This window comes from Aythya ferina, assembly GCF_964211825.1.
Source record: "Aythya ferina genome assembly, chromosome: 3".
NCBI classification, from domain to species: domain Eukaryota; kingdom Metazoa; phylum Chordata; class Aves; order Anseriformes; family Anatidae; genus Aythya; species Aythya ferina.
The window spans coordinates 5,102,266-5,173,974 of NC_140298.1; the positions used below are offsets into that span (position 1 = coordinate 5,102,266).

At 47.4% G+C, this 71,709-nt stretch overlaps 2 long non-coding RNA genes across 2 annotated transcripts; one reads left to right on the forward strand and one right to left on the reverse strand.

The window, feature by feature from the left end:
- Positions 1-1,366: 1,366 nt before the first annotated feature.
- On the reverse strand, positions 1,367-10,332 carry LOC311433972. Its single transcript, XR_014691156.1, has 3 exons — positions 10,195-10,332; positions 9,547-9,628; positions 1,367-1,492 (listed from the first exon to the last, which is right to left on the reverse strand). It is a non-coding gene; the product is annotated as an uncharacterized lncRNA (long non-coding RNA).
- A 357-nt stretch (positions 10,333-10,689) lies between these two features.
- On the forward strand, positions 10,690-13,476 carry LOC311435273. The gene is made up of 3 exons (XR_014692017.1): positions 10,690-10,827; positions 11,716-11,846; positions 12,838-13,476. It is a non-coding gene; the product is annotated as an uncharacterized lncRNA (long non-coding RNA).
- The last annotated feature ends 58,233 nt before the right edge of the window (positions 13,477-71,709 follow it).

Genomic DNA, 71,709 nt, shown 5'->3' on the forward strand with positions numbered 1-71,709 from the left:
CTTAAGACTTTTTTTCATTTCCAGTTGCTGAATAGTAAACAAAAACTGGCATGCTGCGAGAAAAACGATTGCCTCAATAGAAAAGTGCCCATTTATGTCATCCCACAATTATTTCAAGCACTATAGTTGAGGTTAGTCCCTCCAAGGCATGTACAAATTGCAAATACACACAAATAATAATGCTCGTACTTTTGGAAAATGTGAAACCCTTTGTTTTGGAAAGGTTGTTCCTATTATTTGTGGCTTGCAACTGTCATCATTATTCAAGCCTTGTCTTCTTTCATGATTGTTCTGCAGCTACTGGGTGCTTGAGAACTTCCCCAAAATTAATATACTTCAAAGAACCAGACATTTTGTATATAGCTTAATTACAGCCTATATAATTAAGTTTTAAAATGATAAAAACTCTTTTGTGCCATAAGTGTAGTCAGGCTTCGGCTCACAGACAAGCTACTACATATCATCCGACGGAAAGAAGGGCCAAGAAATTCCATTTCATTAATTGTTTCCTCCAAATCTCAAATGTAATTACATATTTTCCAGGGACCTTTGACATTTTCACACTGTGGCTTGGAATTTGATCATACCCTGAAATAAACTGCCCAGCTGGTCAGAAACTTAGGAAAAAAGATGGCTAGTGAGGTAGACTTGGCCTTTCTCAGACTCTGGAGAAAGAGGAAGGAGCTGCACGGGTCTGGGTCAGCTTTTGTTAGCAGAGCCTTGAGAGGAACCAGAGAGACAAGGAGATGAACTCTCAACTAACTGCCCTTGCAGCAATCAGAAAAGGTACTGGAAGAAAGAAAAGTCTTTTTTTTTTTTTTTTTAGAGCAGCTATGGCTGATGGATGTAGAAACTGAAGAGATTTTTGAATCTCATTCATATTTAATCTCCCTGGGTTTTGTGCTACGTTTCCAGACTCTTCTTCTGAGCCCAAAGCCCAGGCAGGGTGAACAGACAGATGTGACCCGTGCAGATGCAACACTCCAGCACTTCCCAGCCCCTGGAAATATCCCCTAAGGTGGGCGCTGCCAGGAGCTGGCACCAGGGCTCGATGCTGTCAGCCTCACCCTGGGTGGGCACGTCCTTGCTCTGTCAGAAGCCACGCTGATTTTATTAATGAGCAACTCTTTACTAATGCGTAAAGCATGAATGAACTCACCACTGGAGAACTCAGTGATTCACATCGGTGGGCCCAGCCCACCACTGGTGTCACTCAGGTGACTGCGGTGTGCACGCAGACACAAGGTACAGGCAAAGGTACGCTAGCAAACAAATGGTCGATTTACTGACTTGCAAACAGCACGTTAGACCTCAGTACAATCACCCTGATGCTTGTGCAGATGCTAAATTCACATGCAAATACGACTTTTAATGCTGCACCATGTGGTGGGGTTTATTTCTGCCTCAGAATGCTTCTCATGTACCGCTCGGGATGACCCAACTCCCAGACAAAACATCTTTCTTCGAAATTTTGCTCTGTTTTCCTTTACCTCTGTGAACGGGAGAACAGCACCTTATTAGAGACAAAATTGATGAGTCTCTATGAATCATTGCTTGGAGTTTGGAAAGGAAAAAAGAAATTTGGCAGGCCTATAGTCGGTAATATGTGCTTTTAAAACCTACTCTTTGAAAGGGCCAAGTTATTACATTGTGAAAAGTAGTTACTCAGCACGTGCTGCAACTTTTCATAGGGATTTTTGGGCCAAATTTAAAGAGTGCTAATGATTTTGAATGCCAAACTTGAGACCCTACAGCAGGATGAGGTTTTAACAAGATTTGAACAACTGCCCTCCCTCCCCCCGGGTTATGCCTCCTTTAGAGATCCGGGTATCTGGTGCCTGCAAATTACAGCGCTTCGCATCTGCGCTCATGGGAAGTCTTGGCCTTTGCATCCTTTCCAGTGCATCGAGAGCGAGCTCCCACCAAAGGCAGTGGGAGAGCTGCTGGCACTCACCAACCGATGCTGGCATGCCGGGAACGTCATTCATTATTAACAAGAGGGAGAAACCACAACTGCCAGCGCCTCGTTTGGCAGCCTGAGCGCGCGCAGGGATGGGGCACAGCGCTGCCCTGCACACAGCCTGCTTCAGCTGCTGGGGGCGAACTGGCCACGGCCACGGGGAGCTCTTTTATTCTGCCTCTCAGTTACCTCAGCCAAGTCCCCACCGAGGGGAAGGCTGCCGAGAGGTTCTCCGACAACGGCTTGTGGCGGATGCTTTAGAAGATGGCATAACCCGAGGGGGGCGTGCGGTAAGGGCCAGCACCTACTCTTTTATTCCTCTTATTCATTTATGACTTTAATAAATAATTAAAGATACTTGTGAAGGCAGACTGGAGATAACGTAATTAATATTAGAGCTTAATTCCTCGAGCTTGCCAAATAGCATAAACAGGTGCTACTGCAGCGAGGGCACGGAAGCTGAACGCGATTCCTGCAATTCCAGCACTCGGGCTCGCTGCGAGCTGGTGGCACAGCAGGCAGGACACGAGGACAGACCTCGGGGAGGACAGACCTCGGGGAGGACAGACCTCGGGGAGGACAGACCTCAGCCCCCGAATCACCTCCAGGTCCCCCACCGGCCATCTGGCTCCCCAGCAGTGCAGCCCCACTGCAATTTGAGCCCATCTTTAACGTTTCCCAAAGAAAGGGGAGACGAAAACAAAAGGATCATTTACTTCCTCTAATTGAGAAACAAGATAGGAAGGCAGATAAGCCAAGGAAAATTGGCACGACTCCACGGACTTCAGCCGATGCTAGAGAGCAGGGTGATGAGAGCGGCAGAAAGGACAGGAGCACGCTGCTCCTGCTGCCTGGTGCCAGCAGTGCCGGCTGCTGCCCGCTGCACCCCGTCCTCGGGTACAAAAACGCTTTACAAAAAGGGCAGCATCACAGCGATGAAGTTGCTTCGATTTACCCAGAAGGAGCTAAGCCAACCTCCTTTTCCTTGTCATTCACAATGTGACTTTTTTTCCTTGCTAAGACGAAAATAATGTAGTGCTAGCTGTTGCCAAATAGCCACTTTTGAAACTTGGGCCCAGTCGTTTTTAGCTACGCAAACTTGGCACAAACCAAGTGTTGCCTATGGATGGAGTTTACAGTGTGGGAAGCTTGCCAGAATCCTATTGCAGCCTACTTTGAGGTCTGGTGCTTCACCTTCTCACCCTACAACAAAGATTAAATGGTGTTCTAGCAAGGAAAAAACAGAAAACACCTGATGCTATTTTTTTCTCTTCCCTCCTTTGGATTCTAGGAATTAAGAGTACACAGGAGATGAACTCTGATAATGCCATGAGCAAAAACATGGCTTCGCCTGAAGCCAGCAGTACTTCCCCAGGCTGTGATTATTTATGTACAACACACACAGAAACGCACACGCACACACGGGTGTCTTTACAGGAGCCTGGTAGGAGAGCTCTCCTCTCACCGGTTTCTTAAGGGCACAAATTAAAAAAAAAAAAAAAAAAATGTTGTGAAACAATCCAACGTTATAGGATCCGTACTTTTTAAGGATACTCTAACCTGGGTTAGCAGTGGCTGCTGAACAGTGACTCAAAGGAAAGACAGAAATACTCAGCAGAGCTTGTACGTCCTCCGATCGGGGCAGAATGGGGTTTTCCCCCTCAAAAATTACCCCCCAAGGAGCAGGCAACGAACAGCAGAGTTAAAGGAGTTGGAGAAGCTGCAGCTGCTCCTCCGGGCATCGCACGCCCTGCTTGGGATCCTCCTGCTGGTGAGGGACACAGAAGTGGAAGCCCCAGCACCACCTACCCTGGTCCCTTCTTGCCTACAGCATCAGCAAGAGGTCATCGGGGCATTCATGGCTTTCCTCTCTGCACAGGGGAAACGGAAAGGGATGAAAACCCACAACGTGTCCCCAAAGAGGAGAGTAACCTCCCTGCTTGAGCCTACTTTGCATTTCTTGTGTCTGCCACAGGACACAGCAACAGAGCAGGATGGGGATGTTCCCCTGGACCAGCTCTCCTTCGCCTCTCCGAAAGAATAGCTAAAACGAGAGGGGAGGGTGTGGGTGGGAGGGAACCATGGAAAGATTGATGTAAATTCATTTTTTAAAGCCAAACAGATGAAAATAATTTTCACAGCCCCACAGCTGTTCTATGTATTTTTTTTGGACCGAGCCCGAGCACAATGCGGTGCAGATAATAGCCCCAACTCGGGGTAGATAAGCCCCGCGTAATCAAACCAGCAGCACAGCCCCAGCGTCTCCCCGTCCTGGCAGCCGGTGAGCTCCGTGACAGACCAGCATCTTCTCTCCCCCCTTTTGGGGTCCTTGTCCCCCCTCCAGCATGGTCTGTCTGGGTGAGGTGCGGTCTCTGGTGGGCTGCGGAGCCCCACGTGAGCCCAGTGCTGCCCCGGGCTTTCCCTGCTCCCTGCCCACACCTTTGGGCACGAAACAGAGCAGCCAAAAAAACAAGAGAGGGAGCAGGACAGAAGTCCTGAAGCCGTGTTCTCTGAGGAGACGCTGCCAAGCCTCGGACCACAGCAATGACAGACGGCCTTACAGTCGCGTTTATCCTCGGTTATTTTCCTATAAACCAATCCTGCCAGCAGCCGGCCAGTGCTTTCTGCAGCTCTTGCGGTGCTTTGTGGAGCAAGATCTTAGACTGGCTTTCAAAAGCTACAAAAATCTCTCTGTTTGGGAGCCAGACAACACATGTCCAGGAACTCACTGTCGTGCTCCGTGTCCCAGCGCCTGGTAGGAGGCAGAGCTGCCTTTTCTGCAGGAGGGCCCCGGCGCTCCCACGGGCATCCCCTGGATGGGGACGGAGCCTGCTGCGAAGCGACGGGGTCGTTTTGTGTCAGTCCTGAGCGATTTTCCTCCTGAAGTCAGCCTAAGCCCGACCCTCGTCCTCACCGGGCTCTGGGACAGCCTCCGAAAGGCCTGGTGGGGAATATGAAATGCTGGGATGCTTTCAGGAGTCCAAGCTGGCACCTCCTCCTGCCTAGAGGTTCCTAAATGGCTTTGAAAAGCTTGCTCTAAATGTTTTCTCTGGGACTGTTTCATTAAAAGGGAAGTGTTTAAAACAGCTTTTATAAAAATTGCTGAGGCTCTGAAAGCAATACCTCGGGCAGATGCAAGTGGGGTGTACAAAAAGCAACCGCTAAAGGCAACACCGAGGGGAACAGCTCGTGTGCTTCAGAGCCGCTGAGGGCACCAGGGCTCTGCAACTCCCATTCCTAAGCACATTTAGCCCAGACCCCCACCTGAGGCCCTTCAGATGAGGAACAAGAGGTCTGGGGGTGCCCCCCTGCGCGCAGCCCCCCCAGCACAGGGCTATCGCCGCGTGGTTTTTATGCACAGCGGCACAATATAAAATCCATTTAGAAACTGGGCTCGCTCGCTGCTATTAAAGAATCCATCAGTGAATTTCATTTTTTATTGGTTCAGTTACAAAACTCGCAGCGGTGTGTTGTGTTTGTTTTTCCAGAGCACCAATAAAAAATCTTTTTGATTAAAAAAATTGAGAGAGGGAGAGAGAAAGAAAGAAAAAAGAAAGGAATGAAAAGCTGACCTGGCGTAACCCATGCGAGCGCTGAGCCTCAGCGGTGTTATATAAAAAGCGCCAAGAGGCAGCAAATCCAATTGCTGAGCAACTGCTCGACTGCGGCTACAACCAGCAATGATCAAAACCCGTTTATGACAGCATTTTTGTTTCATAAAAATAAGCACAATCAAGCTCTGCTATATTAAACCAGGTTTTGTTGGAGACCAGACACTGAAGGAGAAGCATGGCTGATGTAGAGCCCCGGGAGGAAAGCACAAAGCTCTCTCCGCTTCTCCATGGTGCCAATCCTGCCATACACAGCCAGCACAGCTGGCTGCAGGTATTCGGGATGCTCCACTGCCATACTGCTCCACAGCTGTCAAACAATCTACGCTAGACATTTTTCCTTCTTATTTATGGGCACGCAAACATCTCAAAACCTGCTGCCTTTGCGTGATCTGCAACCCCACCTGGCCTATATCCAGCCCTGCTTGTTAACGCTCATCTGCAACCAGGATGGAAAGTGTGAGCAAGGTGAAAATTACAGTTAGATACCCCAAAGACAGAGAAATATCCCAAAGATGATAGCCATACTACATCAGGTGCTACACAGAAAAATTGTGGATATGTCCTAAGTCAGGGCCACTTACTCCTGCAGGACCAAGCACAGCAAAACGCACTGCAGGTGGCATCCAGTTTTCCAAAACGATGCCTATGAAGAGCAAATCTAAGCAACTAAATTTCCATTTATATGGACTGGTTGAAATTCTATGCAACTGGAAATATATTGTAACTGCATTATTAGGATGGACCTGTAATAGGAAATCAAGTTTCTTCTTTCCTTTAGAGGGAAAGTAAAACTAAATGCATATAGTTCGTATTATAGGGAATTCTACTTAGCAGAACAGAGCTGGTTGTTTTTTTAGAAAGAAAAATAGGTGAATTCTGCCCTTTTTATCAATTATTTCTCAGAACACAATTTGATGTAACTGTGCTTAGAGAGAACAAGCTATTATAGAAAAAGAAAACAATTGCTTTAAAAATACATAATTTTCCCCATCTCAATTATGAAAACAAACTTTCAAAGTAGCAACTAAATCTATACAGTTCAGTTATTGGATGAAAAAATGCAAGTGGGATAAACACCAGCATTCAGAGCATTTCATTTCTGTTCCTTTGTTTTTTCTTTTGTTAACCATAGAAGAAGAAAATAAATCCTATTTTAATTGCAAATGCTTGTCAGATATTTGATCTGTTATAGCTTGTGGGATGTTAACGTGCTGCTCGTTTGGCTGCTCATTACTAGGTGCTGATTCTTGGCCAGCCACCAGAGAACCAGGAACACGTCCCACGAGAGCATCGGTGCTGGTGCAAAGGCACGGGTTTTGGCGTGAATCCCCAGACATCATAAACCAGAGATATGGTCAAGAAACGGGGAACGAATGTGGCTGGCTCGAACGGCTGTCCAGAACAGGAATGAGTATTTGCAAACACTCTGTCATCTTTGGCTATCTTTAGAGATGGTCTTTAGAGGACCACGAATCCTGCTGAAAAATCAGACAGCTTATGTGTCGCTGAGCCTCTTGGATGCTTTCAGAAATCCCTGCTCTGGAGCTCGTCTAGCTTGGAAAAGAAACGGAGGGCAGCTCGGATGGAATATACACTTATCAATGTCTGCATGGGTGGATGCTGATAGCGCCTTTATCAGGTTCAGCTTAATCCCCTTGGGAAACAAGCCATTAAATAATCCCTTGGAGGCAGCGGAGTGCAGGAGCAGCACTCGGGGCAGCGCTGAGCTTCGCAGCCTCGCTGCCTGCCTCTGCAAGCGCCTGGCCTTCAGATAAGGAGGTGTCAACCGAGTGGGAAGTTGGTCGCAGGCAAAATCTCCTAACTCTTGGGAAAAGTCACACAGCTACACAAGAGCAGCAGCCCGTGTTGTCGTTCTGCCTGCTTGAGGGTGGGAAATGAGCAGCCCAAGCAAATAACACGGTGCAGGAAACCTCTGGGGATTAAAACACGATACGCCGTGTTTCTGCAGGGATTTAGATAGGGCAGCCAGAAGAAGGAATGTTTCCCTCACGGCCTCCAGATTGCCTTGGTGCTTTTGTTGCTGCCTTCTTTCACCGTGAGCTTGCATTTGGAGGGAAGTCATTTGCCACTGGGATGTGTGTACAGAAAGCAGCAAACTCCAAGTACTGTTTTTGTAGGGGCTTTTTCTTTCCACCCCATCAGCAGAACAGATCTTACATGGACACAAGAAAACTATTATGCCAAGCCTGTTCCCAGGACAGGAAAAGTCCTCTCCCATCCTCATTAACATTGTAAAAAGTATTTCAGGCTTGCAAGTGCTATAGGAAGGGTTTGACAGACATGACTGTTGACCCAAAATATTAGCAAGGACCGGAAAACAACCGGTTGAAGCTTTCTGAATACAACCGTCAGCGTGACTGCCAAAGAAAGCATCAGCACCCGTTACTTCATGAACCAACATGCGATTTGCAGAAACATTTACATGGCTTAAAAAGGCTAAATCCTGCTTCCAGAGGGGCTTACTCACCACAGAGTGATTCAGGCATCTCAGTACGTTGGAGGGTCTGGTCACTGCAAGCGCAGCTTTCAGTGGAAACGAGCAGCTGATTACAAATTTTGCAGTGGGAGATTCCTACTAAAGAGGCTGCTGGGGACACCCAAAGCTGCTGCGAAATACCTGCCCTCCCTCCAGCACAACCTCTACGCCTCCACGCAGGCCCCCTGGGCAAAGAGCTAGAAGAGAGCATCCTACATCTGGGAACAACAGCTGAGGGGGGACACGCGGACATCCGCAGCTGGCAGCAGCACCTGGGACCCTGCTGATGGGACAGAGCTATCCTTTTAGGAAGTAGGTAGCTTCCTACTTGCATGTGAAGCAGTTAAAACATAAACTTCTTGCCCATAAAAACACAAAAGATCTTCTAAGACCGGGCTTGCATGCAAAACTCTCAAAAAATAGGACACTTACATAATACGGGAACAGTGTTAACTCAGCACAGAAGAGAAAATGAGAAGTTTCAGTCCACGCTGGTCAGATAGGATTTCAGTTTCTTTGCATTTTGTTAGAGCCACACCACGGCAATGTACCGCGTTAGCCCTAGCCTAGGAGGCTTTCTCTTGCACGGAACCCACACTTTGTTTGAAGGCATCATTCTGCTTTTTGCCATCACAACTGCGAGAAACTAACCACCAAAACCATCTGCTGTGAATGTCAAAAGCTGCTATGCCAACATTTTATCAAAGATGCAACAGGACTTGCACCCTGGCAGAGATCACAATAAACATCAATCACAGCAAAAAGTAACAGACACTCAACATAAATTCATGCCATTTTCCATACAGGACCTGGCAGATCATTAGTTTGGCGCAAAAAAAAAAAAAAAAAAAGAAAAAAAGTAATGAACTGAAAAGTTTAACCCAAATATTCTGAAGTTCAAAGCCGTTCTGAAAGTGAAAGCTGTGAATTAAGTCAATAATAATCACAAATCAAGCTTCATGCTAAGTAGTTTGTCATTCAAAAGCCTTAAATCAGCAACTGGAGTGGCATTACTTGAATTTAATGGGCACACAGCAAAGTGTTGTTTCATTAACCATTGCCAGCCTGACATTTCAAACTCCCCTCAATTTGCCATTCGCTTTAACATATATTAATAGCTAGAGCTTGCTGGAAATGCTCTGCTGGGAGAAATTTTGGAGTGATGAAAGCTCAAAAATTTTCTCCATGAAACTTTCCATTTTACTAACTACTAAAAAAATCACAACAAAACTACAAAAACTACAGAACTACAAAAAAAATCAGAAAAATGCCTTAAAATAAATTTTTTTCATTTTGAATCAGTTCAGTATTAATGGAAATTCCCCCCCACAGGTAAGTTTATCCATGATGACACATGACCTGATGTAAATCTGAGTTCCAGTTACTAAAACCTTGACTTTTTTTTTATTATTATTTTTAATTGAGTTAGGCTCTTTGCTCGGACTATCCAAAAGGAAGCACAGAAATCCTCCTACCTTGGTCCCTTTGGAAGGTGTCTGCAGGAACACGGCTCTTGCCCCAGGATGGCCTCCCGTTATTACTCAATTCAACGAGCCTCTGCAGAAAGAAGCAGAAACAAAACTCAAAAGACTTTAAAGAAACTCTTTAAACAGTAATGGAAAGATTTTGTGTGACAACTGGAATAGCTGCAGGCTTCTTCTTTCCATCTGCAATAGAAATGGAGAGTCTGAAAGTCAGCTAAGATCACCCTGATGGGCTTCCCAAGGACATCTATGGCACAATTAGAAATGCTGCATCCAATTTGCTTAGCATCACCAACACAGCTTCCAAAACCAAGGCAAAGTACTACTTCCAAAACGTCAAAGCATTGTTTTCGTCTATAATGCCAGCTGAGCAGGCCACTGAACTCATTCCTGCTTACCAATAAACTTTTATTTAGTTTTCCACTGTGAGATTAGATCATGCAGGAAAAGTTCACCAAATAATACTGTAAAAAGAGATGAACTCACACAAGATTTTCATCGGTCACTGAAAAAAAAAAAACCCTCTGTCAAACTACTGGAAATGAATTAACTTTGAATACTTGACTACATAAACATTTCTGCAAAAACGCTTTGGGATGAAAAAAAAAATTATTTATTGTGCCCTCCAGGGAAATGTACCTCGTCAATTCCTTGTCACTAAATCACTTGCTAACAGTTATGGTGTGAGGTAAATTGCTGTTTAACCCTGATGAGTTTAAAGGCCTTGATGCCTAATGAATTCTCCTATTCATACTGGAGGTTACATCTGCGCTAGAGCTCTCTTTTAACAGCCTGGTGCTGAAAAGATCTGATGTAATTTTATTTACCAAACAGGTGTCAGCAGTCATATCCAATGATGTCAGGAGGCTTGATGGGAACTTGCTCTAAGATGAGTATCAGAGCCAGTGCTTCACAATCCTAAAAAGGCTCTCCCCTAGGTAGCAAGAGCCTCAGAGCACATTCATGGTGCTCGATGATTGAGTGAGGGCTAGTTAGCACTGCCATGAGCAAACGCACTAACCAGGTGGGTTAATTGCACTAATCCCGTTAGCACAGCTCACCTGCTGAGCTCCTGGGGCTGCTCCACGGGAGGGCCCTTTGCTCGTGCAATGCAGCACCCTGGCAAGGGCATAACCTGGGTGCACCCAGGGCTGCTCTGAGGGAGGTGGTGCTCAGCAGGGCTGCACCACTTCAGGGCAGCAGATGGGCACAGCGTCTCCTTTGGCCTGGTTAGCAAGGATGAGAAGCCAGGGTCATCTTTTACTTTGGGAGGTAAGGAAAGAGCTCCCAGTGCCGTGATGCTTCACTCACATAAAGTTGGCTGTAGGCTCCCTGGATCACCTCCAAGCCAATTCTGAAGTAACCCAAAGGCTGCTGAGCGTGGCCCCGTGGCCACCCCCTCTGGGCAGGCCACTGAGTGTGCGGGGCTGGGACTTGACTTGCCGTATGCTCAGTCCCTCGTGGAGCACCAGTGTGCTGGGGGGTTGCAGAAGATTTTGGCTATGCAGCACCATTCCCTTGGCAGGAGAGAAGTTTGAGGCAAAAACGCTGGACTCTGGGTGCCTGATGCTAAGGCCATGTGCAAGATGAGGGTCCTCCACTTGTAGAGCTTGTTATCCTCCTAAACTAAATAACCTTAACTGTGCTATTGAGTATTTCTATCAGATTTGTTTTTAAGACAAAATACGTCTGTTTTAGCTAATGGAAAAACATTTCATAGAAAATGTAAAAAAAAATAATTAAATAAATAAAATTTTAAATCTACAAGAGAAAGAAGATTTTTGGCTGAAAACTTTCCCATTGCAGCCTCGCGCTGAAAACTTTCCAGGTTAGACTAAAAATGTTTAGTCTTTAATGACAATGTTAAATTTTCCATGGAAAAAGGGAAATGTTTCCCAGATATGTTAATAAGCTACAAGCTATATTCCTCGCTGCTGGAAATGTATTTGTTTGACTGTATAATTTCAGGCACTAATTTTGCATTCCTGCGCCTCGAGTTTTAAACAGGAGATTGCTTATTTTCACCAGAGCCATCCAATAGCATCACAGCTCTGCATGGGCATTTCTGCAGATATAAAGCCATCCTAATACGTTCAGCTTAACTCGTAAAGCAAAGACAACGTGTGCTGGCAGCTGAATTCACAGTAAACTTGCTACTAGTTATTAGGTCTCCATGCGGACAGCCCTGCTTGGCACTGCTAGATGGTGGTAGCTTGGTCTAACACTCCCCAAAACACGCTGTATTAAATCACACGCTTCTGAAGAAGACCTGAAGAAGAGCCCGTAAGCCTGTAAGTTTGCGTCTGCTTTTTCCAGCTACATCAGTCGCATCTAATAAAACCCATTACCAAAGATCTCATCTTGTTTACATCCCACAAAGGCAGACTGAGGGCAAAAAACAAACGTTGAGTCAATTGATGTGACCGGGCTCTGTCAAACCAGGCTCCGGGCAGGTTTTGTGCACGCGGCAATGCGTGGTAGCAGTACATTTCAGTGCTTTTGTTAACTTCAATAGAGCATTTTCTACTCCATAAGAACTAATTTTCCAGGTCCAAGCCTACGTGTTTTTCAGTTTTTTTTTTTCCCCTTTCAATGTTGTTACTAGGTATTTAGCTCTTTCTTCCTTAATGGCAATTTAATAAGACCCAGCTGACAAATGCTCAATGGAGTGACCAAGCAGCACCTGAAAGAGATGGGATGTAACATTCATATAAAGTGCCTGAGTACAATCATTGTTATTAAAAGGATAACCAAATGAATTCATAATGATGGGACACTCATTTCAAAGTGTTTCCATAGCTGTTACACATCAGGAAAAATAGGGAAGTTACCTCATTTTCTCCAATCCTAAATAACCTTATAAACTCACCAAAGAAATTAATTAGCCAATATTTCTTGAAAATTCATAACAAAGTTTCCATTTTTCCGTCAGATAATTCCTTAGTGCATTCTGGTTTTTAACTTCCTTCAAGTCTGGATCATTTTGATGTGTGAACAGACATTTTGTGTTTCCATGGGTTATTTCCACAGGTTCAAATATCTTATGTAATTGACATTTTCCTGCTTACAAAAGCTGTCAAACTTAAAAGTAGCAGTTGATTGATAAAACATGGTTTTTGTCTGCAACTTAACTTCATTGTTGGGGCCTATTGCTCAAGCTCTGAATAACTCCTCTCTTCGAAGTGACATGCATTCATTTTTTTTTTCCTAAGCATCTGTGCTTTAAACTACATTTATAAACTAGAAAACAGCAGCAACTGCTTTTCCTTTTTTTTCCTAAAGGTAGATCTCCTCAACAATTTCCTTCCCTTTATAATTGCTACTCTTTAAATAAGCTTGACTTTAAAGTAAAGGCTCCCGAAGTCAGCACAATAATCATTCAGCAACATCTATCCTTTCCAATCCTGACTATAAAAAGAAAAATGGGAGAAGAGAGCACTGAGATTTATGGCATCTACAGAAAGCTAGAGCTATGCAGGCTGTAAGGCAAGCCGTGCAGATGATTTTTAATAGTAAAGGACCATTTTGTCTAGCTGTGACAAAGGCCCAACAGCATGATCCAGAGCCTGGTGGGGCTTTTTGCTTGGCTTGTTAGGCTTGGATGTTGCTTGCTGAAGACAAGAACAAGCTGGTGTCACACTGAAATGGCCGCAGTGATTGTCCAGGCAGGGCCGTGGAGCTGGCAACCTACTTAGCCTCTGTGCAACCCATCAGCGGTACAGGGCTTCATGATGGGCAGCCATCTACGTTTCCCACCTGAATATTGCTTCGTGCTGCAGACGCTCGGCAATGTTGTAACAGCACATCACTGTTACTCTGCTTCATGCTCCAAGAGCCAAGACAGGCATCACACAGCCCCCTCGCTGCCCTCACATTTCAATTTGCCCCAGGAGACGCCTCCAACAGCCTCTCCTCTCTTGCATAAGCTTGCTCTGCTCAGAGATGTCTCTGTCACAGCCTGCTGGGGCCTCAATTTTGCACCTCTGTAACCAGCAGAGTCTCAGAATTATTCAGTTGTCCTGAGCTGGGATGGATTGAAGCAAGTGCCATTTTTTTTTAGTTTTATTTCTTTGCGTCAAGGCCCAGATACAGCGGCTTCACACGCCTTTGGCAGAAAAATGTTATTGCTTTCTGAAGCAGTTGTTTTTTCAATGACACGACTTCCTGCAGGGGCGTTTTAATTATTGTTGGTGCATCACCTAACTCAGTTATGTGTTGCTTTGAAGTTGTTCTTTGCATCTGATAGTAAGAGGATAGAAATAAACACCACGGTGTTTATTCGCTTCCCCTTGCCCTGCATTGGTTTGGTGCAGCCCACTCTGGATTACTCAAGCACAGGGCGGGTGGAAGAGGAGGTCCCAAAGAAGAGGCCAGGCAAAGAACATGCACTGACGCCTTTATGCTGGCAGGTGCTTTCTCTTAAGCTGCCCGTATTAGCAGTCAAGTGGAGATCACACGCACAGACCCCCAAAGCTCTGAAGACAGAAAATTGCTGAAGACCAAGGGCTGCATCAATGCGTTAAATGGCCATTCCTTGGTGAAAAAATTAAAATAAGAGTTCTTGAACCAAGTACCTCAGTGGTGTACTGGGGTATGTGAGCCACTGCACTGTGGCAGAGAAGTAATATTTACAAGTGTTTGTGTGTGAGTGCATGAAGCGTTCTCCCAGCCACCCGCAAAACAGAGGCAAGGAAAGCTTCCTCGTTGTACTGCCAAGGTAGGATCGAAGGGCTCGACGCTAGCCAGATGGCAGCAGAGTATGCACAACCTACAGCGAGCTGCTGAAATACATCCCAGTCTCCTGCTACTTCAATATTTCAGGTGTATTTAGGTATCAAGGGCACCTCGCAGTCTCAGCTCGCAGTCTTCACCTTGAACTGGATTCATCTCCTCCCCATCCAGGTGACAGTCAAGTTCCTCAGATTTCACTTGCTTTTTCCTGAGTTAATCACCAGAAAGTTTTCTTTTTACAAGAGAGAAAAAAAAAAAAAAAAAAAGCAATTAAAAAAAAGCAATTCATAAAATAAAGATGCCAACAGCAAGATAAAGCATTTCAAACCATCAGCTGCAAAGTACACATGTTAGGAAGCTGTGAATTGGGCCGCTCATTTTGGGGGAAGCCTCTCTCATCTTGAAAGAATTTGGATGATTTTTATAGTCAGACAGGACAGATCCTTCTGGGATCGCTAAAGCCTTCTCCCTTCCTACCAGAGGCACCCAGAGAAGGCACCATGAGAACAGCTTTCAGCAGAGGCAGTTATTATTAATGGTTTCTTCATTAACAGGGCAATTTCAGTCCCATTCTGCCTCTCCCATTGAGGACGGAAGTTCTCAACTTTCAAAAGCAATCTGAGCAAGACATGTGAGGATTTCGCCATTTGTGGCTTGGGAAAGTAGAGATGAAAGACTTCTAAGACCTTTTGCTTGGATTTGTTTTCTACTGTGTGATGATTATGACATTACTCACCACATGTGCCATCTTCCCATCCCCGCAGACCGTGCTGGGGAGACCCGGTGCACTAGAGAACTCATTTTGTACTCCAGGGCTTTCAGTTTCCATCTAGTTTTTGCCACCAAGGCTGAGGTCCCAACTGGAGAGCTGCTAAGTTGGATACCTAAGGCGATATTTACACTGGGAACTCCTCAAAGAAAGGCCACAATCCTGCTTCAGAGCTACGCGGAGCTATAAAGCCTCGTGTTTCTTTAACAAACTGTTTCTCAAGGCTTTATTTTTTGCTCCGAACCTTGTGCCGTGCCGAACAGATGCCTTCAAATGGAGGATGCACTCATACCACCTCTTGCGAGAGCTCCGTGACTGCGCTCGCTGCTCCTGGGAAACCAAAGTCCAAATGCACAGCATAAAAAATCCTCCAGCCAGCTCTCCACTCCCACTTCCCAACCCTGCACACCTGGTGTTTAACATACACAAAGGCAGAGACTTTCCTTTGCCCACAGCCTGAAAACTGGAGTTTAGCAGCAAAGCTGAGTGGAATGGGAACCTGGCAGATGCTCCGCTTTCTGGTCTTTCTGCCTCCTCCTTTGCTAAGGCTTGTTTTCAAATCCGCAGCCTTCCGCCATCCTCCTGAATAAACCTCATTAAACAGGAGGACAGAGGCAGCTCCTGGTGCCGAAACCTCTCGGCTCGTACGCGCAGCCTGCCCACGCTCGTGGCCACGGCCTGAAAAACCCTACTGAAATCCTCTTGCTTCAGACCCACAACAATCTTTGAACCCAGACAGATGTCCAGAGATGAAAGGGGGAAATGAAGCTGCTGAGTTCCTTTCCTGCCATGACAGAAGCGTACACACCAGTCAACTACTTCCTACAGCCAGCCCCACCCTCCGAAATTCTGAGAAAAAAGGGAAAAAAAAGCTCAGCTAATGAGAATTGCAGCACTGTTCACGCCACAGTAGTTAAGGTTGTATTCATTATAAATCCCCTTTTCAAGGTTTCTGTCACTCAGCCATAAAAATCATACTGGGTTGAAATTTAGCATCCAAGCTTTCTGCCCAAGGACAATATTTTTGACAGAATTTGGAAACAATTGGTTTGGCAAAGCGCATCTGAAGCTTTAAGGAGTGCAAAAAAGAATAGTGGTTAGTGGTGTCAGATGCTATTATTTTATGCTCTTATAACTTAAAAACAACTAATTTAGGTTCTGTGGTTGTTATTACTCCATAATTTCCTCCGAAATATTTGGCCCGTTCCTAATAACAAACTCCTGCAAATTGCTAGCACCGCTTTAAATAGAAAAATAATAGCATTCCTGGGCCAAATCTTCAGCTGCTATAAATTAGCTTAGTGTCATTGCTGCCCTTGTACAGCAGCTGAGGTGTTGGCCCCAGGTGTTCAGCAGAACTCATTTTGGTGTGTGCATGTGTCTGGCTGGCTCCATTAGTCTTTCGCTGGGCAGTTCCCAGGAATTTAGAAAGCAGATGGTTAGGTAATGTCTTTGGGATGTGACAGAAGCGGTCCTGCTCTCATCAAAGCCTGTTGCTAAACATCGCTTGACTTCATGCGCTGAAGTCAACACCTCCACCTAGAATGCGTAAGGTTTTCTTGGGGAGCACTGCCACACCAGGAAGCTGTGCCGGCTGCATCCAAACCCAGCTTGAAGTCAGTGCAATGAATCACACGCGTCTTTAGCCTCGCTTGTTTTGCCTCTGGAGCTGCTGCTACCAGAGAAGCTGCTGTTTAATGCATCTCGAGCATAGTCCACAAGAGACCAGATATTTTGGAGGCCATCACGTCCCAGGGCACAGTAACTGAAGGGTGTTAATGGTCGGGTCTTTGGTGCCTTGGGAAGCCTGGCGTTTGCTGTTACTTGAGAGGTTTTTTGAGTGGGATCTTGAACACCAGGGGAAAGGTTTGGGTGTTTTCAGAGGCTGTTCATAATGACAACTCCTTTCCCCTCCTCCTCCTCGCACTTACATAAGTGGTATTTTCTTATTGAGAACTAGCGTTTGGATAAACAAGCACTTGGGAAATGCCTTAGGTAAGCTCTGAGTAACTGAGCAGTTCCTCTCCCATTTTTACAGATCTTCTGAGAGAAACCCGTGCTCACTGCACCGTGTCGATGCAATGTTTTCAATGCTTTAACTTGGCACTTCTGCCCACTGCGAGCCTTCTGCAGCTCCCCCTCCAAGCCACTCACCTCCCTGTTCCTCCCTCTTTGCCGCGCACAGCAATGCACACAGACCAGCTCCTGGGTTCTCCTCGGGGGCTTCACATCCTCGGCAGGATTAATCAAATCAAGTTGCATGGAGCAGCTGCTCATATCTGACACGTGCCCAAGATGACCCCTTGCAAAACTTTTCCAGTTTTTGAAAGCTCTTGTGCTTCCACGTGCACTGAGCGAGGTCATGGTCAGCAGGCAGACCACCCTCAGAAGTCAGATGAAGATTGTGAATATTAGCAAGACGTGTTGGAACTCCAAAAAAGTATTTTGTCTGGTTAAAATTTCTCACGCAGTTGTCCTCCAGTGAATGTGGCTTGGATCCAAAATGTCTTTGGTGCACAGTATCAGGAAAAAAATAATCAGCTTTCTAGTTGAAATAATTTGATAGTTAACCTGAGAAACCTTACCTAGGTCTGAACCCCTGAAATTCAGTGGTTCTTTCTGTATATCCCTCCCCCACCCCTCTGGGTGATGTTCACATTTAAAATCAGCATTGCTCGGAGGAATGGATTCAAGGAAGAGCAGCAGCAAAGATGAACCGAGAGCCAGGTAGATGTTTCATGTGGATCCTCCCCTGAAATTCACTCTTTGGGCCCTTGGATCCCAGCCCACTGTTCCCCACCCCGCCAGACAGAGGCAGGGCAGAGCTCTGCTAAGCTGGCAGAGCTGCCAGGGAGCCAGCCCAGCAGCCTGCGCTCAGGCTAGGTGCGAGACAACAAGGTAGCCAGAGCTGGACTGACTCTCTCCTCCAGTCAAGACGAGAGTTATTAGGTGATCCCACAACCTGTTAATTGCTCTGTGGCCATAACAGCCTCCTAGGCCTAAAATGCCATGAGTTTATGAATCAGCTTTCCCCTTAAAGATTGCTTATCTAGATAGAAAAGAGACAAACAAGGAGGCTCCAGCCAATTACAGCGATGAAACGGCATCATTTTTCTCCCGATCTTTGAAGCAAAAGGGCAAGGCCCTCGAGCAGGACAGAGCTGACTCCCACGCAGCCCAGGCACTCTGCGTTTCTGCCTATGGAGGGCAGACAGCAGCAGAAGCTGGCGCTCTTGGTGCTCGAGACTTCTTGCAAGAAGCAGCAGGGCAACACAGCCCTGGGACACAAGGGACTTGCGTGGCACCGGTGTTGGTCACCAGGGACAAACCCATTCACCTGACAAGGGAAGTAAATCGCACAGTGTCAGATGTGAAGAGAACCTCCCAAATACTGTTTGGAAAGCCTGGGGACTGTTTATGTTGGGGCAGGGGGAAACGTATCCATCCCTTCTTGCAATGAGTTAAGCAGCTCTTACCTACACGATAAGCTACTTGCGCTACGATGTCAACAACCCACCTAAATTATCTAAGATGCAGAGCAAAATTGGCCTCTGCTATGCAAACTTCAGCAGAGAATTTAGGGAAAAGAAAAAAAAAAAAAAAGAAAAAAAAAAAGAAAAAAAAAAAAGAAAAAAAAAGGAAAAAAAAAAAAAGAAAAAAAAAGAAAAAAAAAAGAAAAAAAAAAGAAAAGGGACCCCTTGCCATAAAAAGGCACTGTATTATCCTGTCAGCCTACGGGAGTTGCTCCCCAGGCTACTCATCTTCCTGAACGAGCCCAAAAGAAATCCCCTGAGTTTTGAAGATGAATTTGAAAGTAGCATGGAAAGAAATCCCTTCCTGAGAACAGGTTACGATTTCAGTGATAAAAATAGCAGGAGTCGGCTTTGACACAGCAGCTAGCTCGCTCCTGTCACGGTGGTTTTTAAATAGTGTTTTGGCATGCAGCTACAGAAAGCCCCTCTCAGCCACCCGTCCAGAACCGTGCCTGGCTTCTTCCTAATCCCTGGAACAGCAGCAGCAGGCTCCCAAAATACTGGGGTGGGGAGAAGCTGAATCAACTCCTTTCAGAATAATATTTGTCGACTCCTTATTTCCTCCTGCAGTACCATCACATTTAATCATGAAAGTCAGGTTAAGGTTTTACTTGGCATCTGTGTCTATTGTGGTGTCGGGAATCAAAATTTTGGGCCTCCAACAGCTGTGGAGAAGGGCCTTGAATATTACATCATTTATCAGTAGTGCTTCCAGAAAAAAAGGAAACATTCCATGAAAAGATAATTTACTTGTCTTAATAATGTAAGCAGAAATTAAAGTGGAGAAATCCCTTCTGGCAGTGTTTTTGACAGTTACCTTCATTTTCATCATTGCTGACTGCACATATCTACTTTGAAAATGAATACGGTTTCCACTTCAAAAGGAAAGAAGAAAAAAGAACACAGGAAAGGAGCGTGAGAGGGACCCTGTGATGTAAAAATTCATTGACTACAATATTTTCTGGGAAGTTTACCTGCTCTGAAGTTCAGACAGAAAGGGTACCTTTGAGAGTATTAGGGAAATGTTTATAGCACATTCACCAGGAGCACACGTCAGGGTTTTGGCTCAGCTTACCCGCACTGAACTTCTAAATAAACGTGCGTTTCGGCAAAGAGAAGAAAAGTGGCGGGTCCAGAACCGTACGGCGTATCTCCGCATATACGTTCACTTCTTACTAGTCAGAATAAATCGGAAACAGTTTAGGAAAAGAGCTACAGGGAGTGGTAACCTGCCTCTGAGGAGGTGGCTCTCAGCTCCCGTGCTGCCCGTACTGCTGCCACTAAGCAGTAAGAGCAGGGGCTGCTTTCCTCTGCTCCTGCTGGAGCCCTCGGCTCATGCACTCGGTGCTCTCATGCTGTAGGTGCAATGAAAGGCAGCTGGGGGCAGGAGGCACCTTCCTGCACTGCGATAACCAAAGGCCAGGGAGGCCAGCAGCCCAGGGCTGAGCGGCTGGCCTGTCCTCGCAGCCTTCTGGGGACACAGCCCCCCGTACCTGTGGGAAAACTGCACAGGAAGCCAATGGCAGAAGCAGAAACGGAGGCCAGATCTCCTTATCCTCGCCACTCTCCAGCAAACACCTCCACAGCAGGGGGGTACACGTGGTGCCGAACACGAGAGCTGTCCGCACGTGGAGCACGCGTCCCAAGCTCCTTCGGGCTGCCTCAATCCAGCCCCACTGCAGGTGGGAAAGCCGGGTGCCTTCAGCCCAAGTAGCCACCCGAGGTTGCCTCCACAGCACCGGGGCGCTGCCAGGCTCTTCACAAGCCGAATAACTCCAGGGAGAGTCACCTGGATGCCTAACGAGGAAGAAGCTGATGGCCGAGGAAGCGTGCAGAAGGGGTCGTGATAAAACAGACTCTAGGCCAGGTATAGCTACACTCAGCACAAGTTGCCCCTTGACTCTTGCAGAGGTGACAGCGCAGGTCCCAGCTGCCACTAGAGCTGGTGGCCTTTGCTCCGTGCCCCTTGCAGCCGAGCCCGCAGCTGCTGCAGGAGCTGACCTCAGGGCCTGATCTCCCGGCGGATTTCACACTGAGGAATTAACCAAGTCTCAGCAATTTCCATGCAAACCACAGCACCGACCTGGTTTTAAATTAATAAATACATGGTCATCTCCAACAGTTTAGAACGAGGGGGTTACACGCACAATTTCCACCCACGTAAACGAACTTGCACATGAGTGCAATTCAAGAAGAGAGAAAAATATCTGCAAGCCGTATTCAATCTGAAACACCCCACTGTGCTTGCGAAAAGGTGGCTGGGGTGGGAAACCTGAAACCTGTCACAGCCCAGTTAGATAAAGCTATGTTGTTTGCACAATATTATTTTGTTTGAAAGAAATCAGGGCAGTTTGCACAGGCCTACGTGGGAACTCAGTCATTTGGGGATAAGCTGATGTAAACTTATCTACTGCAGCTATAAGGAGGTATTCAGTTTTGCCAGAAGGATGCATTCAAAAATCATTCGCTAGGTACTGAAGGATGAGATTGGCTTAGCGACTGCAATTTTTTAAAGAAGACAGATTTATGTTTTGTTGGTCTGTACAGTGCATGTTTTCAAGTCTTTCTGTGCAACCACTAGGAACAGAAACCCAAATATAGAAGCCCCGTCAGACAGACCGATTTATCAGGATACTCTGATTATTTCAGATGCAGAGCTTGGCTTCCTCCCCAAAGCACTGCCAAGCTCCGAAACAACTTTCTGACAGCTGCTCCGAGGTGGTGGGGAGGGGAGGGTGCTTCTGGCCCCAGCCCAGCATGGCCCCGAACCCACACGGGTGGGAAGGGAGAAAGAGCTGAGGAGCCACTGGCAGAGGTGGCCACGTCCATGGGCACAAGGCTGGGAGCCCAGCTCCCTGCCCCAGCCATGGGGCCGGAGGGCTACAAGCACATCCCTTTGAGCAGCCCCTGGTCCCCTGTAAGCTCCAGCTCAGGAAGGGGCGACCAGCCCCAGTGTCTTAACAGACATACAGCCCCCTGCACAGAAGCCCTTTATGTGAAAGCAGCAAACCACTGGCTGTTTTAAGTCTCAAACAGAACACAGGGGTGTTTTGGTTGTGGTTTGAGAAGAAAACTGACAGGCAGCCTTCAGGAGGTGAGCAGGTCTCACCTAGCGAGACCCCTGCTAGCCAGGGACCAGCACTCTGCTCACTGCTCCTCCCGAACACGACCAGCCTGGGACTAGCTCAAGAAGCTCTGTACTTTCACTGCGTGGTTTTAAACTTTGGGAATGTCATGTCCTCTATATGATAAAAAGGCCAGCGTGAATTGACCCATCTGACTCGGCTCCCAGAAGCATCTGACACCATACCAAGGCGAAGAGCATGAGAAAATGGTGATTTTCTGTTGGTCCTACCTGCAGTGCTCCGCACCCTCTCCAGACAGCAACATGGCTTTGCACCACCTGAAGAACTTCTCCCAGCTCTTTTTTTTTTTTTAATTTTTTTAATTAAACTCTTTCTCATTTTTCTCCCCCATACTTATCATTTGGAGCAAAGCACAGCTTCAGTCGGTCTCCTTCCCCTCCTTCCCTTTCCAAAGGGAAGCTGGAAGCTGGTCCAGGCTGGGCCGCTGGGAACAAAGCGAGGAAAGGAGCGAGCTGGCAGCACGATCCCTTGGCAGCCCGTGCTTCCTACGGCGCTGCTCAGCTCAGCTCTCAAGGTGATCGATCGCTGCCCTGGCATCTGCCAGTGCACCTTGCAGCGACACATCAATGCCCAGCCAGGGGATGCTGTGGCAGCACAGTCCTCCAGAGGACTCTGTTGGACATCAGTTGGCAAAAGGATGGCTTTTTCTTACCCACCTCCATGTGAAGCCTGCTCTGGTAGCTTCGTATCTACAACACAAACCACCGCGAACTAAGGACTAGCTGTTCCCGGAAGAGCTGAGATTTTGCTCTAGGCATTTACACTGTTCTTTGCCATAGATAAGGAATTATGATAAGAATTCGAGCGACTGTGTTAGAAAAAACAACCAGGAGGTTTACAAACTCGAGAGGTTCCTCGGGAAGGAGTTTGAAAAGGTAGCTTTGGGGTTTTAGAAGAAGGGACTGGGACTTTGGATCTGGGCTGTCTCTCCTCTGGCTGCTGGTGGGAGTCTGGGCAAGTCGCTTCACTCGGGACGGCTGCAGCTCCCAGCGCTGTGAGAAGGGAGTGAGGTGATCGGAAAGTAAAGACTAGCAATGTAAGAAATACTTCTGGCGTCACTAAAGTCTCAATCAGTTGAAACAAGAATGTTTTAGGGAAGGAATTCCAGGCAGGTGCTGGGAAAATCTACTTTAGACAACCCAAAGGGATGGTTCTCTTGCCCAAACATCCTCCTCTTTTTACCTTGAATCGGGGTGCAACCCTCCCTAACTAACTAGCTGAAGACAGGGCAGCCCTTCAAGTAGGACAGCGCTGCCAACCACGGTCAGCTGCAGGCAGGCGTGTGAGGAGCCCCAGCGCTGACCCTTCCCGTACCTCCTGAGGTCCGTGGCTGTTTTGGGGAGCCATCTGCTCCGCGGAGAGGCGTGGAGCACGCACTGCTCTCCTCTGCCCCCTCCCCAGAGCAAGGAAGCAATTCAGTTCCCCGGTGCTTGTCTGATCGTTGGGAGGTGCTAATTTTAATGCTGTATTCCTCCCTGTTTTTCCAGGCTCTCACTGCTCTTTTTGCAATGGAGATGGCAGCAGCTCCACCAGTCCCTTGCAGCACGTACAGAGGCAGCATGTGCTCCCCATCCTCTCTGCCCTTCACAGAGGGATTTTTGGAGGCTGCCTGGAACAAGGGGACCTTGCTTTTGGTTGGAGCATCCATGTCCCGCTCTTACAGGAATTGCGCAAAGCCTCGCAAGAAGTGCAGAAGATATTGGCTTAGCCAAGCAGCCCAGTAGCCTTGACAAACTGTTCCCTCCCCATAAAGTTGTGTCCTCGTTTTAGGAAGCTTTTGGCATCGCGCAGAAATAAATCACCCAGCCTGAAATCAAAGGGCTCTCTTTGGGCTCGAAGGAGGGCTGGGATTTCAAGCCCAGCCTCTTTCCTCCCAGCGCTGTGCTGCGAACAGTAGCAGAGCAAACGCTCCTGGTTTTCTTTGCACAAGCACCAAAGCTCTACGTTTCGGGATTTCGTCCGTGTCCGAGCAAATCACATTTCTTTCTGGCTCTACGATGATTTTTTCCTCGCCACCACCACCATCCCCCCTTTTTTGCCCTCCTTTGCAATGCCATTGGCATTCCTTTGGAGGACATTTAACTGCGGAGGGGTTGGGCAGACCCTCCCCACCGAGAGCCCTGTCCGCAAGTGTCAACTCCAACTTGGAGTTCAGCCCTCAGTCAGAGGAGCAGTAAAGCTGGCAGGCTTAAGTACTACAGGAATGCTAACATCGCAGATCTGAGAGAGTTAATTTGGTCAGAATGCACTCTAGTAATGTTTATGTTTTAGATAAAGTGCCTACAACGTTGCAGCTTGCCCTTCTGACCCCATTTCCTCGTTCGTGTGCAGCTCGGAGAAAGTGATACTTAATTCCAAATCTCTGCTTTTATTAGCTCCCAGAGAGGGGTAGGATTTCATCCCAGCCTTATCTCTGGTATAAACATCCTGTTACCATTCATATCGCAGGGCTATCTTTGGGAAAATGATTAAATACGTTCCACCAGGCACAAACGGCGTCCCCCGATCCGTTTTGCACGGTCCGTGGTGACTTCGGGCCCGGCGTCAAGCAGCAGGAGCCCAAGTGCTGCAGAGGGGCCGGGGGTCTCACACGCCAGGGCGACAACGTGCGGGGGCTCAGCCGCGACGCACGGCTACCCCTGTGCTTCAGGGAGCACGTCCACGTGCCCTGGCCAGTCACAGCCTTTTAGCCAGGAATTTCCTACAGACAGCTTAGCCATTAAGGTCTACTCCTTCATCCTTTTCCATCTCTGCCAACTCACTTTGTCGGCTGCTGCAACCCAGCTCTAACCTATTTAATGCAAGCGTGGCACAGGTGGTGCTCCAGCAGCTCTGCAGTGGTTTCAACATCCAAGAGGGTTTGGGCACATCCTTGCAGCAGCACTGATGATGTTCCGTTCACACTTCTGCAGTTCTGTGAAGCGTAACTGATGGCTCCTGGAGTCACGCAGGGGGGAACGGTGGCTTTGTGCAGGACAGATGGATGTCACGAGGCTCACTGGGGACCGGGCTGACACGCTGGCTTCTTGCAGCATCCTGAGAACATTTTTTCTAGGTCTACATTTTGGCATCAAGCAAGGACAGCCTTTGGTTTCATTTATTGCAAGTGATCTTGGCCAAGAGAACAAGAAGAGTATGTCCAAAGTTACAAGCTCTTGAATTCAGACAGTCAGGAATGATATTTTCAGTATCACAAAGGGCAGGTGGGTAACCAGCTCTCCATGGCTTTCTACCAGAGCTGGGTGCCTTTTGGTCTAAGGAACGGGTATCTTACTCCAGGAAAGCCCTGGATTTCCAGAGATGCTCAGCACAGAGCAGTATTCCTTGGTCTGGAGCCACGGTTCAGCTCTCCGCTCCCAGACACATCTGCACATATCCGAACAGCAGGTACTGCCTGGAGCTGGGGCACAACCCATGTCCCCATCTAAAGGCATCCCAACTCTGCAAGAAGCTGAAGCCTGGGTCTGTGCGACTTGCACAGCTGGGACCTGTCACACCAGGTCCTGTATTAACAGTATTCAGGGCAAAAAAGCTTCCAGTTCAATAGCTAGAGTATCGCTGGCTGGAAACCACAACTGTTTTGTGTGGAAGTCAAGAAGTGTGTGTGTAAATACACACCCACCTACCCTCCTTTGGGAATTCTTTTCCAGTGAGTTATTGATGATAAAAGAAATCAAAACATTTTCTTCCATGTTCTGTAACCAGCTTCCAATCCCGCTCAGGGCTAGAGCATGGACTTAAAGCAATACTTTGGGAGGTTAACAAAAACAAACCCCCTGAAGTGAAGAATTTACACACAAACTGAATTTCACGCATAACATTAGTTCCAGTTTTTCTTTCATTCCCGTCCAACCAAAGACTGAAAGATATTAACTAAAACTGGGAATTTCACAGATTTGTCCCCCGTTTACTGCAGGCCATTACACATCAAGCAGCTTTCCAATTTAATCTTTTAACAGCCTTTGTATCTCCTTAACTGCTGCATCCTCCAGGGGAGGAGGAGAGGGAATGGCCCCTCTGTTCCCCAGCCCTTCCAGCTTTTCCTTCGCCACCCCATCAGAATGGGATGCCGCAGACACCGGGTGATGGCAGCGACCAGGGAAAGGTCTGACCTCATGCAGACCTCAAAACGTCATCCCAGCACCTGGCTTGGCAGTACAGGAGTGCTGTGGGGCCAGGATGGCACCAGCCGACCAGGCATAGCAGGGACTGCTATTTTCCACACCGCCTGGAAAGGGGCCGAAACAAGGGGCCAAATGGGCTGTTGGATGGCCCGTGCCTGAGCAACCCCTTCTCAAGGTGCCTCTCCGTAAGCACGTGGCCCCGAGCAGCAGTGCAAAACCATGCCCTTTGGGATCATCCTGCTCAGCTCCAGCCCCCTTGGGGAGCAGAGGTGGCAACGTGGGCTCGGAGAGGGAGAAGCCGGCTCCAAGGGGCGCAGCGTGCCTGCTTATCTCCCCGGCAGCCGCTCCTCCCGTCCCCAGCCGGGGTTAAGCTCCTCCAGCAAACGCTGTTCATTTCCCTACTTGGCACGCGGCCAGAGGAGTTTGCCTTCCAGTCATGTGAACTTTTCAATTTGTGATTCTTACAAGCTGAGCTTACATGAAACTGTTTCCTGAAACGAACTGTTTTCATGCCCCCTCCGTCCTCTCCCCGCCCCGCCACTTCTGCTAGAGCAAAACCGAGCCCGTTTATTGATCAGCCAACAATAAACAAAGGCTCTGAAAGTCTGAGGCATCCCTTAAAAGCTACGGTGACATGGTCTGCTATCAGATTTACTCAGTTTAACTACACTTCCCTCAAACATTACATCCCTTAATGTGTATTTAAACAGGTCTTGGCCTCTTGGGTACATTTTCTAATGACCTTTGTTTTAACCCAGCGCAAATGAAATGCTGTGAGCCAGGAGCTTTGCTGGAATGGGAACTTGAGCACCAATTCCAATAAAAACCAGATCACATCTCGCATCTTCTAAAAGTCAGCCTGTTTGTGCCATAGCTGAATGCAAGGAACACCAACATCATGCCCGGGGCATTGTTTGCAGCATGCGCCATCGACGTGGGCAGAAGAAAACTACAACACAATTATTTAGTTTACTCAGGACCAGGACTCACCGTTAAGCAAAAAGATTTTCTAAAGGAAGGTGAAAGGGCAGTGGGAAAGGAGATCTGCTGCTGGTTACTGCCGGATACAGGACACTGGGGGGACTGAAGTGACTTCAGTGTGGCGGAAGAGTCAAAAATCAGCTGAGGGCATCCCTGCCTTCTGCACAAGCAGCATTTAGGCTCGCTGGCGGAGCCAAGAGAATGTGAGGTCAGGACAGTAAAGTAATACAAACCTTATTATTTCACAGGCAGATGGTGGAACCTCATCTGGAATAACATGTCAGCATCTGCTCATTTTTTCCCCCAAAGATGAAGTAGATGGGCTGAGGGGCACGAAGCAAGAAAGTGAAAACTAGAAGAATGTATTCACGAGAGGAGATAAAAAATTGTCGTTTAAAAAACAAAGTCACCCCTTCCAAAAATCAAAACAAAACCAGTATATTTTTAGGAGATGGTTTCTCCTTATTTTTTCACTTTTTGGAAAAAAGAAAATTACTGTTTCTTTCTAAAATGGGGAAAATCTTACCGAGCTCTGCAATCAGACCTTAACCCTGACATTTTCAATCTGTGCCAGCTCTCAAAAGCAAGCGAGCAGGGCATTTTCTAGGCATATACTTAGTTTCCATTGATTCAACTGGGATTTAAACATACATTTAAGACTGAGGTTTTCCAGGATTTGGGCAACTAAAGCTCTTCAGCCCCACAAAAGAGCTGAGCAAAGAGTTGTGTACCAGCCACGTGCCTCGAGAAGCGCGCAGCCAGTTGACAGGAAGCACCAAGAGCTGGAATTTAGGGAGGCATAAAATATTGGCAGGCTGGGTTTGGACAGCCCTGAGAGCGAGGAACACAGGTACCACCTCTTAATAATTCCTTTGCTAAACTGAAAACTCCAGCGTGCTCTACGGTAAATCTTAAGGTCCCCCTCTCATGGGACAGGAGCATGCCATGATACCCAGCACAAGAGTGTAGCAGAGAGGATTTGGGGATCTTCTGCTGTCTGCTCAGCCCCATGGTCTGATCTGGCCAGCTGCTGTAAGGTTTGACTTACTCAAGCAACAGAAGGCTTAGCAGAGGTCATCCCCAGCTTAGCAAGAAGCCTAAGCCTAGACTTCTTCACAGCAAACCACCTTCCTTTAAAGGTTTGCTGATTACGATCAAGAACTCACAAGGGTTTCTACAGACAGAGCTTGTACTCACTTAAAAAAAAAACACAACAACTTTTTCCAATTTAATATTCGGTCTCTGATCTACCTCTTCCCTATATTTTTTCAATAAGTATGATTTGGTGTCCAACCCAAGGAACTGTCAGCCTGGGTTGGAAATGCTGAGGCCTGACATTTCTAGATTAAATGTCAACCAGATGTTTGTGCACTTCCCTTATGAGCCTTTCAAGAAGCTTCCCGATTTGGTATTGTGTTTCGCTATTAGGGGAAACCCACGTTTGTACCTTACTAGTTTGGGCTGAAAGAGACTGAAACCTCAGCGAGGAAGAGAAATCACAGGTACCTGAGCAATAGGAAAAATGACTGTAAACTGCAATCCACAATAGTTGGTGTCCTTTCTCCCCCTCCCCCCAATATACTTTAAAAGCAACTGAAATAAATTAGCTTCAACTCCAGAAACTTTTTTATATATATATATACAATAGTAATATTTTCCCTCAACCACTGAAGCAAGGGAAACATAGAAAGGGAAGTTGCCCTTCCCTTAATCCTCTTGGCCGCAGTGCCAGAGGTGGCACTGCTTCTGGCAACGGAGAGCAAGATACAGGGGAAATGCTGAGAAGAGATTTATTCATGAAAAGAGAGGAGAGGAGGGAGAGCGAGTATTATTGCAGCTGGAACTGCCTCTAAAGCCCCTACCTGGGATGCAGCAGGGCACCCTGGCTTTCCTCTCACCTCAACCTTGCGAGCGAGCCTCGGTTCAGGCTCCACAAAATGGGATTTATAGTGGGATTTTGTGTGCGTACATACGCGCGGTTGTTTTGCCTTGTATGGTCTTCAGGGCAAAGGACTCGCTCTTGTTATGCTTCTTACATGCGCTGCAACAGGGCCTCAGGCAGCGATGGGGAACTCTAGGTGCCAATGTAGTCAATAAATAAGGACATAAATAATGCAGTTACAACATGTGGCTGAGAACTGGCTCTCATCCCAGAAATTCAGAGTGAACTTTCCTGTTTTTGTTGGTTTAGTTTGACTCTAGTTTCTTGGTCAAAGTAACAATTTTTTAAACTCAATTTCCAATATTGTGGTAGGGAAAGAAATCAACAGGTAGACCTGGATGATAACCCTCCCCGCGGGCCATCAGTGAACATCTGAGAGAGGCAAAGAAGGAGTCAGCTAATTGCTGTTCCCGGGGCAGGCAGGACCAACACCCCCTCCCATGCCAGACCCTTCGCTTACGGCTGCATCCAAATTCCAGGATCCAAGTTTTTTGGATCAAGTCTATCCACAGGAAAAAAGAAAAAAGGCAGCACCATGTGCACATATCCTGCAGGAGTTAAGGCCAAATTATTTTAGAACATGCAACACGCAGAGAGTAGGCTGTTACAAATAAGACCAGAAAGCAGCAACCCGGTACCAGATCCTGATCCCTCCCAGGTGTGCTTGGAGCCACTTGTCAGGGATGGGTGACCCCTCCGGAGCCATGATGCGTTCCCCAGCAGGCCCACAACAAGCTGGTGGCACAGGGGAGGCAAGCAGCTGGGTGGATTCTCTGTAAATGTGTCACCCAAAACTGAGCAGAAGAAAGAAATTTGATAATTTAGGACAACTCCTGTGTTATGAGGGACTGGATTACTCTGCTTGGTAGGGGGGCCCTTCTGAAGGCTTTTGAAAATAAATACAGTTAATCACTGCAAGGGCTTGGTGACTCATTGTCCTGTGAAAAGTCTCTTTTGACAACACAATGGTATCTGAAAAGAATAGACAGAAGGGATGCTCAGAACGAAGAGATATTGAAGAGAATAGCAAGAGGAAGTGAAACCAAGGCAATTAATCTATCCACTCTGTTACAGAACAATCCCAAGACACGGTCTTTGTATGAGTCCAAAGACTGGGGAAGTGCTGAAGTGAGTCCATAAACCTTTTTTATTTTTTAAAAAGGAACCTAACAAACTCAAGACATGGGCTCTACCCATCTCCTGCTGAAGTAAACAAGAACCATTTCAGTGAGGCAGTCAGAGCATACAGTTTTAACATTGTTCTGCTGTTCATTTAAAATGAAACATCTTGCTTTAAAAAAAGTATTTAAGTCATACCCATACCCACTGCTGAGGATAGATTGGGAAGCATCTACTCAGGACCAGCCTTAGGTAAATACAGAGTTCGGCTTTGTTCAGAGGCAGGAAGAAAGTAGACCAAGAGTGTAGTTTCTTCAGGGTTTGCTGGGCCAAGACAGTTCTGAAGATGACAGCATCACCCAGGGAAACCACCTAGGTCATTGCGATCATGTCCAAGTGTTGGAAGTGCAAAGGCTAACGAACAGCCCCACCTTAATGGGAATGGTACTGACAGAGAACAGACACAATCCCGCACCTAAATCGCCAGCTCTAAGTCTCGATGTTTCCATCACAGGAATAGAGAACAGTAAACACACCACAGATAAGTCGTCTTCTTTCCTCAATGTAAAAAATTCACACCTACCAACTTCTTAAATAACAGCAAACCTTGCATGAGCAATGAGGTGGGCTCACCGAAGAGTCTGGACGTTGTTTGGTTCAAGAAAACATTCCTTCTAGTTACCAAAATCACAGCTATTTAAATATCACCAACTGCGCAACCACAGACGAATCTTTTCTACTTGATGCATACTTGAACAGAGATACACTGCCTGGTTTTGTTTACAAATAATTAAAAGCCCCACCTGTAAGATCTGCCTCGGTGAGTTTACATTGCTCAAATGATTTTCTCCAAACCTGACTTCTTTTGTAGTGTTGAGGCCTGAAGTCAAAAAACTTCTGTGTGTTTATAATCAACAACTCCTAAGACCAGCTTAATATATAATCACCTTAGCCCAACACACACAGGTAAGAACATGCAGAATCAGAGTTCATCTTGCAAGGCAGGAGATGCTGGAATGCTAATATACATGACCAGGGAGCACGTTCCAGTGCGCTGAGATACATTTCTCTCTTCAGGGACAAGCTCTGCTCTTCAGAACTGCAGTTAATTGATGTTTGAGAAAAGGAAGGCTGTTGAATTACACTGCTAACAGTTTATCATTCTTTGACCTAGCAAAAGCGATGGCAAGAAGTACACCATAGCTCCTTTTACACCAAACTGAGCAAAACAGAGGCAATGCTTTTAGGTGTTGCATGCTACTGGAGCTGCATGTCAATCTTTTTCCTTAGCTTCTTGTGTCAAAACAACAACAACAAAAAGACGTCTCGCCAAACGACACGCATCAGTCCCATCCGAATAAACATTAACAACACAAGTGGCAAGACAGAGTGCATGGCTTCACCCGTAGCTTGTGGCCTAAACAGATCCCACTGCAAGGTTTGTGCAACTGCAAGTCATGCTGGGCACAGAGGTGCTGCCCAGAGCTGAAAAAAAAAAAATCAAAACCAAAAAACCCCAATAACAATACCTGCATCAAAATGTCCATGCTTTGGAGCGACAACTACAAAACTTTCCATAATATTTCAGCTTTTCATTCAGGTAACATATTCCCCTTCAGTCTTGAGTTTTCCACTCCAAGGGAGCCTGGGATGAATTTATCAGGAGGAGGAGAAGACAGGAAGGGCTTGAGAAAGTCATGGCTGAGCTGTTTTCATAAATAGGTATATACATATATATATATATATTTAATGAAAAAAAAAAAACACCACACACATGAATATTCCTACAGATTACGAATGTTTCAGTCCTCTAAAACAAAATTGAAAGGACAGTGGCAATTCCCAGTAGGTGGTGGGAAGACTTGCTTTGTTTGTGCCTGGTACAGCCACCTCAATCCCCCCTTGTCTGAGTGCTCAGCATGGTGCCACAGAGCAAATACCAGCTAACGAGTAACCTTAAGACCTTACCACCTTAGCAGACAAGGAAAAAAAAAAAATATTAAGAAATGCATCGTGGTCACCTTAGCAATGGAGAACTAAACCAAAGAGAACAACTTGTTTGAGGTCAAAGAAGGAACTGCAGGCGGAGCCCAGACCAAGCCTCAGCCCTCCCAAGTGCCGTTGTGATGCAGAAGGGCAGGGAAATAGCTCAGAGCTGTGCCCCTACAAAATCCATCCCTCCGCATCCCCCCTCATCTGCAAATGGGCAGCAGGGTGTATTGCTCAGACAGGCCAGGCTTTGGAGGTGGTGCCACATGCACCAGACCTCCCCAAGCTCCTTGCAGAAGCTGAGATAAAGCTCTCGGTGGCCACACCAATGCACCCAGGCAGAAGTGTCTTTATGCTGTTAATTTGGCACAGAATTACTACCTACTCAAAGACAGAGACGTTAACAGGACCCTGCACACCAAGGTTGCATCTACCCCCTGCTGCACCTTGCACGAGGGCTCCCGCTATCCCCACCACGGCGCCATACCTCGAGTGCTGCTGCCAGCCCCACGCCACGCTTGCGGTGGCAAGATGGGTCTTCAGCCCCCTCCAGAAACAAAGCAGAGGGGTGGCTGCTGCCACAGATGGCCTTAGCAGCAGCACAAACCCCGCAGTCCTCACTGGCCACCTGCCTCGAGCTGCGCCACCTGTAGAAGGAATTACCCGTGTGCACGCCTTCGCTGCCTCTCTCAGCTGCTCTGAGCTCAGCCGCTGAACGAAGGGCAAATGGAGTGAGCTGCATTTGTTCTGCTGGGATAAACCCCAGACATTTGTCCTACAGGCACAGCAGTATAGCTGGTTGCTATGGCTTTTGCTTAAGCCCCGTTGAGCGCGGAGGTGAGTGCCCTGCACCTGCGGTGCGTGGGTGGGTGCCTGGGTGGCTCTGTGCAGAGCGAGTGCAGATGTTTCTAATGAGAGCAGGGCCAGAGCCAGGGCACCGCAGGAGACCTCCCGCCCGCCCGGCGTGCTTCCCTAGGCACGCATCTGGAGCTGGGCTTTAGATCACGCCTTGGATGTCTCTGAGAAACTCCCTTTGAAATGCTGTTTTCACATGAATGAAAAAATGAAAACCTTTTTAAAATGACCTCCCATTAAAATACTACAAAACATTAAAGAAAAGAATTGGCTGGAAGTGCTCGCTTTGGAAGAAAAAAATGCCATTGTGTTCCGTATTTGAACCAAGCTGATCTTTTTAACCACTTAAAGTAAGTGTCAACCTCAGAACTATCTGCTTTAAAAATGCTGATGATTTTTCCTTAATACTGGTAGAAACAAAACACTTTTCCCTGCCAAATTAGTTACAGACCAACCTGGGTGACATAGCAAAATACAGACATGTTACAGCATACACGATGTGGCTCCACAAAGAAATTCAGCAGTTCCTTCTGATCTCCAGAAATCTCGTGGGGTGCTGTGGTCCACCCACCGACCTCTCAAAACCAAAGCACCCTCCGAAGCCCTACCACTGCCTCTCTGCACAGCAGATCACCACGTAGTAGTGTTCCCAAACACACCATGTCAGTCCACCCTCTGCTTGTTTGGAGTAGAGAGTAAGCAAAGTTAGATGGCTTAGACAGACACTGACGTGCTCCGAGCTCGGTTTGAAGTCTTTGGACAGTAAAACGCGCTTTATTTATAGTGCAGTGCTTCTTTCACAGTTCAGGCATAGTTCAGCCCCAGCCATATAAATAATACTCTGACTATTTTAATAGAAAAAAAAAAAAGAAAAAAAAAAAAGAAGTGCACAGACCTACATGTTACACTAAGCATGATAAGCTCTTTAAGGGCAGGGTAATTTATTGACCTAGCCGGAACATTTATGGGGTAATTAGCCAGAGCTACGATGATAATGGATTTTAGGGACGGTGAGGGAAGCATGCAGATGAGCTGCCTGGCAACTCGTGTAGTGTCACACAGCTCCGAGGAGCGTTCATCCAGCACGAGCACAGCACAGCTGCAGAGCAGGGGCACTGCAGGCAGGCAAAGCAGCCCGGGGAGCACGATGAACCATGCCTGGCACTGCACGGACATGGGTGCAGGGAAGCTCCTGTGGCCGGCCTCAGCCTCTCGTCTTCCCTGGCAAAATTAAGGCATGAAAAGGTTAAGTTTGCTTGGATGACAAGTGGCTGCCACTGAAGCACAAAGGCACCGGCCCAAGAAAGCGAGCTCGAGGCTGCTGGGCCCAAGGACGGACGGGTTCCTAATTATCACATGTTTCAGGAGTAAACTAGATCCTTCCTGAGATTAAAAAGCATTAAGTCAGCCCTGTGTTTTTTTGAGTCTGAAGCCAGTCAAAAGGGGTGATTGCCTTGTTCTCTCAGCAGCGATGGTTTCGTGGTAACCCCCGAGGGTGAGGCAACATCTGCTGCTGGAGGGCACCCAAGAGGCTGCCGTCGGCTGTGGGAGGAGGACAGCAGGTCTGGCCCTGGCGAGAAGAGGGGTTCAGGAGAACGGGATGATTTTAAGGGATCACCTTCTCCAAACTCAAAAACAGCCCATCCCCAGAAGCAGGAAAGCAAGCAAAGGTAGCAGGAAACCTGCAGGCATAAGCACCGAGCTCCTAACAAAACCGAGGCATGAAGAGGAAGCTTGTAAGAGGTGCAAGGACGGACAAAGAACCTGGGAGGAACACAGAGGGCGACTGGGCCCTGGAAGAGGTTGCTCAGAGGGGCTGTGGAGTCCCCGGCCACACAGGATTTCAAACCCAGACTGGATACGGCCCCGAGCAACCTGCTCTGGTTGTCCCTGCTCCGAGCAGCGTGGGCGGACACGATGATCTCCAGGGGTCCTGCCAGCCCCGGCGAGCCTGTGGTGTTAGCCAGCAGAAAACAGAATCACAGAATCACGGAATCACAGAATTTCTAGGCTGGAAGAGCGCAGCCATGTGTGTGACCTGCCACCCCGTTGGCGTGCCGCAGGCGCCTGAGTCAGAGCAGGCGGGGAGGTGCCTCCGTCCACTCGGGCCCCTCTCAGGAGGGTCAGTGTTTGCAGCTGGTTTTTTTCCCAGGCGCAGGCAGACACGGGTGGGAATGCCCTGCCTTTTGCACAACCGCCCCGTGGTCGGAGCTCTCAGCTGCGTGTGGGGAGCTCTCCCAGGACTGTTTACGTATTTGATGATAAACAATCTTGGAATAAACCAAACAAAACAAAAAGAAAAACCAGGGAAAATAATCTCAGGAGCTGGGATCAGAAGCCAGGAAGCCTACCTACCGGCTGGGTGCCCTTTCCCTTCGTCCCCTGGCACCTCGAGGCTGCATTCGGCACCGTGCTGCTGCTCCGTCTCCATCACACGGGCAGAGGGTGCAAGAAAAGAGAAGGGCTCACCTTCCTTCCCCTCCTCCTCGGGGTCCTCTCCTCCTGGGAATGGAGACCCTTCACTTCCTTGGCCAAGCCTTTGACCTCGAGGCCACGAGACAGGAGGCAGCTGGCACAATTAGCTACTTTTGAAAGAAAACAGCCAAGAAGGCCACGACCTATGCTGAACCCAGTAGCAGGACCGTGCTTTGAGTGCCTCGGTGGTGTCAGGTCTTTCAAGAGAGATGTTGCAATGCGTTATTCCTAGATATTGGCCAAAAGCTGAGACACAGGGTAGGCTGAAGCACACACAGAAGGCAGAGCTGCTCCCTGGATGTTGTGGTCAAGGACATGCAGGTCCAGAGCCTGAGCAGCAGTAGTTTCCTAGATTGCAACCTTAGCTGAAACCTTCATCCTTTTGCTGTGTTTGGCCCTCACAGATAACTTGGGGTGTGCGTAGCTGTCCTTTGTGTCAGTTATGTGCACGAAGAAACACTCTCAACCTCCTCCTAATCTGGTCTACGCTCTGTTTTCCTACCTGTAAATTGGATATAAGAAGCACACAGTGCAAAATGCCCCAGCCCCAGTTGACCTGAGTGCCTGATCCTGTGGAGACTTCACTCAGGATGTCTCAGGGTAGATAAACACGTGCCAGGTCACACCTTACGTCTGCTGAGGACAGCAGAGGTGACAGGGAAAAAAAGCAAGGGCTCTCTTCTGAACTGTGCTTCTGTCCCCCGTGTGAGCTGCCACGGGGCTGGTGAGGACAGCGGGGCCATCGGGAAGGGTGTGTGGGCACCTGGAAGCAGCCACCGTGACCCTGGGAAGAGAAGAGGGTCTACGCGTTTGGGGGAGAAGCAGAAGCAACTGGACTCTTAAGGGACTCTGCAATATATACATCAAATCTCCTTTTTTTTTTTTTTTTTTATATATTTCCCAGCTGTGCCATACAGCCCATTTCAAAGTGAAATGCAAACAGTGGGGAGATCTCCCATCCTCTTGCTGCTGTTCCTAAGCTGCTATTTGGGTCTGGCTCTGCAGCTGCACATCCCACGTCACACCTCAGCACACTGACCCAGCAACAGCCTCCTCTGATTTATGGGTGCAACTGACAGTAGAAGTGGTTCCTGTTCAAAAACTACATGACGAAATGTAGCACAGTCATTAGAATTTAATGTTAAGCCTCAAACAGCACCAGGACTGTTCTTGTGCTTCTCAGTCAAGCACACGCTCCGGGAGTTACAGGTATTTGTGCACAGCTCTGCTCTGTGCTGCTCAGATTTTCAAGTGGTATTTTTAAAGGTGTTTGACCAACTACAATTCTAAACAGAAGGTAAATGTGACTTTCAAAGGCTTCCAAAACAATGCTTTTGTTGCTGTCAGTGGGAGTTAGTACCCATCCCGGTCAAGAGCTTTGGGTAAATCTGACTGAATCAGATTTAAACCCTGAAGTGAGCTAGCCTGGGCACAAGGAGCTCAGAGACTCAGTCCCTGAGGGATCTGGAGTCTTGTGCCTTCTGAAAATCCCACTCTGAGCCAGCCAAGAAAGCACCTTCTGAGCAAGAACACCCAAATACGCAGCCCAGGGTCTTAGCACAAACAAATTTTTCCCCTGTAGTGCTACAAGAGGGCGTGGATCTAAAACAGCAATGAGAAAACATTCACCTCGACCTAACATCGGTACTCGCTAGGACAGACACTTTGGGCCTGTTAATTCCTTTGAGTTCCAACTAATTGCAGATAGGAAAATCAGGTGGGAACCACCTCACCAAATGCACGCCTCTGCGTCCAGGCTCACCTTCCAAAGTGCCTTCATGGCCAAGAAGACAAGGCTTCTTTACTGATCCCATTTCCCTGCACCAGGGTGAGTAGTTCACGCGTGGTTCGCAGCGTCAGCCTCTGTAGGCGGCTCCATTCGGGTGAGATAAGCTCTCTCTCCTGCAGGGATGCCAGATCCTACTGATACCAAGCAGGGTGAGACACCCCAACGCTCCCAATATCCCACCAGTCTCTACCATTGATTTACACACTAGTAAATGCCATTGGTATATGACCTTTTGTCTTTGTATGCGTCTGCTTGGTGTCTGGTTTACCAAGGCACCGAGTAACATCACGGTGTGAGCGGAGCTGGCTGAAATTTCTCATGAAAGCACCAGTACAGCAGGCACAACAACTTGTAAATGCACCCATAATGTGGTATTAGAACAGAAGTCAATGAAAAAGAAGTGAAGACTGTCCAAAACCTTTTTTTTTTTTTTTTTTTTTTTTTTTTGGATATTTTGCACTTTGCTTCAGTTTTTGAAGCACTTAGCACAAGCGGTTTTGACATTATTGCTCGGATCTTTCATGTTCTCCCCCCTCTTTTTTTTTTACCAACATGAAGTGCAGGAAAGTTGAAAGTATTCTCACGGGTTTTGATCACCTTTCACATCTCGTGCTGCTCTCCAGTCAAAAAGAAAGGTGGAAAACAGGGAAATTTTAACTGAAATGCAGGAACCTGGAAGTGCAGCTAAACCATGCCACTGCATCTGAGTAAGGAAGCTAAACGCTTTGGTCTGTGCAAACCCAAATATATAAATCTTTCATTTTAACGTTTCATTTTATAAAATAGAGAAGTTTTCCTCTGTTTCCTTCTCAGTCTGAGTGGAGATGAAAAGCCCCCGCTGTATTAATCTCTTCCTAGCTTAGGTACACCATCTGCGAAGGAAAGCCGTACGGCAACGCGTGCTATCAATGGCCTGGCATTAATTGGAGCAATTTCCCCACAGCTAAAAACGGGTGTTGCAGGGCCTTTTATTCCCCCAAATTCTCTTCATCCTTTTCTTTAAATAGCTAAAGTGTGAATGTCGCCTGACATTTCTTTTTCTTTGGGGAGCATTTCTACCACCCGTGACCCTTGGCTGCGTCTCCCAGAAGCTGCAGTCATTTTCAGTTAAGGGTAATTGGCAGCAGAATACACTTTGTTCTGTATAGTGTTAAAAATGGGCTACTTTGTTTTGCCAACCTTCCTGAACTTCCTTTCAGTTCAATGAAGGAGTGCAACATTTGTATAAGAAAGAAATATTGTCTTCAATGGGAAATGTATTCCATGTGTGTTATAATTTATATTATGACAGATCTTTCTTAGCTTACAATATTGTTATTCACTGGCTGGAAAGAAACTTTATCAACTCCTTTCTTTCTTTTTTTTTTTTTTTTTTTTATAAAATGTGTTCTTTGAGGCAACCATAATTTTTATTTGCGGAAATATGTGATAAATTTGAATAATAAATTTATATTAAAACTCCCATTTGTATTCGATTTCCTTCATAAATCTGGGTAAGATGTCAGCTGAGCGGTTCATATATAAAATATTAGAACAAACATTGCCTGTCTAATTGAAAAATCTGTCTTCATCAAGGACCTGGAGCTGAGCTTAAGAATGAAAGATGGAGGCTTTATTTAATGCAGCTCTGCCCCGACTGTCATGAATGCTGTCTTTTTCTTCCCCCTCACCACCTCAACAGAAATAGCAAAGCTCTATTCCCCAACTGGTCTTAAAGGGGGAAATGCAGAGATACGCAGAGAAAGGAATGGTCACTTGTGTCTGCAGAGTGGGTTAACGTACTTATGTTCCCGAGCGCTAATCCTCCTGCACTTAAAGGATGGGAGTTGCAATCCCTACTGCATTGGCTGGCCCAGGTTCAAAATTTGCAGCTAATGTAATAATCTTCCAAGGTCACTCCAGGGGGTCACTCTTGCTATCATCAGAGGATGTAACTACAACAGTTGAGAGAGATAAAGGCGAAAGCAGAAAGGGAAATGAAAAAAAAAAAAAAAAAAAGGAGGCTGGAAGGCTTTTGCAGACCAAGAGGGGAAAAAAATAAAAGAAAGAAAGAAAGAAAGAAAGAAAGAAAGAAAGAAAGAAAGAAAGAAAGAAAGAAAGAAAGAAAGAAAGAAAGAAAGAAAGAAAGAAAGAAAGAAAGAAAGAAAGAAAGAAAGAAAGAAAGGAAGGAAGGAAGGAAGGAAGGAAGGAAGGAAGGAAGGAAGGAAGGAAGGAAGAAAGAAAGAAAGAAAGAAGGGAAAAAAAAGAGTGTATGTGTGTTTTCAGAACCACTGGGATTTCCCATGCTGACTTAAAGCTCAGAAAGTGAATATGAAAACCTGCCAAACCCACCAGCATCCCCTGATCCAGCCAGGCTTTCACAAGAGTGACTACAAAGTTGGTCAAGGCTTGAAACGGAGATGAGGGAGTAAGTGTCCCTCGAGCAGATAAGCACCAGAGGACCCTGCTCGCCCTCTTAGTTTCACAGAATCACAGAACGGGTTGGGTTGGAAGGGACCTTAAAGACCATCTACGTCCAATCCCTCTGCTTTCTTGGTACAGTTTGCTGTATCAGTAAGAAAATGCCCGAGCGTCTGGCCTGAAAATTAGTAAATCAAGGAGGTCCTTGAAGCTCTTCAAGGTTCACATGATAAATACGTGTATGAGGCTTTTCTTTGCCGGACTCAGGAAGCTCCGAGGTGAATGAATGCAAAAGAGCACTGTTTTTACAGAGCAGCCAACGAAGGAGATAAAACCCTACTTTCTAAAGCAGGATCCTGCCCAGGACCTAACAAACACAGAAGCTGCGGGAGGGTGTAGGCTGCAGGGCTATGGGCAGAGAGAAGCTGTATGGAGATGTGGACTCAGCCGGCAGCAGACAGATTTGTGCAGATGTGAGCAGCTGCTAGGGTGCTCATCTGCAGTTTCAGAAAACTGGGTTCAGTTTTTGTCCCATCAGAGGCTTTCCCTGCCACCTTGCTCAAAGCACTCAGCTCCTCCACGCCTTGGATTTAGGTTTTCTGCAAGAGACACTTCACTTACTTCCAGCTACGATCCCGGTGATACAACCACAGAGTCAAGGATCTTTGCACCGACCTCAGTGCTGCGTTGTGTCCAGCCCTAAGCAAAGGAGTTGGCAAGAGGAACAGCTGGTATCTGGGGGAAGAGTTTGTTTGTTTGTTTGTTTGTTTGTAAAAAAGGGAAATTGGATTCATTTGATTCACTTTTAGTAAATAGGAAGGAAGGAATCCAGACAGGAGGCAGAACCGATGAGGAGAACTAACAAGATGCAGCATCCACATGAAGCACGAACTCCATGTGAGTGGTCATGAGACTGTTCTGATGAACACCACCGGTGGACCACATTACATTAATCACTGTCACATACTGCTGGTCCTGTGGCCACTGAAAACATCATCTGCCAGCTTTTCAAGAACATTCTGGACCCTCGGGCAGCAAAGAACTGGTGACACTTCCAGAGTTCAATCTTTGGACTCCTTCAGGACTCTTTGGGACTCTAAAGCACCTTGCCAGCACATTTGCAAAGAGAGGAGGCAGAAGCAAAACATCCAGGTGATCACTTCAAACTCTCCTTTGACTCAAGAACGCCCTCCCCACACCCTCCCCCCCAAAAAAGAAATTCCTAGTGAAGTATTACTACCCTAGAAACAGAGGAACAAGACAATACCTTGCTTCAACACCAATGATGCAACCTATGTAAAGAAACCCACAAACTAACTCAATCTGTCAAAAAATACCAGCCCATCAAAGGAGAATACACTTCAATCTTACTTCTCTCCCAGAAACGAAACCAGCATCAGCGTGAGCTCTTGAAGTACTGGAGAATACGTCCCTCTTCATGGTAGCTGGAAACTCATCCAAGGTGTAAAGCAGCCTCATTTGTCTCCCATCGTAGGTTCGTGGCCCTACTGATTTTTCATGTAGGCAGCAGTGCTGCGGTGGAATTACAGCCTGGCAATGCCTTCCACCTTTCGGGGAAAAACTAGGGAGGGAAAGGGTGACTTGCTATGGAAATATTTTTTCTTCAGCCAAAAAGATAAGGAAGAAAACCATTAAGCCCAGCAGAAATTCTCAGCAAGAACCTTGGAAAACTGGAATGAATGTTCTTCGACTCCTGAACAAATTTGCAAATGAAAATGTCTCATTTTCTCATTTTGATGAAAAACAGAAGCACTCCAAGGAAAGTAGAAACTTTCTGCGATTTGCTTGCTTTGGCAGAAATGAAATAGCTTCTGATAATCATTTTTAAGAACACTGCTTTTGCCGGCCTTTGCTCTCACCACCGCTTTATTAAAAACGAGGGAAGCCTCTTATTAACAGATGTGTAAAGAAATAAGTGAAAAGCAAACCACCATCCCCGTATGCCTTACGGAGAGGTGAAGGCAGTGGGTTCCAACCGATGTTGGAGGAAAACTCTCCTCCATGTCACCCGGGACCAAATTCAGCCTGCAGTGAAGATTTCAGCAGCAGCTGCTCTGCAGTGGTCACCTGCTGGCTGTGGGACGGGGACCGCACCGCTCGCCCCCCCGTGCCTCTGTCCAGTGCCTGGCTTGTGATCAAGGGGGAGAATCGCCTGCAATGGCAAATGCTGGGGTGTAAGCCCTGAGGTACGTTAACACCGTAATAGGGTGGGAGCTGAAATGGCTGCTGTGCTTCAACGGGCTGGGTTTGGGGTGCAAGGCAGCACCGCAGAGCATCAGGGGCTTGTTCCGCTCTCAGGTCTTGTAACTATCACCGTGTGTCTGTGTGTGTGTGAGCAGGAGGGCCAGAAGAGGTTAACGCTGGCTCTGGAGGTTCCTACCTGGGGAAGATACAGTTGCTGATGAGAGCGGTGTGAGCAGTTCATGGTTTCAATAGGATACTGTAATTTACGTAGTGACCTGTCTACTAACCCTGCCCCGCTCCCGCTGCACCGGCGGCATTCAGGTTGGGCTGAATAACCTCTGCCATTGTCCCAGCCTGCCATGAGGTTTCTCAGCTCAATGCCACACTTGAATGACACTCTGTCATTATGCTATATTTAGGTAATGAAAGGTGTAATTAGCTTTGTTCTGCTGCAAGCTGATCCGACCCTGTATGCATTATAAAAGGTAATAAAATAGGCGCACAGATATAAAAACCTGAATAAGCATATTATTCGGCGTAATTTCATGAGCCAAAAACTGATGAAAGAACTGGGGTAGGGGAGCCTCAGCCTCTCCAGTGCCCAACCTGACTTGTCATGAGAAGCCAGGCAAAAAGCTCAGCCAAGGTAGGTCAAGGCATCAACAGGGCCATACTTAATCAGTCCCCCGCTGCTGTAGCTTTTATATAATTGATGGCATTTTGTGATGATTGCTTTCCTATTACAGTACTGTATCTTATCTCTCCATTGTGAGGGAGAGGTTTTATGTTATTGTCAGCAGCCCTCCAGAGCCAGCATTATCCAGGGCCCATGCCCTTTGTGGGGCTGACGGCCTGTCATTAATTGTTCTGCCTGGCCTTTGTCTGGGACTTCGGCCATCTGCTTTATCACACCCCATCAGCCCTCTGCAGGAATGAATGGAACTGATAATATAAAAGTCCTGGCAGCAGAGATACTGGCCTAGGAGCACGGGATGCCAAATTAGTCAGTCCTTGGGACATCACACATTTTCTTAGCATGAGTAATTCTAGCTGGGGAAAGGAGTTTTGCAGTACTTGCAAAAAATGCTGGTGTGTCTGATACGGAGGCCTTGCTTACCAGCAGATCTTTGGTGATTTACACCAGGTGAACAGCAGAGCCAGCTTTGGGCAGTGCCTTAGCTCTTCATGGAATATCCTCCAAGCTTTGCTTATCTCCAAGGGAGTGCTGGTTCATGCACTCTCCTGCAGCCAGGCCTTGGTGCTGGAGATGAGATACTTCCCCTGCCCCCTTTGCTTCAGCTGCAGCAGGACCGAGACAAAATACGCCAGCAAAAACATCCCTTGCCTGCTCTCCCGGAGGCTGGTCAGGCACCTGTGGTGGTTGGGGACAGAAGAGAGGCTTGAGGAAAGGACATGAAGGCCAGAAAACGGCGGGGAGGTTTGCACACACGCGCAAAGCCCTGCAGGTTGCTGGGCGACCCTGCCATGGCCATAGAGCCTCCGAAGAGCAAGGGAGAGGAGCGATCCCACCCACACCGAGGAGAGCAGAGGTGCAAACCCAACAAGCCGAGGAGCTCCAGGACTTCAAAAAGCCTCTCACGCGTTGGGAAGGGACTGCGCCGTGCTGTCCATTTGTAGGCTGTGCAGGTTCAACCTCTCGTGCCCCCGCTGGGTCTCGTGGCACAGGTGCTGGGGGAACTGGGAGCACCTGGCCCCAAGGAGGCAGAAAACACACCATGGAGGAGCAGGCTGCAGGGTGTCCTGCAACACTTTCACATAGTGCCCGTGATCAAAGGCCGCTGGAGACATGGGAAAGGCGCATCCCTCCCGTGGACTCCAGTGGGCTTTACAACAGGGCCTGTGATCAGTAGCATGTGGAGCCTCCCTACAGAAGTCTCCCACAATAAAGATGTTCCACCTGATGCAGATGCTTGTAAAACGTTTCTCAAGCAATTATAAGCAGGTAATGCTTAAATTGCGTGGGAATATATGTACATGAAGTGAAACGGTTCTGTTTTCTTTTCACTCAGGAACAGGACTACGAGTGTTTGCTTGTGGTGGGAAGAAGGAGTTTCTCAGGCATATTTCCTGGGTGAGACGGGAGCTGTAGCTGAATATAACCAAAGCACAAAAGGCAAATATTCCAGTCCCTGCTGCCTGCTATGGCTGTAACCACCAAACGACGTGTGTGCACTCATCCCTCCATCCTGCTGTACCACCACCTGGGGGGTCCCTAGCCCCTATTTTGCTTGCTGTGCACAAAGGAATAAATATATATTTTTTTCCAATAGCATGAATTTAGTTCTCTCATGGAAAAACCACTGACTCTCAGTAAGGCCAGAGGTAGCAGAGGTTGCCTTTATCAGAAGAAATCAAGTTTTCCTGCCTGCACGCCCAGTTCCCCCAGTGCAGGACATGGGGTAAGGTCGGGAAGCAGCTGGGAACACGGAGGCAGGCAGGGGGGGGCCAAAACCAAAGCCACCGCTGCCATCAGACACTTAGTGCAGGAACTGCAGCGACGAGAGAGAGCCCTGTGTTTCTTGGGAGGTCAGCACAGATTTCCTAATGATCCTCTCAGATCTTAAATCTTTTGAATTAGTTCATCTGGGGCTTAAGCTGCTATCCAACAAAATCAACAGACCGGTTACAAGCAGCCGCAGCACTCAGTTTTGTAGTTTTTCCTTCTTCTTTTTTTTTTTTTTTTCCCCCCAAAGAGCCAGACAAAGCCACAGCGAGATCCTCCGCGTCTGCAAGCCCAAACCTGCCGTGGGCCCAGCTGGACACAGCCTGGGAGCAACCCACAGCAAACAGCTCCCCAGAGCCGCGGCGTGACATTGCTGCCGCCCACACTTTCACTCAGGAATGCCTCTGGTCTCGGCAGATGATGGATATTTTCTCCTGATGCTACCCCGTGGAAAAACAAACAAACACACACACCTTCTGACAGCCCCGTAACCTGCCTGCTACCGGGAGGTGGGAAGCCGCACCCTGCCTGCCCAAAATTACCCCTGGGTTAGGGCAGGCACGGGGCGCAGCGGGTCCCCGCTCCCATGCGCTGCTCTGCCACGAACTTCCTCCTGCAGCCTGGGAACGCTGCTCAGCGCCACGCGGGCACTGATGGCAGCACCAACATCTTCCCGGCTGCTCCACGAAGCGGGGTGATGGCCGGGTCCTGCCTCGCAGGGGGCCGTAGGGCACGGAGTGCTGCCATGGGGGCCACACGCCTTCCTGAAGCAGATTTCCTTGGGGTCAAGTTTCTCTCGAGGTGGTGGTGTTTTGAAAGCTAAACGTAAAGGGGTAATGAGTTACCTCTCGGGATAAAGCCAGTCTTTAGCTATTCACAGCTTAGATATGTCTCATAATGCTTTTATCAGGGCCGGCTCCTGTGCTTATTAAAAATGCTAGTAATGTCCTGTTCGACTGGGTTTCTTTGGCTTTAAGTGATACTGCTTGCTGAACACAATGAAAATGTGACACTTCAAAATAAATATGTTCTTTCCAAGGAAATCTGGCTTGGCTGCCTGATAAATTCTGCCATTCAGGCAGTTGCTGGAATTTAAAGAATCCCTCCCCATCCTTCAGCTGGTATTTTCTTAAAAGTAACTATCAGGAATTATCAAACGTGGGGAATTCCCAAAGGCCCTAACATCCCAGCTGGATCAAAGCGTGGCGGTGATAAGATCGGTGACTGCATACATCCCTATTCTGTGGAAGGTAGGTGGGCGGAAGAATAAATACAGTAGAGGCCGTGCCAGAAGCTAATGCAACACAAACACTCAGCTACCCCAGATGCATTTTCGGCAGGCTTTGTCTGTGACAGACTGCCTTCCCACCTGCGGAGAGAGGTGCAGTTCAGGCGGAGTTAATCTGGCACCCGGTCACATTCAGCATCTCTGCTCCTCTGCCAAGCCTCTGGGCCGAGAGAGGGGCTTTGTGCCGCGAGCCCCCGCTGCCTCGCCCTTGCTGAGCCAGGCAAGAGGGCTGGGAGCCACCAGAGCCACGCTGCACACCGACGGCTGCAAGCCTAGCGCTGGAGAAGGCAGCGTGCGTCTGCAGAAGACGCGCTGAATGTGGTTTTCCACAGTTCCTGCAGAGTTTACATTCCTTTAGGGTTCCCACAAAGCTGAAGTTCCTTTAAAGTCCTTTAAAAGATATCGGGTCTCCGACAGCTTCCTGCCAAAAGGTAGCCCAGACTTCGCGTTTCATCTTAAGTCAAAAGAGCTTCAGTGATTTCACATTTCTGCAGCAGATGTCGGTATCTGCCACGGAAACGTGCTTCTGGAACACAAGAGCCCTGTTTACAATCAAAGTTGTTTGGGTAAACCTTGCGAACACTAATGCATGTGTACTCATATTCATGCAGTTATTTCAATTACAGATAATGATACCTGCAGATGGAGGGGCTGGCACTTACTGCCTGCGTACTTTTCTCTTTTTCTTTGAGTTTTTCTTGTTCCATACCAGGTAAAAGATACCGAATCCTGCTCACTGCCCATGCTGGCTCCTTTTCCCCATCAGCCCCACAACCCTCAGGCTGCAGTGCTACCATCCGCACTTGGGAGGACCTACAGCACCTTGTCTTCCCTGCTGAGGTATTTATCAGATGTACAAAGACACATTTTTGTCAACCTGAGTTATTTGGAGTCCAAAGTAAAGGGGAAATCCTAACAGCGTAAGAGAAGGACTTAGGTGAAACACCACAGAATAGAGGCAGGTGCTGCTTTGACAACTGCTGCTGCTGTTAGGGTGTGTTTGCAGAGATGCTGCCCGTTCTCAACTAGTTCTCAGCGTTATCACTGGTGCTCGTCTATCCATCTGGGGGTTTTTGGTCATTGCCTGGCACTTGCCAGACAGGAATTAAATAAAGCCAGGTCATTTCTTTTCATTTTACTAGCCTGACTCTTACTGTTTCAGCTGTGAAGTGGGTTTGTGCTGAATGGGAACGGCAGGCAAAGCGTATTAGTGGCTTCTGGAGGAAATGTCCTCATAACCGTGCTACTATTATTTATTTTACGAGTTTGAATTCACACAGGGAGACAGAGCCGGCATCAGAAACGGGGCAACTCCACGCTGGAGGACAAGGCAGCGAACGCAGGAATTGCTGACGCCACCATCTGCTGGAAATAGCAGTGTGTGCTAGGGCTTTGCCCACCGCAGCTTTTATGATTATTTTACTGCTCCTTTTAATGCCTGAGTTTGCATTTTTCACATACTGATTGCTTTCAGGTACGTCAATTCATAAAGTACTAGCAGAGAATGAACTTTTTATCATGTTTTCCAAGGACCAGAAATAGGGGTTTTGGGGAATTCCTTATTCTCTGGGGTCACTCAGCCCAGGCTCTGTTAATGCTGCCTATCCGTTCAGCTGTTTGGATGCTAATGGGATCAATTGGTGTTTTTTAAAATGTGCTCAGTGCGTCGCAGGCAGCGCCCACATCATCTCATAAATGTGACAAATGTGAAAAGAAAACCACTGCACAGAATGGTATTATCATACTGCATGGCACAGAATGATCCCATCACGCTGAATGTTTGGGGGAAAAGGCATTAAAAACTCTCCCTGATGAAAAAAGCGCTCTGTTATTTTTTCACATTCCAGTTTGTACGGAAAACAAGAAAGCACTCGTGCTCAAAGACAAATGTGATTTTTCCAAGATCTTATATCAGGCTGCAGTCTTCCACAAAGTGCTTTTCAGAGGAGGAATGTGCGTGGAAATGGCAGTGATAGACAGGTAACTATTAAAGATGACAGAAACAGGATATGGTGCCAGGAAGTATTTCAAAGTCCCAACCAGCTAAATAGGAGTCTGGCAGCTTTAAGCCAAATTTGCAAGTGTGCGCTACAGGTGAGCATATGCCCGAATAGTAGGCTGAATAAGGATGGACTTATGCACATATTCAAGTTCTTTGATGAACAGTTCCTTATTAGTGGGTTTAATCTCACAGAGCTGAAAGTGCCGGAGCAAGTTGCTGGGGTGTTAATAGAGAGCACCGTCACTGACCACACTCAGCCAGTGGCTGGAAAACCTTATGGAATGGTCTTAAAGAGCATGCCAGAGCAAAATTAGCTCTGCTTCATATTGTATATATTTCAAAACACGGCCAAACTGTTAATAACAAGATGAGACATCAAGGCATGCATCAAGGATAACGAGTTAATCATTAAGTTATTCCTGTCTGTTTACATTGTCAGACAAAGTAGCAGTCAAAACATTCAGAACGTTGCCTCAGTGCTAGAAAATCCACAGGGAAAATACCTTTTCGGCACTTAAAATAACAATTTTCATGCTACTGAGTCACCAAAATTAGTTCTGCATTGTTAAACTTTAAAGGAATTCTGCAGATAAATGAGTCAACGAAGTGACTCGGAGAAGTACAGAATATTCACTGTCAATTGTGCGATGAAAACAATATATGATGGAAAACAAAAAAAATAAACGTATTGCTTTTGGTATTTCCTTGACTTCCCTAACATCAAACGCTGCTGTTTGTATGTCCGAGTAAAGGATATTTAGCAGACTAACTTAATGAGAAGGATCTACTTAACAACCGCACAGATTCTGAGAAAAGATTAGAGCTGCCTCCCTGTCGCAGCCACAACAACACTGGGGTGAGGACATTTTCCCTTCCCTCGTGAGGATCAGTGGTATCTCATTCAATGCCACAAGCTTGCCAGAAATGGTCAGAAATGACGGGGGGAGATTTTTGCTGGCTTGCTCAAGACTCACCTTCTTGTTTCCAGTAACCCGGCTGACAAGTCAGAAACCAACCTGCCCCGGTGAGCCTCCAGTTCGCGCGAAGACTGTAGGGACAGAAGAATAAAGGGAAAGCACAGGTGTCCGCCCTCTGCTGACTGAGCAAAACTGCTGGAAAAAAGTCCCTGTAGGAAGCTGCTCCCCAAAATGTTCACATTGGTCCTGCTGGGATCCCCTGCCTGTAAATGAGATCTGCAGCACCCGGACTTCTGCTTCCCTTACGTGCAGGGAATGGCACTGTGCAGGGCCTGAAGGACCCATCGATAGCACCTTCTCCCGTTTTCTTAATAAATGTGTAAAACCAGAAAAAAATGTGGTGCTTTGCTCTGTGTAGTTCAGCAGCTCTGCTCCAGGATTTGCAAAGATATTTAAGGGAACTGCAGGACTTTGGTGCTGCCTCCTAATGCAGCTGCTAACGAGTTATGGAAAACGGGAAGATGCTTATGAAAAGGAAGATATAAGCCTAGAGCAATTTTCTGTGTTTATTTATGGAAATCTCTGTAAATAACACCTACTGTGTTACTCCCACCTTAGATGAGCATAATGTCCAGAGCTGAAAGATCTAAATTGTTTGGGCAAAACATTGCAAATTATTTTTATCAGTCAAATGTCCTCATTTCCTCAGTGAGGCACTCTTCTAATGAATTCCTTAAGATATGCTCCACTTATTTGCTTCATGGACACTGGATGGCAATGTCACTTTTAGCCCTGTACCTGGTACGGCAGCACTGCTGGCTGCATGACGGCTACAGATGGATAAATCTCGACGTCGTCCAGCCATTTTGGAGTCCCAAATGGCAACTGCACCACCACAGGCTATGAGCACCTACCCGAGCGCGTTCGCATTTCTTGGGAAACCACTACCGTGTGTCAAAGATCCTGTAGCCCGGCTCCTGTAGATGTGATCATTTGTAACCATAGCTTTTCAGTCTGTCTGAAAAAAGCTCCCCTGGATCTAACAAGCAGGGACTGTAACAGCTGAGACCCCTGTCCCGAAGATGCAGAGCAGCCCTTGGAGCCCCTCGGGTTGCCATGTGAATTTTCGTGAGATGGGGTCAATAGCGGCGTGGGCAACAGGAGCACGCTCCTGCAGCTCCTGCACAAAGGCATTTCTTTGTCTCGCGGATACCTCGTTACCTCCCTGCAGGGCCGTGTTTCTGCACGCAGGGTGGTGGTTCCCCTTCACCCTCGTGCCGGGCTGCAGAATGCGGATGAGATAACTGGTCCCGGGCAGCCCCAGGCAGCCGCGCAGGTATTAAGCCCTCAGCCTGCAGTTTTTCAAGCACCGAGAGCAGGTTTGTGATTATCAGCAATTACCTAACTGGGTTGGGTATTTCCACTCCTACCCCTCTCTTGTTTGGTCACAAGACGTTTAATTAGAGAGATGAAGAGAGTTTCATTATATCCTCATTGCTGCCTTTCAAGGGTGAAGAATTGCAGAAATGCAACAAGCCCAATTTCCTTGCAGTCAAGATTAATTTGAAAGCTGTCCAGTGAAAGTAGATTTCTTCTTAAACTGTAACATACTTGCAGCTACTGGGATAGTGGCGGCTGTAAAAGATCTAACAGACATAACAAATGAAGTTTACTTCTCCCAAGTGAGAACACATTCAAGAAAGCTTTCAGAAAAGTTAGCAGCAGGATACAGTCTTTGTCAGTACTACCTACTTCAGTAGATTCCTTGATGATTATTCATGGTTGAAAACATTTTATACCTTAATTAGCATGCTCATCTACTGGGATTTCTGAGTAATAGCTGTGACAAAGCACTAGTTTTATTGTTTTATGTGATAAAAGTAAGATTTTTGCACTGCAATGCAGAGTAATATTTTTTAGTTCTTTCAGAGCCACATGGATCGATGTATCCCACGTGGAAAGCAATCTGATCATTCCTACAGAAGACAAACATAATTTGTAAAAGAATGAATGAAAACCAGATTTTCAACTAGAATTATATGAGAATGTTTAGCAAAGCCTCAAAGTATTTCATAAGCCTGGTTTTGCTTTGTAGAAAGACAAATCAAATGTTGAAAACTATCAGTTTGTAAAACTATTTCCTAGTTATTTTGTGATATTCTCTAGAAAAGTTATTTTGAGCACCTCTAAGACTCACAGAACAGGAGTTTAAACAAGATTAAGAAGATTATTCCTGACCTTTGAATATCATGTACATTTACTCGAGTAGAGAATGATTCACAACAACTGCAGGAACCTACAGAAGGGACTCCATTTGCAGGAACGTTCACAACGAATACTTCAGCAAACCCCACTGGTGTCCACTTCCTAGGGCAATGTTCCGTGTTTCACTACATTTCACAGAGCATGGGCCCAGTGAAAGGTGTCTGGGAGACGGACTATATTCTGTTTTGAAGTAGTATTAATCACCAAGGTTCAAATCTGTGAGCTGACTGCCGTGGGAGAACACTCCTGTGGTCCCGAAAAGCATTCATGCCACATGCACATAACGTTATACGCAACCACTTAACGTTGTAAGCAACGACTGCAGAGCTTTGGAGCCCAAAGTCGCTGAGAAGCACTGAATGTTTTGTTTTGATCCAATACTCACACCGTTATTGACATCTGTAATACGGGAGTGGGCAAGTGCCTGTGTGTCCACAAGCAGGAACCCGAGGCAGAAGCATGGGAGTGAGCCAGACACGGCACCAAGCACATGGCCCCCAAGGGCTGTTCCCTGTCCACGTTCTCTTTCAGACCAGGATATTCTTCCCCTTTTCCAGTGCTGCATCGCTGTCACACTTCCTATGAAGTTGCAGTTGACCAGACATTGTTTTATCAGAAAAAATGTGGGGACAAGAGTGTTGTACTGCCACCGGGCACCCCTCCTGCAGAATACGATCAGATTCACCTCTGCTGATCCTAACTGCGACTCAGACAGCAATTAATATTCGTACAATTAAGACAAACACACCTCTAAGTATTTCTGTGCATAACCCCACCTTCACATTTGTTTTGCTGGTTTGAGAGCTTAAGCCTTATTTTCCTTCTTATCTGTTAGCTTTCTACCGGGAGATGCTGGTTATTGTTGGCTCCTGCAGTTTCGCAGAGCCAAGGCCCATGAGACGGGGAGCTGCCTGGGGTGCTGTGCCCAGATACCCACTTCTCAGACAGAAGATGCACTATTCAATGCCTTGAGGAACTCCCTTTATCTCCATCTTTCGAGCTGTTATGGTAAGTGTTCACAACCTTAAGTAGTTCATTTTCTAAGAGCACGTATCCTCTCAAGAGATACTGTAAGATAGAGGCAGATTCCTAGGCTGGTACGAACAAGCAGACGTTCCTTTTGAACATGCACAGGGAAACCAAAAGCTCTCATAATCCTACAGGACCTCCAAGAGAGATTCAACTGTTCTTTTCCCCCTCTCCCCAGAGCAGCCAGCGCTCCTCAGTGCTGGCTTCTCTTGCTATGTAAGAAGTACTCATGGGGGACTCAGCCCAAGCCTTTTGCAGCAGAACGACACGTTGCCTTTTTCCCTCAGTTGAGCTGATTTCACGTCCCAAGGGCCGCAGGAACCAGTGGCACCCTGAGTGGGAACAAATCCTAGTTTTTGCCATTCCTCGCGTTGATGCGATGGGACCTGACAAGGCTGATCCCCAATTTCCAGCCCTGCCGGAGCCTCCCCAGCCCACCACGGAGACAGGGCCAGGGCCAGGGATGGTGCCCTGCCCGCCTTCCTCCTCAACCTGCACTCAGCAATTACACGTTGCGAGTGGAAACATCTCGCAGGCCAGCTTCCCGCAGAGGTTATTTACTCACTTGAAATGTCAGCCGGGCTATTTTGCTCTCCTTTTCTCCCTCCCTCCCTCCCCTCCTCCTCCCTGATCCTCACCTAGCAGAGCAGATGAAATGCCAAGAAGAAATGTCACTCCGGCGAGCAAGTTCGCTTTGGGGCATAAGTTGCACTTTGATAATGGTATTTGTTCTGTGGGTGGTCAAATTCCCCTCCACCTCCCCTGTTTGGTCCTAACCATTATCTCATGCAAAGATAAGGTTCATTAGTCGCTCCTCTAAGCTGTGGACACTGCCGAGCTCATGAAGAAGCATGTTCATTGGCGATAGTGCTTATTAATGATTGCTGCTTTGTGGATCTTTTAGAGCTCTTGTGCTGCTTTCTCTGTACGGGAAGTCTTTTAAAAGCTTTCAGAAATAGGCATGCTTCTGAGGCACGTGTGTGTGTGCAACACATGCATATGCATAAGCATGCATACGTAGTTTATTATTGCAATTAAAACTAACGAAGCACTGTGTGTCCAAGTGCAAACAAAAGCTTACTCAAACCCACGAATTTCTAAAACCTAAACTTAACTCAAATTCATTTAAACCATTTATATTTTCACAAGCTCTGCTGTGGATTCACATGGCATTCTTTTTTGCAGCCTGAAAGATAGCACTGTCCCACGGTCCTCCCATTTCTATAGCTTATGAAGATAGCACACAAACAAACAAACACTAAAGGGATTTGGTATAATTTCTCTTAAAATATTTGTTTTCTTTATACTGGCATAAGTTATTCCATATGGGGGAAAAAGGGGCTCCTGGAACACGTCCTGCATCTACCCTACCATAGCTGTGAAGCTTTTAAAATACCAGCCCAGTCAAATGCCTGAACCTTCCTAGGCAGGGCCAATATGAAAGAGAAGATGAAAAAGAGGAGATAATATAAGCTTATAAAATAAGGAGTAGTACAGGGAAAGCAGACTGGAACACCTATTTATCCTTTTTTTGTATAGCGTTAACAATGAACTTTCAACGTGAAAGGAATACTTTTCCACGTAACACAAATGTAGACAGCGCCACTCTTCACCACAAGATTACATTGCCATCATGAATGCAGAGAAAATAAAAATAAAATAAAAATAAACGGTGTCTATAGAAAAATAACAAACATAACAGATGCAAAGGGTAATATTATAGAAATATAATAGCTACAAATGGTAAGTATTTAGGACGTAAACAAAAGCTTTTGAATGCATTAAACCTTTGGGTTTTCCTTTTTTTTTTTTTTTTTTTTTTTTTTTTTCTGTTATCTCAGTAGTGATTTTTACCCTGATGAGGGAGAACAGGCGTATTTGGTGACTTCCCTGATGCCCAAATTATGAGGCCATATAGCACTGGGATCTAGGCACCATCTCCTCTTATCCTCTTAACTGTTTACACAGTGAGTGATGTCTTTTGGATGGAGAGCAGATTCCAGTTTGCATGCCCAGTTGAGTCTTTCAAAAGCAATCAGGCTGGTGGTAAAACAACAATATTTAGCGAAGCCTCTGGGGATCATGAATGATATGCATGAATTATGCATATATGCATCCACAAAGGCAAACACATGTATGCTTACCATAGGCTTATCTACCCGGCTTTCCACAACAAGGTTGGAAATAGGGGAATCAAGTGAAAAGTGACAGCTGGCAAAATTTTTACCTTGCCCTTTGCCTATCTGAATACACGTTTTTTTGCTTTGAGGTCATGGTAATGTGTGTAAGTAGTGCACATAGGAAAGCCTGCTCGAATTACTGCCATCACTAGAAGAAATCTGTCTTGTTCCCAAAAAGCACACCAGTCCCCTCCCCTCTCAGTCTGACAACCAGCAGCAATGCTGCCCTATCTTCCAGCAACAGCCCATCCTCTAAAAGGTGAATCTGAGATAATCAGCAATAAAGCTGACTTATCTCTGGGCTGTGACCAATATCAGTTTCTCCACATGCTCACGCGGAGCATAACATTTCTGAAGCCTGCTCACAGCAGACACACAGTGGAAGTCCTCCCAAACCATCCAGGCTCCTCCTTCCCTGCCATCAAGGCAAGATGGGTGCCTAAATACCCATCTAAATACCCAGCAATACACATGCTGCTGTCTTGGTAAAGTGCTCTAATGCAGATGCTACGGATTTGGCCGTGGAGAGGCTCGGTGAAGCAGGCTCTCATGGAAAAATAAAAGATAATATGAGAGGAAGATAATTGTGCTGAACATGAGCGCATGCAGTTGTAAGTCCCCAGCATCTATGTCATTACTTAAAGGCAGCGTGAGCGTCCTGGCAACTCTTGGAAAAAATAAATGAGTTGTTTGAGATTTTGTCCAGGGGATTTGCCACAGTGACCACTCAGCTGGCAGGCTCCAGCTCAGCACACTGCAGCCCAGGAGCTGCAGTGAGCGCTCACTGATTTGGATGCTTGAAGTGCTGCCCCTGTGACTGAGGAGCAATCACGTACCCCTTTTAATCCTTTGCATGTATTGCACACACTGAGAGTTTGCAAAGAAAAGATGTGGCTTGGTGGTCACATCACCAGGTGCAAGGGCAGAAAATCTGCCTCCAAGTTCTCACTGCCACAGACTTTCACTGTTGCCTGCTCTGCCCACAACACGGGACTGTGCAGGGACTGAAAGCTTCTCAGGAGCATCTCTTCTCCCATATCCCTTTGGAGAAATCCCAACAAGACAGTTCATTCCTCCAGACACGGACACCAAATATGAACAGACCTACGCAGGTCCCTCAAATTCTGCCCACGTGTCCCAGATGACGGCTTTCAGCTCAGAGCCAGAAATGGCAGCTGGGACACTTACCTTGCCACTTACCTTGCCACGATTTTTAAGCAATCAGTCAAAAGGCTAGTAGTATCCTGGGATGCAACGAAGAAGAAAAAGTCCTAGCTGTCTAACTGTGAATTGTGGTTGCACTGCTCGGAGCTCACAGACAATGCTTTTGCACAACACTTTGACAGGCTCTGGGGCCAGTTACGAGCTCACCAGTTCATGAACTCCCTCTTGGCCAGGACCCAGAGCTGACACCAGCGGAGCACTTTTCAGCCTTTATAAAGTAAATTATACTTCAGGAGCCTGTCACTTTTTGCACAAATGAGGAAAACCTGAGATGAAGCCATACCACAAAATGACGTGCCAGCGCAGAGCCGCCGAGGCGAGCCCCGCAGTTCTCAGCTCCCAGCTGTGCAAGGCAGCCGCCTGGGTGCTGCTCCTACGGCCACAGGCAACACGTGCAGCTCCAAAACACGCTCGGAAAGGGCTGGGGGCGCTGGGGCTACTGGGTTTGCTCCTTCTGTTAGCAAGTGGTGCCTGCTTTACAGCTCAGTTTGAGGACAGCCCCTGGTCCACTCTCTAAAGCAATTTGAGATTGAAGCCACTGGCCATGAGATGGGTACGGTTATGAGTCAGCACCTTAAACAGCTTCCCATTTTGTATTTTTTTTTTATCTTGATACCAAAAGAATGGCATGAAATCCAGCTTTTACCCTCACCTCTTCCCAGCAAGACAAGTGTAACTCTTATTTCCAGAGAGCTGCCAGGTTACAACTGCACCTGGCCATGCGAGATCAGCTTTCAGCAGCTCCTGCCTCAAACGGCAGAGTAAGTACTCCTGCGGTGGGAGCAGAGGTCAGCACTTAGGAGATCTGGTCTCAGGCCATGACAAGAAGGTACATGACCTTCAGCATGAGTCTTGACAGGACTCAGCTCCCCTCCCTCAATGAAAAAATAAATCATGCCTTGACTGTTTCATTGTAATACCCTGAAAAGATGTTACTCTATCGAGTAACTGTAAGAGGGAGGTGGAAATTGTGCTCTTGATTGCTGTTTTATGAAAAGAGAGATTCATCCTCCCCTGAACGGCCGATGCAGAAGTGAAAGTGAGTTCAGAGCAATAAATGTGGCGAAGACCTGAATTTGAGAAGCAGTCTCTCAGTACTTTGTGGGCTGCCTGACCTTCAGCCGAAACCACTACATTTTTCATAATCCAACCAATATTTTTGGAAAAAAAGAAAGCGACATAAGGTACCACAGTTGGATTTGCCAGGTATGAGACAACACAGAAATAATGTAACTTTGAGGACACAAGAGGGTTTGTTGCCACCTCTGCTGGTAGTTATAATAATGCCTTGCATCTAGCAAGCATTATAGCATCTGAAAGCCTTGAGCAGACACTGTAACTATCCTCGGTGCAGCTCCACATGGGTCACTTTGTTCCACTCAGGACTCTTTCACGCAGATATAATGAAGAATCTTTTAGTGATAAGAAAGATGACGTCTCTGATGGCCAACCCTGACAGCAGCCCCGTGAGACGGGGCGAGGTGGGAAGGGCTGGCCTTTGCACAGATCCACCGTGTGACTGTGTGGTGGAGCTGGGCTGGACACCTCCCAGGGCTTCACTTCTGCTCCCTTGGATTACCTCGCTGAAAGAGCTTCTCCCTGCCATCTGAACAGAAAAAGGTCCCCTTACGCAGCTCATTACACAGAAGGGCCCTGGGCTCAGCCGCAGTCCTAGAGAGGACAGTGCTATACGTGACTCTTGCCCAGAAATAGACCTTTTTCATACAGAGATATCTTCTCCAGAAAATGGGAGAAGGTACGTCTGTATGAAAATGTATCACTGACACCAGTCAAGGCTCCAGGGAAACTCAGAGCAACCTGGGACAAGCAGATGAATGGGAAGACAACGTTCACTGATGACAAGCGTAGGTAATGCCTCCTACAAAGGACAATGGAAAATTGCTCATACTTGCATTTGGCGTGTACATTACCTGTCATTGCCTGTGGCCAGGGAGAACTAAGCTTAAACAGCTGAAAGAAAAATCTCCATACCTGGTACAGTGAGCCTAATAAGTAGACAGAGTATTAACAAGTATGAAGGATGGGACAGAAAGCCAGACTGAACGTTTTCTAGGTAATGGGGTTTCTTTAATGTGAAAGGAGCTGACGGCTGCCTTCAGCTGGGTCACTGGCCTATAGCAAATAAAAGCTCTGCACAAAGCCAGCGGGTGTCAGATGTCTCCTTTTTGTGTGTGAAAGGAGAAAGTCATTTATGTAGCGAGGTAGCTGGAAACAATAGGAGCCACTGTCCATGCCAAGGCCTGATCTGGAGACAAATGTTTGGGCAGAGGTGGTTACCCTGACTGTGACTGAATGGGTGCGATCGCTGCTTGGCAGGAGCTGTGTGTGTGTGTGTGTGTGTGGCAGAGAAAGGAGCAAACCCAAGGGATGACAGGCTGAAGAGCAGCAGAGCTCCCTGCGGCTTAGAAATGATTGGCAGAGCAGACTCGCATGTTAGGAGCAACAGGACTTTCCACTGGGTGCTCCTGTTGCGTTCGGGGCTCGCGGAGTCACGAGCATTCTTTGCAAATCAACAGGTTGTGTCAATGCGCATACCTGGCTTGTGTCACCCGTTCCTCCTCCTAAAAGAAAAAAAAAAAAAATCCTGCAAGGCCTTAAATAATGATTCACCTCTCAGACCAGAGGGAAAACTGTTTACTTTATTTGCTAACATACCTTTACATACCCTTGAAGAAGAAGAGCAAGTAATAGATTCAGAAGAGGAGAAGAGGGTGTGTGGTTCGGGAAGGAGAAATGGAATGATAAGCAGCTGCGAAGTTTCTGTAGAGAGTCTGGAAAGGGTAGGGGTGTTTCATTTGCAAGTCTGGCAAGTAAGTGGGGATGGGACAGGAACATTCCCTTTAAATGGTGGAAGGGGGTGGGGAGCACCTCATACATATTTTGCATCCCTTAACCCAAGGGCAAAAGAACATTCAGGGAAACTAAAAGGAAAGAAAAAAGGAAAACTAATAAAAGGCAACACCTTCATATCTAACCAACCTGGAAGATGCATTGCTATGGAAAAGCATTGTGACCAAATGCTGAGAGACCATCAAAGCGGAATTCAACAGCTGTAGGAATAAGGACGTGCAGATGACCAGCTTGTTCCCAGAGGGACTGAAGCCCCTGGATTTCCAGACATAAACAAAGCACAGGCTGGCAGAAGAACTTTCCATAATTATCTACAGGGGGGTTGCTTTGGTACTATCCCCAAAACACCTAGACCTATCAATAGGTTAAAGAAGATACTGGGCTGAAGTGCTAGGCAAGAATAAATTTGGGGTCTGCAAATGAGCGCATCGTTTGCATGAGAATAGCAGAATAGCTCTAAGCACAGGGAAGCTAAGGTATTGGGATAGCTCTACACAAGTGTCTGAGCAGATAACCTCTGGTCCTATTGCACTAGGTACGCTGTCTTTTTGTAATACAGTTACTGTTTGGGACTAACCCTGGAGGCTTCCTGACTTTCTGTAGTGCCTTGCCGGGTTCCCAATACAAACAGGACGTCCCTTGGAGAACACTACTCAGCAGGAGCCAAAGTGGCAGAACCAGGTTCAAAGCACAGAGAGAAAAAAAGGAAAAGCAGCACGGGGTTCCCACTAGAGGCATTTTTAACTGCCCAGTACACCTCTTACAGCCCTGGGTGTCTTTGATTTTTTCTCCCACACCCACACACCAGGCCTCTGGATACAGGGGAGCTGCTAACTGCACCTGAGAAACAGCAGCTCCTGGAAAAGCAGCAGCTGAAGTTAACACACCTTGGTTTTGTCTGTAACAAAAGCCTTAACAGTGAATCTACTGAGTTACCATTTTGAAAATTCTGCTAACACAACAATGGGAAGAAACACACCTGTGTCTTTATGCACATCCAGACGCACGGGGATGGAGCCCTACAGACCTCAGCGGTCTGCACTGTGCAGCTGTTGTGGCCAGGAAGCCCTTTTGGCACTCTCTCCCTGTTCAGACAGCCTGAGAAAGCAAAGATATTGACACCAGCATGTGTAGAGAGCTGCAGAAGAGCTTTCCAGTGAACGACCTGCTACAGTAAAAAGCATCTTCCTTCGTCCTGAAGGGAGCAACAGAGCCCACTGCAAGGAGCTCCGGATGGGGAGCTGCCGCCAGGTGATGCTCCATCTTGGGCAAACGCCTGACCCTCTCTGAAGAGCTCTCATCCAACAATCTCAGGCAGTGCCCGTTGCTCCCCAGAGCCCCAGAAATGCACAGGAGAAAGAAGCCCCTGGCCTGGGCGTGGAGAAGGCTGTCCCTCCTGCTGGGAGCGGGTCTGTCCCCGGCAGGAGCTGCTCTGAAGGTAGGGCTGACCTGCAGGCTGCCAGCAAAGCCTCGTCCAGCAGAGAACTAATTTAGCCTCTTGTACAGTTGATGAATGAAGAATTTCCTCTTGGGACTAAATTACAGGCCTTGTCAGGGTTGCTCTTTCGTGATCTGTTATTTAGATGTAATTTTCCAACAGGGCTGGAACACATAGCCATGAGCGAGAATAGTATTTGCAGTGAGCAGCTGCCACACACCGTCCTGCACATCCCACACCCCTTCCACCCTCCCTGGTCCCCCCCTCCCTCCCTCTCTGCCCTCCATACACACGAGCGAGTCCCACGAGGCACCACTCGCGCTGCGTTTGTTAGATCCTCTCCGAGGTCCTTAATTAAACCACAAGAATGGCATTTGCCCACCTTCCCAGCGCCCCCGTTGTACAAAGAGTCACGTCTTGTTTGAACATGCTTAAAAACAGATGAGAAGGCTTTTTTCAGACACTGATGATTACAACCCTGTGTCAATCTTTTTCCCCTTTGGCTTGAAGATAGACTTGTGATCCTCCTTTGGCTTTTTGAACTGTTGGAAGCTGTGTAAACACCCCGCATGTTAGCAAAGCTCTGTTGACCTAATGGCTGCAGAGTGCAAAGCCATTACGTTAAAGCTCCCGGATCTCACCTAGCTGCAGTCTCACCTGTTTTGAGGCCATTAACGAGGAGGTCTGAAAATGAAGGGAGGAACATTCTGGCTAGTCATTACCTAACGAAGAAACGGCTGGGCAGGACTATTTAAAGGACTTTTATAACAGTCCGATAATTGTTTTGGGCTTTAATCCCAGGATGCTATCTCCAGTCAAGAGGCGATTTTAATGTGGAGCAGTAAATCTGAATGTCGAGGGAAGGCGTTACAACGCCGTCCAGAGATGCATCTGGGAGTCACTGCTAGACGTGCACCGTAAATCCACGGGGCACGGAAGCAGGCCAAGACGCAGGGCTCTGTTTTAGCCACTTGTGCACACTCACGCCTTGCCTCCACGCAGATCGGGCTCCGCGCTCGCAAGCAGCACGCTGCACAGCCTGCCTGGCTCCAGGTCCTGTAGGTGAAGAGCTGGGATCCACGCTGTAGAAGTGATGGTGACCCAAACAGCCTGAAATAATTTTCAAACGTAACGCTGGTGTGGAGCCTAAACCAATCGAGGAGCTGCTGGCAGCAAATGATAAGAGTTGTAGAATAGCATCAAGGAGCTCGGAGGAGAAAATGCTGTGGGGAGACTCCTGAGCCCATCTGTACACAGAGGTAGAGGAAGGACCTTATTTTATAGCCCCACCAATGACTTAGTGCTCTGACACTGAACACGAGCCCCGTGCCATGCTGCTGGCCACAGGACGGGTGTGCGTGGGGCACGGCGAGGATGGAGCCCTAAGTGCAGGTGCAAGGAGATCCTGCTGCAGGCAGATGCTGAGCAGAGCCCCCCCGGGGAGCCCGCTACCCCGTGGTCTTTCCTGGGGGTGAAATCACAGCAGCCCAGCACGGTGCAGCTGGCCGGGCACACAAGAGGGTCGGCACCTTTCTCCAGCCAGCACAGAGCCCTCATTCCTCAGCTTTCGCACCCAGGTCCTGCCGTGCACAAGGAGGATGCCGTGGAGCTGCAGGCTGACCACACGGGGGGCAAGATCGGACTCCAGGAGAAGGATGAGGACGGCAGCTCCCAGGAGCACCGGTGCTCTCCCGACAGAGGCTCCTCACCTACACACCCCACGGGCTGCCAGCTTACAGGAGGGAGCAGAAGGAGAGCGCTGCTCTCTGGGAAGGGGGATTTCCATTTGTACTCGGTCCCTCGCCTCTCTGCCTCCAGCAGGCCTCACCACAGGTCCCTGAAATGCTGCTCCCTAGGGGAACCCCATTGCTCCCCTAATCCTCAGCCGTACAGCCAGCGCTAGAGATGTGGCCGGATTTACGGGCAGGCAATAGAAACAGTGCCATCTACTGACAAGCACGAACAGGGAGCGGCAGAGTCAATGAGGTTATTGTGCCTGTGTCATGTAACATGCCATCACAACCCACATCTTCATATTCTGGGATGAGAGGGCGGGAGCATAAATGTTACAGTGCATTTACACCCACTCCTGAGCCTGCACAGCCTGCTTTAGTGCGGCAAGATCCCTGCGAGAGAGCACCGGCATCCCACCTGCAAACCTCCTCTTGCTCCTTCTCCACGCAGAGATCTCCCACCAGCTGAGTGCCATTTTCGTAGGTGGGTTTGCGATTTGAAAGTACCTTCCCTGTCTTTGTACATCGGCTCACTGGGACACAGAGCAGCACCCGGCACAAATCAGGGACCCCCTTTCCTCAGCAGCTGGACAAACAGCACAACACAAGGGTGGATCTGGTTCCCGAAGGCCACCAGCCTGAGCACACTGCTCCGTCTGCACTTGGCTTGTGTGCGGCTCCTGAGGAGTATTCTGCATGTAAGCAATTTCTACTAGACGTGCAGATGATTTTGCTCCCGTCCCTAGAGGCATTAAATGATAAAACACGTCATCTGTAAGTTTCAGTTCTGGTAGAACATTTTATTTTTCTACAACACCATGACACAGCACTTTGTCTGGTCAGATGCATGGAAATAGGTGCATTTCTCACAGTTTTGGCAGCAACCCTCCAGACCTTCCATAAACCTAGAAGGGGCCTCCGCAGGCTCATTCAGCACGTGCAGGATGGGGTGATCTGCACAGAGAGGCCAGGCTGGCACGGCTGCACACACACGATGCCCATTAGCAGAAGGCCAACACAACACTCGCTGTACCAGGGCCCAGGATGCTGAGTTTAAGTGATTCACAGGCTTTTTGCTGAGGTGCAGCCACACAAAAAGAGGTTTTTCTTTTCAACAACGTGCAGGCAGTTTAATCTCAATGTCACAAAATCCATTTGAAAGGCTTTTTTCTAGTTTCTGCAACTCCCCATGAGAGAGCCCTGCCTTTTCTCAAACCCAAGAAATATTCTCTGCCTATGAAGAACCAGGCAGGAGGGCTACATTTTTACCTCTCGAGCTCCCATGGCTTGTGTTGCCTGACACACTCTGCCCCGTTTAAGAGGAAACCAAGAGCAGCTCCTGCACACACCCAGGAAGGGATCAGAATACAGCCTGGCAGCTTTGTGCTGAGCCCTGGCATTCACAAAGCCCGGTCACACAGCTCAAGTGCCTTGACAAGGAACAAGACTTGCCTTTGCACTGCCTCCTCCCCATGAAATTTCTATGTCCAGAATTTCCTTCTTCTTCTCAGCTCCCTGGGAGCACACCTGCTCGCCTACAGGCTGTCTACCCTTCGAAAGAAGTGCTCCAAGTGGTAGATGAAGACCCTTAAAGCTGGGAGTCGATGTCTACATGCTGGCTACACTTGTGCTCATTGCACACAGGTGCCAAAACCGATGGTGAATGGCTGCTCACACCCGGGCAGAGGAAGGAGCACCTACAGGCCCTGGCAGTCACACCCCTGAACGCTGATGAAGAGAGGACCGTTCCCATTTTTCACAAGGTTTTGTTACCAGCAATCCGTCCCATCTTACTTTCCTGCACCTCCAGACCCCAGGGAAATGAGGCTCCCCCAGGGAACGACATGAAAAAAGCATTTGGGGAGAGCCTCAGCCGGTGCTGGTGCATCCTCACTGCTGCTCTGCTTTGCGTGCACGGCACAGGCAGGAGCTGCCTCAGACCTCGTCACAAAGGTTGTGACAAAGGTTTCCTCCTGCAGAGCAACGCCGAGGAACTGCTCGAGCCCGTGCCCATGTCTGCCGAGAAGGGTAGGCCACGTTTCTCTTCAGCAGTGTCCCCAGCTCTCGGGGTCATGCTATGAATTTCACACGGTGGTCGGTGTTGTCCTGCAAGAGCCGAGGTCTTGCAGCTTCCTGCTGCAGCTTCTCCAACTCACTTTTATTTGCCTGAAGCCTTCAGGTGGTTTCAAGGTGCTTTTGACAGGTCCGAAACAAAAAGTCGGTGACAAACATCCTCAGATACAGAGGTTTTTTGTTTAATCCCACCACTTTTCAGGCAGCCTCAGAGCCGACACATGCCTGTTAAGGGCATTGGCAGTGCTGCTCGAAGCGTTTGAGAACAGCTTTGATTCTTTCCATTAATGGCCTCTTAAGAGCTACACCCTGCAGCTGCCACATTTCTTGCAGGCATAAACCCTGACATTTAGCATTTAGCACTGCCTTATTTAAGCGGGGTTTGTTCTTGCTCTTCCCCATCGGCCTCAGTTAATAATTCTCTGGTGATTTTATCTCCTTTTTATCTGCTGCAAACCTCTGGGTGCTTGCAGCATTTCCCCAGCTAGCAGCAATGCTATCAATGCCAAATATTTCCAGCTGTCAGGACATTACCGAACCCAAATTCCTCGTAGCCACCGGCAGCCTCAAGGTGAAGCACTTAACTCTACTGCATTGGGGTTAACAACCCCCATGGCCTCCCGTTAGCTTCTCAGTGGTGGCCGGCTGCTGCTGGTGGCCGTGTGGGGACAGCCTTCGCGTGGTCCCTCCCGGAGCAGCTCCACCTCCCAGCTCCTGCGCGGGGCCGGGACCGCCGGGACTCCCCGCTTAGCTCCACATTCCTCTGGGTTTTCCTGAAAATGTGATCCGTGTTAGGCTTTTTCATGCTTCTCGGTTAGTCCCCAACAGGAGAAGGGGTGGGGTCAGGTCTGTTTTTAGCATATTTTTCCTTTGGTTTTAAAGTTTATTTAAACTGACTCACATTTAATTGTCCTAAGGTAAACAGATGAATCACCCAGGGGGGAATACACCTCCAAAGGTCAGGGTTCAGAGTAAGCTTTTTTTTTTTTTTTTCTTTCTTTCTTTTCCTTGGGCTTAAATAAGGAAAACTGGGTTGGTTGGAAAATAAAACTATTTTATTTGGGACCTCAGCAGACAGTGACTCAGATTTTTTAGTTTCCTGAACTTTTACTTTTATATAAGTAAGACTCTTGATAAACAGGTATTGGGCCCACACCTGCCATGGAAAGAGCAGCGGGAGTTCAGCGCAGTGCGTTAACAGAAGCTCTCTTGTTCTGCCACTGAAATTAGCTGCTTGGCTACAGGGAGATTCTTGATAACTCCTAATTTGAGCCCTTCAAACCAAGTATGCTGCCAGGTCCCTTTTTTTTCCCCCTTTAGAAAGATCATAATCAGTCAGTGAGAAAACACTATTACAAAAATAGCAGAAGGAAAGAGCGGCAAGGTAATTTTGCTACTGGAAAGTTAACTGTGATCCCCTGAAATCCCTCGACAACTTGCTACTCTGATTTTTCTCTGCTATTAAAGCCCATTCACAGTAACGGGTTGCTGTTTCCAACCTTGCCTGTCTGTGCAGGATGTGTCTCCAGCTCCGCGTTGATAGCGTCGGCTAGGGAGGCACTGGCTGGTGCAGCGTGAGGTTGCCAAAACCCAGGCCGTACGTTTGTATTTCTCAGCGTTTTTACTTTGATCTGGTTTTGGGGCTCAGAGTTTGCTGGAGTCTATCTCAGGTCATGCGACAGCACCTGTATCCCCGCAAGAAACACCTTGCTCATTTGGGTTTTGTTGTTGCAGCAAGAGAACAAGGCACCCGAAAAGCACTGCAGAAACATCTGGCTGGAGAAATCAGGCTAAAGTTAAGAGGGATGAAGAAAAGATAGCAGCAACGGTTGCAGCTGGATTTCAGCTCCTTCTGGCTCACCATTTCTTTTCCCCACCAAGCTTGTTAGGGTTAGGACCATCATCTAATCTGAGAGAGATTTGTAAGCAGAAAGGATAAGCTGAGGTTTTCCAAGCGCTCGTCCCATCCGGCTCTAGGCTGAGTGTCAGGACCCTTTGGATGTGCTCCCTAGACCATGGCCCGGGAGCCAGCTCCCTCCCTCCTGTGCTTCACCAGGAGAGAGACCCCAGAAGTGCCTCCTGTTTCGGGAAACAAGCCTTGCACTTCACTCCCCAGCAACGTAACACTTCCACTGCCGTCCCTCTGAGATATTCCACTACCGTGGGCACGGTAGTCTGGAATAATGGACTCAAAAGGAAAAGTATTTCTAAATCATCCAAAGTGTTCACATAAATGGAAATACTCTCATCAAAAGTTTGCATAACCAAATATGCATTTCATAAATTTCTTTTGCTTTTTTTAATTACTTTTTTTTTTTTCTCCTGCTTTCTAAGAATATTTAATGTGAGCCAGTAGCTGAGATTCTTGGTGAGAAATAAAGCAGGTATGACAGTAGCAACTCTAGGAGCAAATTCTGCAATATTTTGGTAACATTTGGTGAAAGAAAGATAGAAGATTTCATTGCACAATTACTCTGGAAGAACCTGAGTTTTCAAAACCCACCTGGCCAAAGCCCGAGCAACCTGCCCTGTATTCAGCGTGACCCTGCTGGGAGCAGGAGGCTGGACTGGAGACCCCCCCCCAGGCCATGACAGCCATGGCAAGTTGGTGACACCATGTACAAAATAAAGGAGAATATCAACCCATGAAGCATGGAGGACTGTGTGATTAATGTCCTGGGTTGCAATCCAGGAGGTGTGAGTCAAATTCCTGGACTTTGTGTTTGATCTTGGATGAGTGTTTTACAGCCAGTTCCATCCATCTCATCTCTTTTCAGGCACTTGTCTCAGAAACCTCCTGGTTGCTTTTGAAGGTCCCCAAGCCCTTGGAGCATGCAGGGTTGCACAGCCCACCCTGACCAAAATCCCTCCTGGAGTCACCTTCCTCCCTCAGTCAGTGCTAGAGGGAGTCCAAGAAAACCCAAGACAAATCAGGTACCTCATTTAAGCAGGCAGCCTTAGGTGGGGTGCCTGACCCACCAGCGTACATTCCTCTTTTTTTTCCCCTTGTTTCCCTCCTCCCTTTAGATTGCCCACTCTGTGTGCAAAGCACAACAAATCTCAGACGAAATATTTCAAATGCAGCTGGCCAAAAGTAGATATCGCCAGCGATCACCTTTACAAAAGTAAATCCGTGGGGAAGCTGGACTGGGCAAGCACACGTTCCAAGATCCTTTAGGTGTTCCCAACCATTCAAACCACATCAGGATCTGGACGTTTCCTCAGCTGGAATTAGCTGAAGGATTTCAAGACTATCTAAACAATTTTTGTTTGCCAGGTCTCTGGACATCCACAAATAGCTCAGGTTGGAAACAGGAGACTTTGGTGCAGCCCAGGATGACCATTCCTACGCTTTCTTGTCCCTCTGTGCTCACCCCAGATGCCTGGATGGCAGAGCACTTTCAACAATTTCATCTCAGAATAGAAGGTTTTAAAATTCATTTTATACATGCAGAGGCTAGGAATCCAGTTTAACATGGAAACAGGTCCCCAAATCCCCAGGAATTTATCTACCTACCATCTCCGGCTCTGACTGCAGCCAGGACTGAGCACCCCCAGGTGCCTACAGGTACTGCAAGAGGTGGGAAGTCACAGCCATAGTTGCTTATTATGCTCTGCTGTGGTAACCATTATTTAGTACCGAGTCCACAAACCTCTCTCTGACTGTACATGAAGCCTAGCTGTTGTTTCCGTGTGAAAAAACCCTAACCATTTCTATATTTCATTCCCTAGCCCATTTGGGTTGCTCAAAGCAATCCCTGAAGCCAGCGTGTCATGCACCTGAAGAGAATCGCTTGAGTCCAGACACACCGAACATCCTCCACAGAACCCGTTTATAGCTGTTTTGCACTTGTTTGCTCTTTCAAACCATCTTAACCAAAAGCGTGGGAGGCCCTCATGGTTTTCCCTTCCTCGCGCGGAAAGCTTTGGTCTTTGCAGAAACACCTTAGCCCCCTTGCAGTGCCTTTTCCCCACCTCCGGAGGAAGCGAAAGCCTGCAGCCAAGCTCTCTCAACATTTTGGAAACCTCAGGGAACACATAGCAACACGGGGTCTGTTTGTATTTACGCTGTAGTTACCAGACCCTCTTCAGGCTTTCCCCCTGTGCTCTCTCCCTCTTGTTCGAGCTCTTTTCTTTCAAACCGTGGATGTGTATTTGCTAACACTGGAACTGCTTTGTATGTTTCTTTAGTTCTGCCTCTATTAGTAGCTTCCGTCCGCTCTTCCAGCCCTGGCAGCGAGGAGATCAAACAAACACAGCTGCTCCCGTGTCCCTCCTGCCGCCAGCCGCTCGCCCGCTCCCCGAGCCCACGGCGGCCAGGGCGCAGGTGGAAGCGGATGGCTTTGAGGTCGAGGTGTAAATACCCGTAATTAGACGTGAATTACGTTGAGTACCCATGATGGGGACTGGTGGGAAACAGGTGGGGCAGAGAGCTGAGAGATGCACGCTGGAAAAAATTCTCCTTACTCGGCTTGATCTCGAGCCCATGGAAGCGCATGGAAAGAATCCCCTGGAGTTGTGACGGGCTTCGGACCAGGGTTTTGTGCAAAAGCAAGGGGAGCGCAGTAGGAAAAGCTGCATATACCGTATGGATTGGCAATTCTAGCAGCCTTCTCCTTGGCAGGCAGAGTTAAAGGCGAAGGGACGTGGGGGGAGGACATTAAAAAGAAGAACAAAGCGGAAAAAAAGACTGGAGGGCAGGGGGGAGAGCAGAGGGATGGCAATTTACATCTTCGTTTCAAAGACGCTCATGTGCTCTGTTTTGACACACCTTGCAGAAAGTAACAAAACAGCCTGGGTTGCCAGACATAAATGTTACGGCTCTCACGTTCTGAGTCCTTTTCTTCTCATTTTTCCGCAGAGCTATGTCAGATATTTCTCACAATTTGACCCTTGAGCTGCTTGGAAGATTTACTGAGTGCCTCAAACGCAGTCATTTCTGCAAAACTGATGTGTAGCATTAGCTAGAGGAGAGTATTCCAGTGATGTGCAAATAGGCCAAGGAAAAAAAGTGAATCAATAAGGTAACCAAACAGGAATGTAAACTGAATGGAGCCTTTTATGCAAAGGTGAAAGGTTCAATTTTTTCCAGAATTATAAAATATTGAAAAGCTTGTGTCAGAGCCCCCATGTGCAAAACCTTTTGATAAGCAGAGATGTTTTTAAAGCTACCCAGGCTTCGGTGCGTTTGTCCTTGCAGCTCTAAAAATGTTGCTCTTGGAAACCCATCTGTAAGTATAAATACTTGGTTGGAAAACATAACTTTATTGTAGCACAAAATCTATGGTAAATCTTGAGTAATGTTTGTGTGATATGGTTTTGGGCTTGCCAATGTTATCACTTCTACCCAGTCTTTTTTTTTTCTGGTAGTAAGCAAATCATCTACTTTGGGCTATCCTATCCTTAATCTCTTGCCCTTCCATCTAAGTTTATCCACGCTCCTCCTCACAGTACATGTGGGGGCAGATCCTCAGCCGATGGAAACCAGCACGGTGGTTTTGATACCTCCTGAAAATCTAACAATCTCTTTAATGGATAACCAAGCAGCAGCCACAAAGACCCCATGCTCACAGATTTGCCTCGGCAATATTCAAGGCTCAATTTACAATTTTTCTTTCCAAGATGACTCATATCTGTGAATCTGTTCCTCATTTTTCATGACCAGAGTGCCATGTTTTTCACTTGAACAGTCAGGCAAATCCTGCCTGAAAGTTTGTGTTGATATTTTAAATCCCTTTGATTTCTGCCATGCTGACACCTAATGTTGCAGCGATTCGGTCAAGAGACAAGAGCCACCCAAACAGCTGAAAACACCACCAACACCAGAGAGTCAAAAGAGACATGAAGGGATACATGGAGTAAAACACTATTTTTTTTTCCTCATTTTAAATCATCAGATAATTTCCAGGTAATGCCAAATATGGAAAAGTAAAAGTCTATTCAGAGATGTTTCTGAAAGAAGGAGGCCAAATGGCTACATTCCGGAGTCCTGCCAGCCTGTACGCTCGCTGCTGTATTGTTAGGTTTGTCCCCAAAGGGGAAACAGGGACAAGACATGCCATAGCCTCCTGCAACGCCTGCTGCCTTTCGATAGCTACCTGTCCCCAGTCACCAGGAAGGACCCTGTTGTGCTCTAGCAAGTGCCACTCACCGAAAACATGCCATTCCCACTAAAAAGTGCCAGATTTGGACAACGTTAATTTAACAGATGTAACTGTGCTTAAGATGCATTCATTTTATTGTGATTTAACACTGACTTTTTTTTTTTTTTTTTTTTTTTTTTTCCCAAGGGCAGTGCCAGATGTGTCTAAGTCTCCTCAGGTCTGCAAAATATCCCCACGTGCTCACGGTGGACCCTGCAGTGCCTCCATCAGGTTTGCAGGGAGCCCACAGCCCCTGAAATAAACACGCAGCCCACTTGCACATCCTCGGTGAGCCGGCAGCACGGAGGCTGGGGGCCATGGGCACAGCCCACAACGCAATAAATGCCTGTTTCAGCTCTGCTAGGGGCTGACCACCAGTCTCTCCGTACCTAGAGGTGGGCTCTCCTGAGACGGCCGGCGGTCGATGCCCACCGAGAGGTAGCCCTGGGCGTTCACACCACCGAGAGGGTTGTCGGTAGGGAAACTTGCCTGGCTACCAGCACGGATGCACAAACCAGTCACTGGGAGTCTGCAGCGTTGCGCCAACACCAAAGAGCCGAAAATTTCCATGACTAGCCTTCTCATGGCTTTTAGTCATACCTTAAGCCAGGGAACGGAGACACGTGATAATTAAAGCAAAAAGATCTTTTTGAACCTTAAAAGATTGAGTTTGACTGAATTTGAATTTTAGACAAAGGTTCACATGGATTTTTATTTCATCCAAGCCAGTTCAGCCGCCCTTCTTTTTCAGACAGGCTTAGATTTTAATCCTCAATACCTGCAAAGTTATTTATGCTAGTTTGTTTGTTTGTTTGTTTCCAATTAACTTTTAATTCATTTTGGGGTCTGAGCAGGATATTTATTTTGTAAAATGCTGGGTGTAACCATTTATGTAAACAAATCTGCCTAATTTATTTTTTCCATTGCCTTTTGATGTTGGATCTGTTGATTTCCATTGCTTTTAGCACCACATGTGAGGCGAGACTTTCCTCCGTGTCCTGGAAACCCTGTTCCCAAATAGCCACCAATGTTCCTTGTTACTGCAGGAGGAGTCCCTGATTGCATTAAGGAACACATTTATTAAAACAGAAAAGAAAAAAAAAAATCAAACCAGGCCACCTTTTTTTTTCTTGTTAATTCCCATAAATTAAGTCTCCCCAGTTTCAGGTTCTCCTTAGCTTTTATGCAAGCATGCTTTAGAATGGTAAGGGATAAAAGCTTTCCTTTCTCTTTCCCAGATGAAAGGCAGGGATGTTTGGCAGCCCTTTTTTTGCCATTTCTGACTGCTAGTGGTGAGACAAAAAATGTAGGAGGTGGTGTAACAGCTTGATCCCAGCTGGGTGCAGGTAGCAGAGCTGTAGGTGAATAGGAAGCTGTAAGAAGCCTTCTGCATCCTTACAAGAGTATCTTCCATCTCTCTGTGACTCTCAGCTAGCCATTACCACAGCGAATGTAGGGACAGACTGAGGTCCCATGAAGACCACAGCAAAAGTTGAGTTGTGTGACCCCCCTGCCTACTAGGATCCAGAGCAGGAAACGTTCCCGGCCCTCCTGTAACCTCAACCCACTCCATCTGCCACCTCCAGCTCTCTCTAGGAAGCCCTGCTTAAATGGCACAATTGAGACCCATTTATTGAGTGGATAAAATTGTACGTGATTCGTAGAAAACGATTCAAGATTGACACAAACATGGATGGCAGCAGAGATGAATTACTCCTCGGGTCTGCAGTGCACTTTACAAATGCAAGGCACCACATGCACTATCTTTATTTTTCTCTCTGTTTGCCAGCAGACTTCTGAATACCAGCTGATAGCCAACCGTTGTAAAGAAACTAATAAAGTAACACTGGAAATACAGACGTATTTCCAGCTATCCAGAGACCTCTTTTCCACCATAGTCTGTCTCGGGTCAGAGCAGAGCCGAGTTGTTAATTCAGGTTCAGCATTTTCGTCAGCTGAAGGATGACTCAACCCTGTCTGCGAGCAAATGGTTGGTTTCTGAAGGTGAAGGATGGCCATCAGCCACTACAGCAGATTTATCCAGCTCTGCTGGGATAGAGATGAAGGAGCCCAGGCTGCGAGGAACGAAGCTCCAGTGTAGCCTAGCCCAGGAGGGACACTGAGGCACTGAAAACTTTCTGCCTTTCTTTGAATGCTGAAGTAATAGATGTGTGTCTTTCCCCAAAGAGCACTGACATGGAGCTCCTTTAGAGCGGGGAAGAAAGAAGGCTCCATATCCATGTCACAGTGAAGTGATCGCTTCAATATTTATGGCAAAGGCACTCAAAACCAGGCTTAGCCCTCCTATGCAAAAAAAACCAAACAGCAGTAGGGCTAAAAAGAGCATGTACAACCCCCCTGTTCCCGTTTACAGTTGTTGGGATCTTTCATGTTCAAGACTACAAGAACAATCCTCTCCTGACACGTCACGGTTTCTGCAGGCACAGCTCTGTGCTTCCCCGCTCCGTC